The sequence below is a fragment of the Lygodium microphyllum genome, chromosome 2 (assembly GCF_053477565.2).
Source record: "Lygodium microphyllum isolate KBCC chromosome 2, Lygodium_microphyllum_v1.1.10, whole genome shotgun sequence".
NCBI lineage: Eukaryota > Viridiplantae > Streptophyta > Polypodiopsida > Schizaeales > Lygodiaceae > Lygodium > Lygodium microphyllum.
Window position 1 is genome coordinate 67830400 of NC_141136.1, and position 72089 is coordinate 67902488.

A 72089-nucleotide genomic window follows, 5' to 3' on the forward strand; every position below is an offset into this window, starting at 1 on the left:
AGAAGAAAGATGATAAGGATGTTGATAGAAAAGAAGGTAAATGAAAGGTGAAGATTGAAGAAATCAATGCAGTGACTATGCACATTGATGATGATGATGTTTTATTCCTACACATATGCTAGTTCTAGCAAATAGACAACTAGCTCAAGATTGGATTCATGATTCCAGTGTATCTTTTCAAGTGGCTCCTTATAAGGAGCGGTTCATTTAATATGACAACAATAGGCATGGATTAGTTCGTCTTCATAATGACTATGTATGTGCTATAGTCAATGCAAACAATATGTCTTTAGTCTTCGGAATGTATGCCATGTACCCAAGTTTACTAAGAGCTTAATATCTACTTGTCAGTTGGATAACTTGGGTTACTCTACTACATTTAGGAGTTAGTCGTGGAAAGTATACAAGGGATAATTTGTTATTGCTAAAGGAGCAAATGTGACACTTTGTATCCCCTTCATGTATATTCTATCAAAAATCATGTCATTAAGTAATCGAGTAGTCAAATGTACATTTGTGGCATAGCTTGTTGGGATATATGTCTAGAAAAGTAATGGAAATGCTATCTCATGTATATTCTATCAAAAAGCATGTCATTAAGTAATCGAGTAGTCAAATGTACATTTGTGGCATAGCTTGTTGGGGTATATGTCTAGAAAAGTAATGGAAATGCTATCTCATTTGGGTTACTTATCTTCTCTTGATTTTTATGATTCTTTCATTTGTGAGCATTGTATATATGGAAAACATGCATGTTCATCTTGTAAGAAAAACTTAAATAGAAAAACAAGTGAACCACTTAACTTAGTGTATAGTAGTATATATGGGCATATGCTTAGAAACTCTATAGGGGGGCATCTTATTTTATCACATTCATTGACAATGCAACTAGGAAAGTGTAGGCTTTCATTATGGGTAGGAAAGATAAGGCTTTGTCTCATTTTTGTAACTTTTTGGCACTTGCAAAAACTCAATTTGGCAAGAGACTTAAGTTTTTCATAATTGATAATGGTTGAGAATATGTCTTTCATGAGTTCAAAATTTTTTGTAACACATGTGAATAAAAAGGAAACTCACTGCACCTAGTATTCCTACCCAAATTGGTGTTGCAAAGCATATGAATAGGACAATAAATGAAAGGATATTGAGCATGCTATCTAATGCTAGTCTTACTCAAGGATTTTGAGTTGTGGCTATAATGACTATTGTACATTTGATAAACATGTCACCTAGTACTACTTTGGATGGTGGCATTCTAGAATAGGCATGGTCAAGCAAGAAACCCTCTTATGATCATTTAAGAGTATTTGGTTGTAAAGCTTATGTGCATATACCAAAGAAAAAGCATAACAAGTTAGAGCCAAAATCCACTATAAATGCATCTTTTTGGGCTACAGATAGAGTGGGAAGATGGGTTATCACCTTTGGAATCCAAAAGATAGAAACATTGTTCATAGTCATGATGTGATTTTCAATGAGAAGAAGATGTATAAGCAACCTCTTAAGGAAGTAGAAACAAAAAAGGTCACTTTCCAAGATGTAGTGTCATCTATTGTTTTGCAACATAGGCCAATTACTAGTGCACCAAGTGTGTAGAAAGAGGACACAAGTAATACTTTAACTAGTGAGCAGGAAGCAAGAAGATTTATTGAGCAACAAGTTGAGAATCCTATGGTGCCTCATGAAGAAAGAGTGGTGGCTGAAATTTCCAATCCAAGTCAACCCTTTGTGCTATGCAAATGTACTCATATCTCTTGTCCCCCTAAGAGATTTTAGCATGGGGTTGACCATGTGATGTTGACTTGTGGTAAGCCATCTTGTTATAAAGAGGCCATAACTCATGATGATAAGCTTAAGTGGAAGCTATCTATATAGTTCAAAGTGGATTCCATTACGATGAATTGGAATTAGGAATTGGTCCCTTTACGAAAGTGCAAAAATGCTTTGCCATCCAAGTGGATCTATAAGTTGAAGGTTACATATGATCCTAAGTCAAAGTACAAGGTAAAGTTAATGGCCAAAGGTTTCAAGCAAGAAAAAAGTGTGGACTTTGATGAGGTATTTTCACCTTTGGTGAAATTGACTAATCTTTGCATTATGCTTGCCTTAGTAGCTAGAAATGATATGGATATTGTATAATTGGATATCAAGACAACATTTCTACATGGTGACCTTAATGATGTGACATCTACATGCACCAACCAAAGGATTTTATGGAGCATTGGAAAGAAAAGCTTGTCTGCAAGCTAAAAAATAGTATTTATGGATTAAAGCAAGCCCCATAAGAATGGTACAATAAGTTTGATGCATTTATGCAATCTCATGGCTATAAGAGAAGTGTGACAAACCACTAATTATACACTACAAAGGCTAAAGATGGAAACTTGATAGTATTGATCCTTTATGTGGATGATATGTTGATAGCTGGGGAAAACAAGTGTGAGGTTGATGACTTGAAGAAAAGGTTAATGGGAACCTTTAAAATGAAGGAATTGGAACCTTCAAATCGTATTCTTGCCATGCACATAATTAGGGATAGGAGAAAGAGATTGCTCTGTCTATCCCAAAAGGAATATGTCAAGAAAGTGTTATAACATTTTAGTATGGAATGGGGAAGGCAATTAGTACTCCATTCCTCCATATGTGAAACTTAGTGTTGATGATTGTTCCAAATTTTATGAGAAGAGGGCTGAAATGGGCAAAGTTTCATATTCATTATGTGTGAATAGCTCATCTATGGTATAATTGCCACTCACTGGAACATTGCCTATGGAGTAGAAGTAGTAAGTAGGTACATGTCAAATCTTGGTAAGAAGCATTGGGAAGCAATGAAAGGTATCTTGAGGTACTTGAGTGGTACAAGAGATATGTACATATGGTTTGGGAAAAGTAGTAATTGTGTAATTGGATACATAGATGTAGACTATGCAAGGAATATTAACAACATAAAGTCAACCACATGATGTGTTCTTACCTTGCATGGTGGTGCAATCTCATAGATACCCCACTTGCAAAAAGGTGTGGCAGTATCTACCACTAAAGATGAGTATATTGTGAAACATCATAGAGACATCCAAAGAAGCCATATGACTTACTCATCTAGTGGGAGACTTGACCCTTGATGATGAAGACATATCATTGTTACATGGTGATAGTTAGACTGACATCCTACTAGCAAAGAATCATGTGTTTCATGTGAAAACCAAGCACATAGGAGTGAGACATCACTTCATACATTAGGTGCTTGAGGATAAGGAAGTTGGGCTTATCAAAGTTTATACTAATAAAAACCTTGCAAACTTTCCCATCAAGATTCTGCCCTTCAAAAAGTTTGCACATAACAAGGAGTTGATAGGCATTGGGTGAGAATAACTCACATGTATCATGCCTCACACACTCTCTCATTATTTTGTTCCCTTTTAAAAGCACACTAGCCTTTAAGTGGAAGGTTGTTGGAGTAAAGGCCAATGTGACCAGCCACCCATCTTACTCACTAACCCTAACTATATATGTACACACTCATTTTTAATTCTTTGAGTAATAAGTCAATATAAGGTACAACTCACGAGAAAACTATTGGAAACACCACAAGCATAGCATCTTCTCTTTCTCTCTCGCCATACTTGTGCAATGTCCATTCTCTTGGTAGCTCCAACACTTGATCTTATGTAGCTTTTACTAGTGCATACTTTATTAAGGTCATGAAGCATGAGTAATATGCTTCTAGGGAAAATATTTGTTGCCTTAAGTCAAAGAATTCGTTTATCTTGATAGATTTGTACATAGAAAATAGATATCTTCTATGTACGATCTTTTTAATCTCGTCCTACGCAACTATTGCTTTAGAGGTATCACTATTTTCGCATTATTGTTTCCACCAAATATTTGCTTCACCAATCAAATTAAGTTTGGTGATTGTTTCTTGGTTTGTAATGCTCATCTTTGCAATAATGAAGTACTTCTCCATGGACTCAATCCAAACCTCAACATCACACTCAATCCATGCAATACTCATCCTTGCAATAATGAAGTACTTCTCCATGGACTCAGTCCAAACCTCAACATCACACTCCACATCCTTGCCTTTTTCATTGAAATCAAGAGGCTTTGCTTGCTTTAAAAGGAGCTTTGTCACTTGTGTAACCCAACAAGATTGGCAGCTTGTGGAGTATCTTGATAAGAGTTAATTTATAACTAGGTTTTTTATAAAAACTAATTGATCAATTGCAATTTGATACAAGGGAATTGCAACATAAGAAGATAAAATATGAAGAATTACAAAGAGCCACTTTTATTATGATCCAAATCAGAATATAAGAAAGACTTAGAGAGTCATTTTGTTCATATGAAAATGGGATACAATGAGATCAACTATGGGCATCTATTGTATAAAGGTAGGTGGATACTGAGATAGTGCATCCGGGGATGCCTGGAAACATTTACTTGTGTGTGTAATGAGCATTGTATTCATTTGGGGTCATCCTCTCCCTTACAAGTCAAGCTTTAAGATAATTTATTTCATTAAGAAAGATGAGAGAGGTAATTCTCTCACTAATGAAGACAAGAGACGTGATCCTCTGGAAGTGAGGAGAGAAGTGATTTTCAATTTCTAAGGTCTAAAACGACACAAGATTTTCTGTGGAAGTCAATCTTAAGGTTGAGGCCCAAGGCAATTTAATGAACTGTTCTTAAGGGGGTTGCATGGATCACAAGTTAAGAGTACAGTTTGAGAAGTTGTTCTTTTTAAACAAGACATGGTGAATCCATCTTTAAAATATCTCGCGATAGAAAGATGATCTCTAGTATGTCAATTGATTGACAGCTTAAGAGCAAGGGAATAAGCTACTTATGAACGGCCGAATTCTCCAAAAGATGGTGATATTGGAAGAAATACCATTGCACCAATTGATGGTGAAGGTGCAAAGCATCCAATTGTTGATAAGCTTCCTAAAAGGAAGAAGGACTCTCGGGTCAAGAAGAGTAAAAAGACCTCACCTCGAGTGAGGTGGATAAGGATGGAGTCATCTCCCTCACCAACCAGCTACTCCCCTGATTACTCAAGTTCCTCCTTCTCCTCCTCATCAACTTCTAGTTCCTACTCTCTTGGTTCTAAGTCTCATGCAATCCGCAAACGGATAAAGAGGGACTATAAGAGGAGCAAGCTTAAGAAGACTAAGACTTTCAAGTCTGGGGATAAGGACATAAAGTTTGACTCTTACACTGGTAAGAGAGATCTTGCTAAGGTGTTAGCCTTTATCAGGAAATTTGAAGTTACTTTTTCTGATGGTAATTTCTCAGAAAAATCCAAGCTAAGGCATGTAGGCATGCACTTGAAAGACACCGCTAGCAATTGGTGGTTGACTCTCATTTTGGAGGGAAGGAAACCCATGACTTGGAAAAAGTTCAAGAAGAAGTTTTATGCTCAGTTCTTGTTTCCTAGTTTTGAGAATAATGTCAAGAAGGAGTGGGATTGGCTAGGCCAAAAAGAGCATGAGAAGGTCAGAGTTATGTGGACAAGTTTTGGTCTACTTTTCTCAAGGTTACTCCTTTCATGGAGATCAGAGATGAAGAGAAGAAAATGAAGTTTGAAGCTGGCCTACTTCCTCATTTACACAGAACCATGAAGGTGTATCCACATGAAACCTTATCTCGCATGATGGAGTCACCAATATTCCTAGTGCATCACTTAATGGGGTGAACAGAGCACTGCGATGGGGATATCTAGTACAGGAAGTACAAGTTATGAAGGGGGAAAGAAGTATCTACCAAGTGTAAGAGTGTACACAAGAACCAAGGAGTTACACATAAATGAAAATGGATTGAGTTCTAAGAAGAGGAAGTGCATTAGCATTGTGTATATATATTTATGTGAATGTAGTAGCTTTGGCAAACTTGCTAGCCATTAAAGTGTGAAAGCAAATTCACTTGTTTATGCTAAAATTACTTGACTGAATCTATTCTAACAAGTTAAGGAAATTGTTTTTAAATATCAAACATAATTGTGATAGGATTAATTAGAAACCTATAACTACTTCTTCAAGGGAAATGAGTGAGTGAATCCCCAATGGATTCATCTTATGGTAGGGTGATCTTAGTTAGCTAAGAGATTTTCCACCATAAACATTAGATTGTAAAATTTTAGGAAGAGTTAAAAGTTTGCTTATTCTAAAGCATCATCCTAGATCTTAACTTAGTATAGTTTTAGGGGACCAAAGTGACACTTTACCTTATGGATAGAGAGGTTGGCGTGCTCAACTCCCCCTCATTGCTCACTCTCTCCGAACCAACCAAGACACTAGTTTGTTTTGGTTCATGCCATCTTCATAAGTGGCTATATAGAATAGACACTAAAACGTTTGTTAAGAGACCTTAGAAGTATTTTAGGACCCCTTTTTAGGTCGATCCTTGTGGGGATTAGGTAGAGCTTCCCTTGCAGTTGTAGAGCCAAGAGATCTTATGCCATAAAGTTTGTATATTCCTCAGGAGTTTCAAATCGAGTTGCCCAGATGCGTCCCTTGATGGACTATTAAAATCAGCTCGACTTCCCCTTGTTTCTCACTCTCTCTAAATTAATTGAGACATTAGTTTGTTTTGGTTCAAGTAATCTTCATAAGTGGCTATTATAAGGTTTGAGATACATGCTCGACTTTCTTATATACTTAAAATATATATGGCAAATATTATGTTCGCACAGAGGGAGAATACATGAGAGAAAAGAAAGATGTAGAGAGAGAGAGAGAGAGAGAGAGAGAGAGAGAGAGAGAGAGAGAGAGAGAGAGAGAGAGAGGTAGAGAAATTGGCAACACACTAGGGACTAGAAGATGGGCTAGTCCCCCCCCTTGCAAAGTTATATTATTGACAAGGAGCAAGCTCCTCCGTTACACATAAGCCAGTTCTTACTCGTAGATCTTGGAAACAAGATCACGGTTCCTTGCACGGTATACAACTGGCTAACACACAACTTGGAAGTTGACACCTTTTTATCCTTCTTGAGTCTCCTTCTCTCCTACACAATATACTTTAAATATATATGGTATGCAAACTTTCGAGATGTACTAGGTGTATGCAAACTTTTAGCTATGATGGTAGACCATCATGCGAGATGTGGATACACCTTCATGGTTCTGTGTAACTAAGGAAGTAGGCCAGCTTCAAACTTCATTTTCTTCTCTTCATCGCTGATCTCCATGAAAGGAGTAACCTTGAGAAAAGTAGACCAAAACTTGTCCACATAACTAGTGACCTTCTCATGCTCTTTCTGGCCTAGCCAATCCACATAACTAGTCCTTCTCATGCTCTTTCTGGCCAAAACTTGTCCACATAACTAGTGACCTTCTCATGCTCTTTCTGGCCTAGCCAATCCCACTCCTTCTTGACATCATTCTCAAAACTAGGAAACAAGAACTGAGCATAAAACTTCTTCTTGAACTTTTTCCAAGTCATGGGTTTCCTTCCCTCCAAAATGAGAGTCAACCACCAATTGCTAGCGGTGTCTTTCAAGTGCATGCCTACATGCCTTAGCTTGGACTTTTCTGAGAAATTACCATTAAAAAAAGTAACTTCAAATTGCCTGACAAAGGCTAATGCCTTAGCAAGATCTCTCTTACCAGTGTAAGAGTCAAACTTTATGTCCTTATCCCCAGACTTGAAAGTCTTAGTCTTCTTAAGCTTGCTCCTCTTATAGTCCCTCTTTATCCATTTGCGGATTGCATGAGACTTAGAACCAAGAGAGTAGGAACTAGAAGTTGATGAGGAGGAGAAGGAGGAACTTGAGTAATCAGGGGAGTAGCTGGTTGGTGAGGGAGATGACTCCATCCTTATCCACCTCACTCGAGGTGAGGTCTTTTTACTCTTCTTGACCCGAGAGTCCTTCTTCCTTCTAGGAAGCTTCTCAACAATTGGATGCTTTGCACCTTCACCATCAATTGGTGCAATGGTATTTCTTCCAGTATCACCATCTTTTGGAGAATTCGGCCATTCATAAGTAGCTTCTTCCCTTGCCCTTAAGCTATCAATCAATTGACGTACTTCAGGAATTTCCAACAAGCTACGATACTCTGTCAATTGAGCTTGTAATTGCTCACTTGAAGGCACTTCATCGATTTCCATCTTTACCCTCTTCTTGCAAGGATCACCTTTACTTTGAGAAAAGCAAAGAGACCTGCTCTGATACCACTGTTATAAGGTCCGAGATACACGCTCGACTTTCTTATATACTTAAAATATATATGGTGGATATTATGCTGGCACAGAGGGAGAATAGATGAGAGAAAATAAAGATGTAGAGAGAGAGAGAGAGAGAGAGAGAGAGAGAGAGAGAGAGAGAGAGAGAGAGAGAGAGAGAGAGAGAGAGAGAGGTAGAGAAATTGGCAACACACTAAGGACTAGAAGATGGGCCAGTCCCCCCCTTGTGGAGTTATATTATTGACAAGGAGTAAGCTCCTCCATTGCACATAAGCCAGTTCTTACTCGTAGATCTCGGAAACAAGATCACGGTTCCTTGCACGGTATACAACCGGCTAACACTTGCACAACTTGGAAGTTGGGACCTTTTGATCCTTCTTGAGTCTCCTTCTCTCCTACACAATATGTGTAGGGCTCTCCTCTTGGTGCTTGATTTCAACAGAGCTTTCACAACACTTGATTTCAATAGAGCTTCCGCACCACTTGTACCTTCTCTTCTCCTCTTGGATGCATGCAAAGTGATGCTTCCTTTTTCCTCTCCCACACCCAAGGAGAGCCTCCTCTTTTAGAGGCTTTCAAGAGCTTCTCTTCTTGGAGAAAGACTTGAGTTGATCTTCATGCAAGATGTGGTTGTTCGAGGACCTACTCTGGAGCACTAATTTCGAGATATCTCTCTATGCATTGTTCGGATGAAAAAATGTCCAACATGAAAGTTGTAGATCTTGATGTTTTCGATAACCCTAGTGGCCTATTTTTAGAGATCGTCTTTCTATTGCGAGATATTTTAAAAATGGATTCACCATGTCTTTTTTAAAAAGAACAGCTTCTCAAACTATACTCTTAACTTGTGGTCCATGCAACCCCCTTAAGGAGAGTTCATTAAATTGCCTTGGGCCTCAACCTTAAGATTGACTTCCACACAAAATCTTGTGTCTTTTTAGACCTTAGAATTTGAAAATCACTTCTCTCCTCACTTCCAGAGGATCACATCTCTTGTCTTCATTAGTGAGAGAATTACCTCTCTCGTCTTTCTTAATGAAAGAAAAGACATTAAACCTTGACTTGTAAGGGAGAAGATGACCCCAAATGAATACAATGCTCATTAGACATGCAAGTAAACGTTCCCAGGCATCCCCAGATGCACACATAAATACATATACACAATGCTAATGCACTTCCTCTTCTTAGAACTTAATCCATCTTCATTTATGTGTAACTCCTTGGTTCTTGTGTACACTCTTACACTTGGCAAACACTTCTTTCCCCCTTCATAACTTGTACTGCCTGCAACAGACATCCCCGTCACAATGCTATGTTCACCCCATTAAGTGATGCACTAGGAATATTGGTCTCTAAATGGTCTCATGGCCATGCTAGATCATCATCAACACTTAAAGAAAAGTGAGTCATTAATTTATTGACATGAATTTATTAAATAGAGAATGCGTAAAAAGCAATCAATTTACTGACAATGGCTATCTAGAACAGACACTAAAATGTTTGTTAAGAGACCTTAGAGAAGTAATTTAGGACCCCTTTTCAAGTCAATCCTTGTGGGGATTAGGTAGAGCTTCCTTTGCAAGGGTAGAGCCAAAGATCTATACTATATGCACTTGTATGCATGCCATTCCACTAAGAGTTAAAGATACAATATCCATCAAGCCTTATATCTTAGCACACTAAGTAATGATATTGGTAATCTAATAAAATGATATTATATGGCCCTTGAGTTAGAGATGTTTGGTGGCCTTGGTCAACTAGCTCTATAACTCTCTAGTCCCCCTTCTCTACCCCCATACATGCTCATGGCACATCAAGGGTAGAGTATACCTAGAAAGCTCTTTATTGCCTAGTGTTGGATGCCTCCTTAAACCACTTGTACCTTTCTTTCCCTAACTTCATTCGCCACCCTAGTACTAAAGTGGGAGGTTGTTGATAATAAGGTAGTAAAGGCACCTCAATCAAAGAAGATTAATTCTACACTAAATGCTATTTTCATTGATGTTTTTTATTACATCAAAGACTATTTTATCAACTCTACCTTAGACTAAACTCATAAGTTTGCATATTTGACTTTTCATCTCCATACAATCTTCCTAATGATCCTTTTATTTGACAACAATAACAATATTTTTTATCCCTTCACCATGAAATAACACTATAATGACCTTCAACAAGAGGAAACCGGTTGCATATTAATTGCACTATGACCTATACAACATGGCTTGCATCCTCACTTGCTAGACATGCCTAAGAAGTTACAACTTGCACGGCATTATATCTATCTCTTGATTCAACAACATGTGTCATGTGCAAAAAAGGACTTGCAAACCCTTTAGGGAGTGATTGCACATGAGGTGAGGTTTTTAAGTGCAAATGTTGAAGCTCATGGAGAAGCGTTTCATCATCGATAATATTGTAGTCCTCTAAAAAACCTTGCCATGCACCATGGCCTTTGAAAAAACATTCAATTGAGGAGAACAAATACATTCCTCACCTTCACCAGCATGAGCTACACATCCATGAATGACAAGCATTGCTCCCCCATCAAAATACACCACTCAAGTCCCAACAGTCTTGTCTATAGTGTACATTGCAATACACAACCTTAGACTATGAGTGTCAAGGGACTAACACTCATGTAGAGGGGACTAGTAAAACAAAGGAGTTGCTAAAAATGGTATTCCAAAAATAGCAATTGCTAGAATAAAAAATGTTAAGAAAGCTAGCATGGGTGTTGAGAGTTATTGGAAGCATCATTTTCACAAGGTACCATAGATAGCAATTATTAAACACTATAAGTGATAGCCAACAATTAAAAATAGGAAGAAGAGACTAAGAGGGGCCTTGTAAAACTACAAAGTAATTTTCAAATATAATTAAGGCCTTCTCATCTCTTTAAGTTTCTTTTCTATCCAATTTCCACAATTGGGACTAGTCCACTCTATTTCAAAGTTAGTTGTAAATACTTGCAACATGTAATCAATAGTTGTGTAAAAGTGCTCTTGTGCAAATTATAATCTCTCATAGTGACAAACATTTATCTTTTCAAATTGCACAAAAGACCCATAAGTCACAAGTCAACACATCATGAAAGAAGTCTATGCCATCGATCTAAGGGCTATGGGCATAAAAAAGGTGAATGACTAAACTTGAGAGTGGGCAATGGTTGAGGTTACCCTTCTAGGGCACCCTATGTACATAATATGTGAAATGAATGGAATGTCTTATTCTTGTGTAAGTAAGATGTATAGGCATAAAAAAGGTGAAAGGTTACCCTCCCAAGAAACCCTATGTATATAATGTGTGAAATGAATGGAAAGTCTCGTTCTTGTGCAAGCAATTTTGAGCTCAAGCTTTCTCTTCTACCCTTTTACTTCCACCATAGCCATTGCTGTGTGTGCATGTGCGTGCGTGCATGCGCACGCTTGTGTGTGTGTGTGTGTGTGAGTGAAAGTGAGGGACCAAGAGAGTGAAGCTTCTCTCACTTCCATTCTTCTTCTTCTCTTTTTGTACATACCACATGGTGCATTTTGTGCCTCCATAGCTACTTGATTTTGAGAATGAGAAAGATACTGAGGGAGTGAGGGACTAAGGGGGTGAAACTATTTCTCCTCCGTTTCTCTTCTTCTTCTTGGCAATGTGGCGGGGTGGAACTATGGTGGATGGAGGGTTGGAGTGCAATAGGAACACATTAGAATGTAAATTCATTAGCTTGGAGGGCTTCAACTTATCTTGGCAACATCTTGGCCTTGTTAGCAAAATATATAGTGGAAATCTAGATATTTCTAATATTTGTGATTAGTGCAATTTTTTGTTTGAGTTGGGAAAGAGTGTCCTCATCCAATTAACTTTGAATTACAAACCTATGATCTCCCTACCTTACAACAACCTTTTTTGTTGGACTCATTTGTAGTTTTCTTTCTTCTTTGAAGCTTTTGCACTCCTCTTTACCTTTGTTCCTTCTTTTTGTTGAATCTTTTGTATATTTCTAAGGTTGTTGAATTTACCTGCAGTACTTAAGATGTGATGATCTAGTTTCAAAGATTTCTAATATGGGAAATAAATGTATGGCTCCATATTGTTCTCAACATACAATATGAGGGTTGACTTTGTAACACGATATAATTTTGAAAAATGTCCTATTAAGTGCTATGAAAGTTCATCTACCCTAAAATTTGTCTCTCATCACTTTGAACTCGTTGAAAAATGTGCAGCTTTGTATTTATTGCATAATCTATTTATCTATCTATTATATATTATTTTAGCGATAGGCTTGGAGAGTCCCAAACCTCCAAAAGACTCAAAAATAGGCTTGGAACCTACAATTTTATTCCAAACCTATATCTACCAAATTCAAATTTTAAATCACTCCATTTCTTTGTTCTTTGCAATCGGGCTACTTCTCTCTCTCACAGCATCTGGAGAAGCACATCACGTCACTTGATCCATACGCATCCCTTGATACACTGACCACTGATATCACACGCATTCTGCATGATTCCGCTATACTCAGTTTTCCACATCACACATACATGCACCCCCCTCGGACCGGTACCATGCCACAGAACAGGTGGTATGATGATGAGTGCAGAGTTCTACGTCGACAGCTACGCGATTCGGAGGCCAGAGGAGAGATCACACACAGACAGGCGCAGAGACGCATGCACCGCTTGACCCGCCGTAAAAAGCGGGAATGGGAGGAGGAGAGATATTGGGATATATACCACCTTCTTATGAGCAGAGATTGTGCAGAGGCATGGAGGCAGATCAGAGAACCACGCTCACCCACACCGATACATGACCCTGCAGTATGGCATGGATACGCACAGAGTTTATATCATGTACCCGCACAGCCGCCCCGCTAATACCCACACCATGTACACCGAGACCAGGTATTTCATCCTTTTTCACTACTAGTATGGTGAAACATGATATCTCACGGTTACAGCATGGCCGCGCTCGAGACCAGTTTGATCTTCAGGCAGAGCATATTATATATGGCAGAGACACATTGGCTCCACTCATTGCTCACCTCTTCAACCGTGCATTGTCTGAGGGGTTCCCTGACTCGTGACAGAGCACACTATTGTACCTATCCACAAGTCAGGGGATCCTATGGATCCTAACACATATAGGACCATCATGATTGGGCCAGTTTTGTCCAAACTTTATGGCACGGTGATGGAGGAGGAGCTCAGCATGCTAGCAGAGAGAGAGTGCATGTGCACACCCGGATAGGCAGGGTTCAGACGGGCATTTTCTACCATAGACCACATCTTCACTCTCCGTTGTCTGATCGACCAGACAGGAGTGAAGAATCAGAGATTGTACTGTTGCTTTGTGGATTTCCACAAAGCCTTTGACACGGTTCCGAGAGAGAGGCTTTTCAGACGCCTACTTGATCTGGGGGTGGATGATGACATGATGTGGGTTATTTATGCACTATATAAGCGGGTTACTGGCAGAGTCAGATGTCCGGGAGGTATATCAGATCCCCTTGTGAGCACCATTGGTGTGAAGCAAGGATGCCCACTCTCACCGACTCTATTTGGGCTATACATTGATAAGATAGTAGAGTTTATTCAACAGCGAGCCAGTGGAGGTATAGATCTCAGTGGAGCCACAGTTTATATCTTACTATATGCAAATGACATTGTGTTGGTCTCAGACTCAGCTCAGGGATTACAGCAGCATTTATTAGCATTGGACGATTTTTGCATACAGAGAGGCATGACAGTGAACCTTGGTAAAATCAAGGTTCTTATATTCCATACATCAGCTCAGATACGCAGACAGAGTATTTTCATGGCAGCAGGAGGGAGTATTGAGGTCACTGGATCATATGTATATATGGGAGTCACCTTTACAGCAGCTTCAGGGACTTTCTCGATGACACAGGCAGCTCGTGACCGCCTCACTAGAGGATACTCAGCATTGGCTCTTATGGAGCGACAGTGTCATCAGGCACATTTCTAGGAGCCCCGCACCAAGGGCTGGCTCTTTGATACTCTAGTCACTCCAGCACTGATGTATGGAGCAGCTATATGGGGGCCAGGCCTTGCTGATTATGTATGGACATTGATGGAGAGACCTCAGGTGATCATGATATCTAGATTGATTCGCAGCAAGGCCTCAATCCCACATGACATTGTGCGAGCAGAGCTTGCCACACCGCCCATGCTAATCGAGGCATTATTTCAGACAATCTGCTTCCTACACAGATTTCAGGATATGGACAGATATCGCATTGCATATAGAGCATATATGGCATCTCAAGAGATGGCTCGAGCGGGGGATACCACATCATGGTATGCACAGACTAGAGCTTGGTTTGACAGACATGGGCTGGACATTGATAGACTCCCACCTCTTCTATATGATACTCAGGCTCCCACTTACAGCCTCTCTCTCTCTGAGAGGAACAGAGTCATTAGACAGGAGATATGGCATATTTATATACAGAGGACATGGGTCAACAGACCTCAGGTGATCATGATATCTAGATTGATTCGCAGCAAGGCCTCAATCCCACATGACATTGTGCGAGCAGAGCTTGCCACACCGCCCATGCTAATCGAGGCATTATTTCAGACAATCTGCTTCCTACACAGATTTCAGGATATGGACAGAGATCGCATTGCATATAGAGCATATATGGCATCTCAAGAGATGGCTCGAGCGGGGGATACCACATCATGGTATGCACAGACTAGAGCTTGGTTTGACAGACATGGGCTGGACATTGATAGACTCCCACCTCTTCTATATGATACTCAGGCTCCCACTTACAGCCTCTCTCTCTCTGAGAGGAACAGAGTCATTAGACAGGAGATATGGCATATTTATATACAGAGGACATGGGTCAACCCTGCATAGCCACTACCATCGAAGATGGCACATTATTATACACAGTTCTTGAGGATATCAGAGCAGGGATTCATAGAGATTCCGAGATATATGCAGATCTATATGCCACATCGATTGAGAGTTCTTATTGGACAGCTCAGGGTATCATCACATCAGCTTATGATTGAGAGTGGCAGAGCCAGTGGCATCCCGCGAGAGGAGAGGATATGCCCCCTTTGCAGATCAGAGGTGGAGAGTGAGGAGCATTTTGTTCTCAGATGCCCGGTATACTCAGAGTTGAGATCTAGATACACATTGAGCAGCTCACTTTAGGGATGTATGACTGATATGGATCAGAGATCATTTGGTCGTTTTCTGGGAGAGGCATGGCACATCAGAGAGCAGAGCACACAGCGGGTCCCAGTCAGAGAGGGGCTGTTTATACTACTTTTACAAGGTCAATGAATTTGAAAGTTCACATAGGGCCAATGTATTAAAGACTACAAATGTGAGAAATGATATCACAAAAGTTGATCTTGAGCAATCATATGGCAATTGGATGGAGCATCAAAGTGTAGAGAGAGAGAGAGAGAGAGATGAAAGGTGAGAAGGATCGAAGCTTGCTTGGAAGTGAGCTATGGCGGCAGAGAGCAAGAGCAAGAAGAGAGAGAGACACAAATGGAAACTCCAACAGTTACAATGTGTGACCGGGCCTTCCTTTATTCAAACTATCACTAAAATAATAAAGAATAAAGTGACGAGGATGGGCGCCCGCCACCTACAGTGTGCAGTGGCGAGTACTGTCAGTGTAGTAATACACGGGTGGCTAGGCAGAGGTGCCTTTACCCACAATAACCTCCCACTTAAAGGTGAATCTGCCCCAGGAGTGAAAAGAAATAGAAAAGACAGTACCATGTACACATGTACAATAGGATGAGGAAAAATGTCATCTCATCCAACGCCCATCAATCTCCTGAGGAAGGCAAAGTGCTTAGTAGTGAGGCTTTTCGTGAGTAAATCTATAGGATTTTCGTCAGTGGAGATCTTGACAAGGTCAACAAACTTGTCCTCCACGACCCCACATATGAAGTGATACCTCACCTCAATGTGTTTCATCTTCGCATGGAAGACTGGATTCTTGGCTAGCTCAATAGCACTCATAGAATCCGAATGCACCATAGGTATAGTATCAATCCCAAGTTCATGAACCAAACGGCCCAAGCATATGGCCTCCTTGCAAGCCTCAGTGCCTACAACATACTCGGCCTCAGTGGTAGAGAGAGCCGTACACATTTAAACCCTGGACATCCAAGAAACAAAACCTCCAACATAGGTAAAGACATAGCCGGAAGTGGACTTCCTACTATCTACATGTCCTGCATAATCAGAGTCTATGTAGCCCACAACTCCTGTATCCTAGCTGCCATAGCAAATACACATATCTGTTGTGCCCTTCAGGTATCTCATGATACTCTTTATTACAACATCCCGATGCTTTTTGCTAGGTGTAGCCATATAGCGTGCCACAACACCAACTACAAAGGCAATATTTGGATGAGTGGCTCTATCATGACATACATCAAACTGCCCCACGGCTGATGCATAAGGGAACTTGACCATCTCGGCCCTCTGCTCATCCGTTTGTGGACAATCGGCCTGTGAAACCTTCACATAATAAGGTAATGGACAACCAATAGGCTTTACATCTTGCATGCGGAAATGCTTAAGGACTTTATGAATGTACTCCCTCTGTGAGAGGTAGAGTAGTCCTTAATGGCTGTCGCGCTTAATGCGCATACCAAGAATGTGAGAGGCTTGTCTCAAATCCTTCATCTCAAAGCTCTTCTTCAACTGAGATTTAAGAGCATCTAGATCATCATGAGCTTTCCCTACTATTAGCATATCATCCACATAAAGTACCAAAATAAGCAATGAGATATCACGGGTCGTGTAAAGACACGAATCCATAGCACTTCTGTTGTAGCCCTGTAACTGCATAAAGGCATTAAACTTATGATACCACTCCCTAGGTGCTTGCTTCAAGCCATAAAGACTTTTCTTCAATTTGCACACTAGGTGCTCCCTGCCAGGTTCTACAAAGCCCTTAGGCTGCTCCATGTATATCTCATCATGCAAATCCCCATGCAAGAATGCAATCTTGGCATCCATCTGATACGAGTCCAAGTCAAGCTGCGCGTCTAAGGACAGAACCAAGCGTAGGATGGCCATCTTGACCACAGGAGAAAAGACTACATCGAAGTCAAATCCATGCTCTTGTTTAAAACCCTTAGCGACAAGTCTTGCCTTATAAGCCGACTTGGGGTTTCTGGGGGTACTTTTCAGCTTGTACACCCATTCGCATGGCAAAGTTTTCTTGCCCTGAGGTAGTGCAACCAAATCCCAAGTCATATTCTTGTGCAGGGAGTCTAATTGCATAGCCCTCTCCCAGGAGTGACTGTCACCTTGCGCATAGCCTCCTCATAAGTTAGAGGCTCTCCTACATTTGTGACCAAGACATCAGGTGGATGTCTATCTCTAGTAGACCCTCTCAGGCTCTGCGGTCGGTCCAACACCCTGGCCATGTGTACCAACTGCTGCTGTTGTAGACTGTCCAACTGGCTATGCAGGAACACGTGGCTCCTCTTGCAATATAACCCTGCGTATCTCTACCACCTTCTCAAGCTACCTATGTATCTTGTCTTCATGGAAGACTACATCACGGCTGCAGATGACTTTTCGCACTTACGAATCCCAAAGGCGGTAACCCATCTCCCCCACATCCCCATAGCCAAGGAAAATGCATTTAACACTCTTAGGATCCCCTCCCTTCCTCGATTCTCACACTTCAGATCGCCACCACCACCTCCACAACACAGGAGTCAACGCCTGCCATGGACACCACTTAGCTCATGCCCATGATGCAGTTCCTGGTCACAAAATTACAAGAGTTAGTTCCAGGGGTAGAAGCCAAAAGGCTGACACTTTTTGGCTTCTACACCTGGGGTAGAAGCCAAAAGGCCAGTAGCAACCTCAGTTGTTGCAGGAAAGGGCAATGCCCCATTGCATCCCCTCCCTTTGACTCTCACACCACAGATCGCTACCATCACCTCCACAACATAGGAGCCAGCGCCTGCCATGGACACCGCTCAGCTCATGTCCATGATGCAATTCCTGGTCACGAAAGTACAAGAGATAGTACCAAGGGGAGAAGCTAAAAGACTAGCTGCAGTAAATGCCTTTTAGCTTCTACCCCTGGGGTAGAAGCCAAAAGGTCGATAGCAGCCTCAGTTGTTGCAAGAAAGGGCAAAGCCACGTTGCATCCCCTCCCTTCGACTCTCACACTCAGATTGCCACTACCACCTCCACAACACAGGAGCCAACGCCTGCCATGGACACCACTCAGCTCATGTCCATAATGCAGTTCCTGGTCACAAAAGTACAAGAGATAGTACCAGGGGTAGAAGCCAAAAGTCCGACTGCAGCAACAGCAAGCAAGACCCAAAGCAAAAAAGGTTGGAAGCATCCACCACCACAGCACTGCCAACAATGCCCCCGGCTGCGGACTATGATGCCTACGTAGCTGAACTCCTAGCCCAACTAGAGAAGGCTAAGAAAGAGAAGAAGGCCGCAATTGTAGAACTAGAGGCCGAAAGTGAAGTTGTTGTGGCTCTAAGGCTAAAGATAACATGGCAAGCCATGGAGCATCAAAAATGATTTCGAAACCTAAAAGAGCAACTCAGTGCCAAAGAAAAGGAGGCATAAGAGAATGAAGATCGCCTAAGACAAAGGCTAGAGGATGAAGCCCAAGACCTGGTGGCAGAGCAGCAGGGCCACAAGTTTCTCATCCAACAATACACTAAGCTCCAGCAATGAATGGCACAGGTAGAAGCAATGTATGCAGAACTACAGGAGAGCTAGCAAGAAGGAGACCAGGCATCAGAAGAATGACACCAAGAATAGGAGGATGCCCTAGTATTCAGGCTACGATCGGTAATGGAGGAGCAAGGAAGGATAGAGAGAGAGATAGGAGTCATGTTAAAGGAGAAGGAAGAGGCCATAGAAGAAGCCACCAGGAGCCTACAAAACAACCTACAAAATGCCCAGTAGGAAGTGGAGGGACTAATGACCATGGCCATGACTTAAACAAAACTGCACCTAGCGGAGCTATAAAGCCATGCACAAACTACTAAAGATCTATCAAAAAGACTTGCAGAGGCCCACCAATAGTTCTCCATGGTTGATCAAGGTAGAAGAATAGCCGAAGAGCAGTTGAACCATTGGGATAAATAGAAGACCCAAATGCTGGAAGTGTGGGATGAGCAACAGCGGGTGGTAATGATGCTATCTCAGGAGATGGAAAGGGGCAAGGAAGATTGGAAGAGAAGGCACAGCAGTGGGAGAGGCACAACTTTGAAAGAGTGAGAGGGTTGACAGAACCCCTGGCAGTGCGGAGTGTGAGAGGGTGCTCACAGAATCCAGAACTGAGGTCATTGAAGCATACTCCAACACGCAGAGGCAATCTTTTTTGAGCACTATGCTTCATGTCACACAAGTTGAAGGCAAGGATTTTGTAGAGAGAATGAAAAGTTGGAATTGGCAACCAGAGCTTTAAGTTATGGCTTGCAAGAGCGCACACTCCCAACCGGCACAGGCATAACCAAGGAGCAGCAACGTAGCTACTTGTGACAAGCCAGCCTCTCCACCGATCGATGAGCTTAGGGAACTTGGATTCATGGAACAAGAGCAACCCCATCCACCCCCAGTCCAACTCACAATGGAACAAGACACTAAGGAAGGGCCGGACTTTGAGCAGGCATTCAAAGAAGAATCGCAAATCAGAGAGCCCAGTTCTCCCTTGCATGATCTACCCCTAGAACAGCTAGAGGGTACCCAGGTTCCCAAGCGCATTACTACTGCAAGAAGAAGAAGATGGGAACTTGTGGAGTAAGCCCAGCAAAGAGTGCAAGCATGGCCACAACAGCTTCCTCCTGATGAGCCCATGCCACTATGCGAGGATCACCATCCCGTCAAGTGGCCGCAGGAGATGACTATCTGGCAACAGTGGAAGCTCCAACCCTGACCCTTCAAGTTCTCCTTCCTCTACCCATGAGTCTTGGACCAAGTCTTACCCTTGGAAGTAGTGGAAATGATCATTCATTTGGGCAATACTCTAGCAAACCAATGGGTCGTAGAGCGAAGAATTATAGTCACAGAATGGAGGTGGGAACCCACGGACTACTAGCAAGATAAGGTCTATCAGGTTCCCAAAACCTTCTGAGGTTACGGGGTGCAGCCAAAGTGGCGAAGGAGAATTTGGGACACCAATTTTGATGCATGAATGGCCTTTTACGGCATGCTACAGGAAGAACGGAATGATCCTATCTACATGCCCTACCCTCGCAGACACGAAGTGGATTACGATAGGGGAGTGCATGGTAGGTACGGCTTCCCGAAGATCTACAATGTCAACGCAGCAACTCCCAAGGAATGCATGATCTTTAGAGCAAGGGACTTGCGCCCATCCATCAACTGCTTCCTCGAGGATTTCTCTTCCTGCTCGGACCTAGCCTTCATAACTACTTGTAATTACCTTAGGACCATTAGGTTTTTCCTTAAACAAAAGCCAACAGCTGAGGAAGCCCACCTTCCCCCACTCTTTTTTGACATTAACCTAGGAATAGATAGTTGCGTTATGGCTAGGCTCATGATGAGGGCAACCTTGCTTCCCTCGTTTTGTATAAGGATCCTTGAATACATGAGCAATAGCCACTTTATGAGGTGTAATCATCCTTTCTTGTCAACCACACCTCTTAATGTAAAGCCCAGCATCAAGGAATACCTACAGGGCCACACCTTTTTTACTAAGTCCCTAAGACCACCTAGTGAATCGTTCGGGGAAGCTCAAGGTAGAGCCTAAGAGCACCCCTTGCATCCAAATGCTGACTATAATCATCTACTAAAAAAAAAACAAGTGGAAACTGAACCCCCAAAAGCACCTTGATGAGTGCCACAATCACCACACCTAGGGTTTCCATATCTAGCCCCATCCCCCACGACACATGCTTAGGGCCCATCAAGGGTAGGACATACCTAGCAAGGTAATTCTTGCCTACAGTTCAACTTGTCACCCTAAGCCCCCTACACTGCACCTCCCTTATGCACAAACTGGGTCCTCAAGTGTGGGACACTACCGAGGGCTTGCCCAAGGTTTTAGACCCATCTCCTAGTTCCACAAGCACAGGCACCACGCACTCCACGGTAAGGCAGAAACACCCCCAGGTAGTGCACCTTCTTTTCTTTCCAGGTACAAACAAAGGTCTCGACCACCAGCTCCAGAGGCCTCATCATCCATGCAATGCATTCCCCATCTTATGTGACATGTCACCATGCATGCACAACAAAACAAGGGGCAGACGCAACAGCCCCAGTCAAAAAGTGAATGAAGAAGCTCATTTGAAATAACACAAGAGAAGGCAATCGTGAAGGGCCAGCAAAGGGATCCATCCAACCCGATGTTCCACTCTAGTACCATAAATCCCTCCAATACCAAGGCTCATATCTAGCTCAAGGGCCTTTCAAAACCATAAATCCCTCCAACACCAGGGCTCATATTCAGCTCAAGGGCCTTTCAAAACCATAAATCCCTCCAGCACCAGGACTCATATCCAACTCAAGGGCCTTTCGGAACCATAAATCCCTCCAATACACCTTCCAATAGGACTCGTATACAAACTCAAAAAGCCACCTGGCTACCCCAACAACACTATCCAACTCACCACCCAACAGTGCCATGGGACTGGCACTCAATTAGGAGGGGGTAATGTTTATTACAAAGCGAAGGAAGTGAAAAATGAGGCATCTAGAGAAAAAGCGCAATGAAAAAAAAAGGAAAAGGTGCCCTACAAGAGAGTGGGCCCAAAAGAAATCTAAAAGCATGGGAACAACCATCAGGAGTACAAGACGCAACCATGGAATCCCAAGAAGCCAAAAGCAAGAAGACACACCTTTAAATATAAAGATGCAGTAAAAGAGCGCCAGGCTCCCTCCTGTGCAATTTGTAACCATGAATAGGTGGTAGGACTAAGCTAGGAAGAGAGGAGGACAATGGGAAAAAGGGCCTAGGCCACAGTCGGCCATGTAAGAAAAGGAGGATAAGGGGATGACCACACAAAAGGGATTTAGGGTTTTATATATAAAGTTCAAAAAGTGAATTAGAGTTCATTCTTTCGTGTGTGGAAAAGTGGACTCTTCTTCTTCTCTTCTTCTCTTCTCTTGCTTACTTGTGAGTGCTTGAGGGAGGGAGTGTGAGTGTGTGAGGGAGTGAGTGTGTGTGTGAGGGTGAGGGATCTTGGAGGTGAAGCCCTCCACCATCTTCTCTCTTCTTCTTCTTCTCTTCTCTCCTCTCGTCTCGCATGTGGCTATGGAGGATGGAGCTTCAAGAAAGAGGCTTGAGGATGCTTGACCGTGCATTAGGAATCGTGGAGCTATCGGAGTGCTTAAGAGAGGAAGCAACTCAATTGGGCCTTAAAGTAAGCTCACTACACTCATAGAGAGGGATAGCGCATCAGCTATGTGAGAGGTAGCCATGGCCGCTTGCCTTGAAATTCTTGACCAATAAGCAATCCGTAGGTCTCGAGGGTTGAGCAAGAGAGCTCCCTTCACAGGTTATGAGGATTTAGAGCATCCCATATATGTGTGCAGGTTAAAGAAGGCGCTCTATGGGATGAAGCAAGCATCTAGGGCATGGTCTGACAAGATCGAAGAATATCTTGTCAACATTGAATTTTATATTTTTGATGCCGATCACTCAATTAAGCTCACATAGTTATAATGCTAGTCTATTAGTATAGTCAGTTATACACTGTTTGACTTTGTGGGCCACTTTCCTTTATGTTGTATCTTACTTTGTGTACATTTTATTATGGGTGGAAGAAGAAGAAAAAACCAAAAAGAAAATGTTTTGACCTCCATCTCTCTTCTTGTGTTCTTGAGTGAGCTCCCTCTTGTGTGTATGGTGTGTATTTAGCGCAATAGCTCAAGGCAGTCCCCCCACCACGCGATCCTTGACAAAGCTCACAAGCTCTTTGGGTTGGCACAATTTCCCATTCCAAGAAATAGATTCTAGGACATATGAGCCTCTAATATGAGCAAGTGAGTGTGATCAAAGAGTCTGCATTTGAAGAGATCCCTACAGGTATCATTTGATGATCCTACTATACCTAGGTTCAACAATAAATTCTTAATCCCATCCAATTCAACTTTCATGGTTATTAATTCTTATTGTGTGTCCATAGTGTGGTCAAGAAGTTTACTAAGGGTTCTTATTCCCTAATCCTAGAGTTCCCAAAGCTTCTCTTCCATTCCCTTATTTTAGATTTTTGTAAGATCAAAGCATGTAGTCTTATTGTAGTTATCTATAGATTCCTAACCTTTCCATAGAAGACCAACTAGAAACATGGCATGATCCATCGTGCTAAGATTGAGTTTGGATGTCTATTTATCCCGGGGGTCCACTAGGGTTTACCGTATGGTACCACGTGAGTGTAAGGGAGGGGGTTATTTAAGGGAAGGAAGGTACATTTTATAAGGTAAGGTCCCATAAATAGGGGGTAGATAAGGGGTATTTTCATATATTTCTTGCACGCAGGTGATATCTCCTTATTACTACTAGTGAATCCCCCGTGCTCTTTATCAACTACAGCAATGGCATGGTTGATGAGGTGAGGGATTGGAGCGACTTCAATAATTAAGCCCGTGAGCAGTCTCTTGAGGCTTGGGCTCCTCTCTTTGTTGGGGATTGGAATCACTCAACCACTTCTCAAATGCATACAATTCAAAATCCCCTTGGCTCCTATCTAGCTAGATGATTTATGTTTTCAGGGTTTTGTATTCTTCTCCTTTGTTTGGTTGGTTTTGTTGTTGGATCATTCTCTAGAGTCTCTCTCAATCTCAACTAGTTGCTTTGGTTTCAAGCCCCTTGTGGATTCCTAGGTTTTAGTTTCAAAACTTTAGCTATTGTTAACACTTTGAATCTTTGATATGCAAAGGGTATTGTGTGCTATAAATAGGCTTTCTTTCCTTTTCCCAAACAAGGTGCTTTTATGCTCACACAATTCTATAGCTCACTTAATGCCATCACAATGTCAATCGGTTGGTCTCAACCTTGTGCGATGCAGGAGGTCCTTGTTTCCTAAATGCACCCAAAAAGGTTGTATGCCTAAGAGAGAAAACTCTACCCTAGATGTGTGGATGCTTATGGTTCCTAAGCAAGAGTGCTAGACACTCCTTGGAACTTAAAATCCCACTACTCCAAGGGCAAATCCTAAAGGGTGGAGGTGCAAAGGGTGCTAACATGCAATTACACCAAGTGCAATGGTTTGGAGCGACTACGATTGTCTTGGTTGGCAGATATCCTTAGATGGGAAGGCAAGGGTTGAACCCTTATTGCTCCTATCCATATATACAATTTTATGCTCATGTAACAAAGGTTTTTATACTCTCTAATGTAAGGTCAATGCAACTTAGGTGGGAGGCTTGAGATATGTCTCAAGATGAAGCATTAATGCACCTAGGGGAGGATGGTTTCCTACTTCATATGGTAGCATAATGTTGAACACTTAAAGTTCTTAGCTAAGGTATGGATGCCCCTAATTGTTCTATGTGGCTTTTGGCTTGTGGCGCTTATACAAGTGTGAAAGATCAAACAATACAATTACGATGCTTACATGGCCTAAGGCAAATGTACATATGTGCCAAGTACAAAAGGATTTGTGTCTCTCCCTTGCATATGTCCTACTAGGAGATGTGCTTGAGACCAAGGGTCATGCGAGGGTGCATACCTATGGGTCCTTGTAAACTAAATCTATTACACAAGTTGGTTATCTATGGCCTAATGTGCTTTTCCTATGTGCCTACATACACCTAGAGGGGCCTAGCACTATATGGCATGCATGAAGTGCCCTAGGAGGGTCCATAGGGTCGAGTGGCCTAGTATGACTTGTCTCTACATGCTTAAGTGACTTTATTCCTTGGGTGAGCAAATCTTCTATTAAAAATTATAGTTATAGTAACTAAGAATCCATATGTATATTTGTGGCACCACAAGTTGGGACATATGTCTAGAAAAGAAATAAAATTGCTTTCTCATTTGAATTACTTGCCTTCTCTTGCTTATTTTGATCTTTCTGTTTATGAGCATTGTATATGAAAAATGTGCATGTTCAACCCATAAGAAAAACTTAAGTGAAAATTTGAGTGAATCGCTTTACTTAATGCACTTGATATATGTGGGTCTATGCCTATAACTTCTATAGAGGGAATCCTATTTTATCACATTCATTGATGATGCAACTAGGAAAGTGTGGCCTTTTCCTATGGATAGGAAACATGAGGCTTTGTTTTGTTTTCAAAAAAATTCTAACACTTATTTTGGAGAAATTTTGTTTGGTAAGAGACTTAGAATTGTTAATGATGGATAATATGCCTCTCATGAATTCAAAATTTTTTGTGAAGTATATGGGATAAAAAGGAAACTCACTACACCTAGTAATCTTGCTCAAACAGGTGTTGTAAAGCATATGAATAGGGTGATAAATAAAATGATATTTAGTATGTTGTCTAATATTGGTTTTACTCAAGGATTTTGGGTCGAGGTTATGGTGATTATTTTATGTTTAATAAATAGGTGGCCTAATACTAATTTGGATGGTGGCACTCCTAAAGAGATATGGTTGGGCAAGGGGATCTCTTATGATGACTTAAGAGCATTTGGATGTGAAGCTTACGTGCATATACCAAAGGAAAGGTATATCGAGTTAGAGCCAAGATCAACTAAATGCGACTTTTTGGGCTATGGATAGAGTGGCAAGATGGATTATTGTCTTTGGGATCTAGAAGGTAGAAAGATTATTTGCAATAGTGATGACATGATCTTCAATGAGAAAAAGATGCATAAGCACTCTCTTAAGGAAGTGAAAATGAGAAATGTTACTTTCTAGGATGTAGTACCATTTATTATTTTTCACATGGGAAAAGTGCTAGTATACCGTGTGTGAAAAAAAAGGTTGCAAGTGAAGCTTTTGCTAGTAAGCAGGAAGTAGGGAGATCTATTGAGTTGCAAGTTGAGAGCTCTACGATGCCTTAGGAAGAAAGAATGGAGGCTTGATATTCCCATTCCAAGTCATCCAATTTTAGCACACAGATCTCCTTGTATCTCTCATTCCCCTGAGAGCTTGGTCTTGACTATATGATATTGACATATTATGGAGAGCCATCATGTTATAAAGAGACAATGATTCGTAATAACAAACTTACGTGGGAGCTAGCTATTTGGTCTAATATGGATTCAGTTATTATGAATGATCAGACTTGGGAGTTAGTTCTTTTGCCAAATGAAAAAGATGCTTTTCCATCCTAGTGGATCTATAAGTTGAAAGTTACAAGTGATGTTAAGCTAAACTACAAGGCAAGGTTAGTGGCCAGAGACTTTAAGCAAAAGAAAGGTATAGACTTTGATGAGATTCATTCACCTGTGGTGAAATTGACCACTCTTCACACTATGCTTGCCTTGATGGCTAAGGATGACATAGACCTTGTATAGTTGGATGTCAAGACAATATTTTTGCACAATGACCTTTATAATGAGGTTTACATGTAGTTTGTGGAACATAGCAAAGAAAACCTTATTTGTTGCAAGGTAAAAAAGAGTCTTTATGGATTAAAGTAGGTCCCATGAGAATGGTATAATAAGTTTGATGCCTTTATAGGGTCTCATGGCTAAAAGATAAGTGAGACAAAGCACTACATACACACTAGAAAGGTTAAATATGGAAACTTGATGGTTTTGATCCTTTATGTGGATGATATGTCGATAATTGGGAAAAACAAGTATAACATTGATGCCTGAAAAAAAGGTTACTGGAAACCTTTGAAATGAAGAATTTGGGACACGCCAATCACATGCTTGATATGCATATAATCAAGAATAGAATACAAAGATTGCTCTATCTGTCCCAAAAAGATTATGTCGACAAAGTGTTGCAACATTTTAAGATGGAGGGGGGAAGGAAATTAATACTCGATTGCCTCCATATGTCGAAATTAGTGTTGATGAATATCTCAAAATTGTTGAGAAGAGGCTAAGGTTCCATATTCATCATGTGTGGGTAGTCTCAATTATACTACGATTGCCACTCGCTTGGACACTTCTTTTGTAGTGGGAGTAGTCTCATGTACACTACAATTGCCACTCGCTTGGACATTGCTTTTGTAGTGGGATTAGTGAGTAGGTATATGTCAAATCTTGAAGAAGCATTGAAAAGTAGTGAAAGGAATCTTGAGATAACTGACTAGTACAAGAGATATGTGCATATGCTTTGGGAGTAGTAGTAGTGAGATAGTTAGGAATATAGATGCAAACTATGCAATGAATAGTGACAATAGAACGTCAACCAAAGGATATGATTTTGCATTTTATGGTGGTGCAATCTCATGGATTCTCGTTTGAAACAATGTGTGGCATTATCTACCACTATATCTAAGTATATCATAGCCACAAAGGCATGCAAGGAAGCCATATGGATTACTCATCTAGTGGGAGACTTGGGCCTTAGCAAAGACATGCCATTATCACATAATGATAGTTAGAGTGCCATCACATTGGCTAAGAATCCTGTATTTTTGCATAAAACACAATATTCTTTGCCAACATGATGGCACTCTGACTTGGGCCTTATCAAAGGCATGACAATATCACATAGTGATAGTCAGAGTGCCATCATGCTGCATGCAAAAATCGATGTTGTTGGGTAAATGCCAATGTGGTTGGCCATTCATCTTACTCACTAACCCTAACTATACATGTACACACTCATTCTTTATTCTTTGATTGACAAGGCAATAAGGTGTTGCTCAAATAGAGCTATTGGAGCACAACAAACATGGCATCTTCTCTCTCTCTCTCTCTCTCTCTCTCTCTCTCTCTCTCTCTCTCTCTCTCTCTCTCTCTCTCTCTCTCTCTCTCTCTCTCTCTCTCTCTCTCTCTCTCTCTCTCTCTCTCTCTCTCTCTCTCTCTCTCTCTCTCTTCCCATGTCAGTGCAATCTTCATTCTCCTTGAAGCTCCATCAGCCTCAACCTTTATTCACCCTAAAGTATGGCCATCGCTTATTTTCATGCTTGTAGCTCTTAGATCTCTAGCACAAACATCTCTCATTGATAGAGAGACTTACCCATGGATCTTCATGACTTGTGGGTCTTTGTGCAATTTTCAAAATACACGTGTCCATGACTTTAGGAGAGATTACAATTTTCATGAGAGCAAGATCAATGAGCCTCGCTCTCACCATCAACACTAACCATTCTCCACATACTGCAGGTGTTTACAACAAACATTGAAATACAATGGACTAGTCTCAAGAGTGGAAAATGACTACAAAGACAATTTAAATGGGCACTGAGGCCTCAATAAATGTTTGAAACCTAAACTATTATTTTTCTAGGTTTCACCTTAGTCTCTTCTTGCTATTTCCAACTATCCTTTGTCACTTATGATTCTTAGTAATTAGTACTTGTGCTCGCTTGTGAAAATGATGCTTCTAAAGTCTCCTAATGCCATCAACATATTTGTTTGTATTTTTGCTCTATAATTTCTATTTTTGATCATGACTATTTTTAGAAGCTTTTTTTGAAAGCTATTCTTGACTCTAATTGACATCTCCCTTACTGTTACACTATCTAAATTCCTTCTAGATGATTTAATTGAGTTCACTCTCAATGAAGAGTGCAATATATTATAGCATCCTCCACTCCTTATGCTACAAGTCATGGCGTGTACATTTCACAAGATTTATGCCCCCTGAATGAGTTACAAACTAGAAGAACACAACCTAACTCAAAAAACGGGTTAGTATTGAGGAATTGGGAGGCAAGTAAATACCCAAAGATGAAAGAGCATCAAGAATATTCACACCTCATTTTCCAACCTTCTTGTCAATGTGCAAGCTATCACCAAAAAATCCCACATGAAACTCTTCCTAGAAAGGATAAAAGAAACAGAACCTCTGAAATTAACATTTTGGAGAGAAATCATATTAGCAATAGCGCAGAGAGATACATAAAGCCACTAGTTGAGAGACACACACGAACTTCTACATATGAAATAGCAACAATCAAGTTATGATTCTTCATATGCCATAAGAGTCCATTGATCAAAGTCTTCCCCATGACTTTTTTATATACATTTTCCATTGAAGGTGAATCTAATACAAGGCATACTAGATGAATAGGCCAACAAAGAAATTGTTGGCCAACATGAAAGTGTGATACCTTTGCCATCCTCTTTGCTACCTCCTTCATCACCTCTTTTTTGCAACAATTCCTTGATCCTATGCTCCACACTAGTTCTTGAATGAAAATGGAAAACCATCATTTGTATCCACCCATTTTACCATGGAGAGCACACCTAATAAAGCTATATGTCTACTCTAATTGATAGTTCCCAATTGCATATCAAAATTAATATGATAAACATTCAAGACTATTGCTAATTGGTTCCTTGGTCAATGGTTATCTTGTTCAAATATTCAAAATAGGAACAAAAGCATGAACTACCTTTGTTGATTTTTTAATGAAAATTTTCTCATTCCCTAGGTCCCCCGCTCTTAATAATCCACAATTCTCACCTTATTAAGTCCCACTATCTTTGAATAGCCATGGGAAAAAAATCTTGCAACTTTTAGAATGAAACAAAATTAAAAAACAAGTGAATGAAAAGGGCATAAGAAACAAGTGGGCACATGTGTGAAGTACTCTAGGCACCTACATTAGGTTTTATAATTTGAGACCAGATCCTACCTAGATACCATAATCCTAGTTGCCTTCTATAAATAGTTCTTCAAAATCTTTCCTTAAACTTATCCACTTCTAACCCATTCCAACTACCTAGGCCTCTTCCCTTTTGATTATGTATCTCTACCCTAGAAAAAAGATCTCCCAACTAATGCACAAGAAGTTAAGACCTCACTTTATGCTCTAAGCATCATCAACATCAATAATCACCCCATGATTAACTCCAATGGTTTAATCAAAGGAACTACAGGAAGGGGGGCATGCTAAAAACCCCTCTATGTTAACATGTCCCTCTCTAAGTTAGTTGTTATCTATAGACACATAATTAGCTGTGATTTTTGGGTTTATAAGATATATATAGTAGAGTAACTATAGTTAGTTTAGCTATGATGGACCCAATTTGGAAGGCTTAAAGAATTAAAGCAATAGATCATACATGGACAATGTTGTAAGCACAATACAAAGAGAGAGAGAGAGAGAGAGAGAGAGAGAGAGAGAGAGAATGTATATTCTGAACCCATTCTATGCTTGGAAGCCTTATATATGTGTCCCTCTAAAATGAAGAGAAAGGGAATGTGTGTGTATTGTGAACCCATTCTATGCTTGGAAGCCTTATATATGTGTCCCTCTAAAATGGAGATATATAGCTCCTTGCCTCCATGCCTCCCTCCTTCCTCCCTAAGCGTATGGATGTGCTGTGAACTATTTCTATGCTTGGAAGCCTTATATATGTATGCATCCAAAAGGGAGGTCTATACCTTCCTACCTCAATCCCTCTACCCCCCCTTCTCTCACTCACTCTCACTCTCTCTCTCTCTCTCTCTCTCTCTCTCTCTCTCTCTCTCTCTCTCTCTCTCTCTCTCACTCACTCTCACTCTCTCTCTCTCTCTCTCTCTCTCTCTCTCTCTCTCTCTCTCTCTCTCTCTCTCTCTCTCTCTCTCTCTCTCTCTCTCTCTCTCTCTCTCTCTCTCTCTCTCTCTCTCTCTCTCTCTCTCTCTCTCTCTCGTGATGGATTTAGGATGGATTTGTTGAGCCTCCATTGTGTTGAATGCTCTCTACTTTCTTCTCCTCTTTCTTCTCTCTTATGTGAGCACCTTGTCACTCAACATTTTTACAAATCCATGTAACACAATTGAGGTCATTACTATTGATTCAATCCCACTTTTGATTACTGTTGTTCATATTGTATAACAATACATGCATGTAGACATAGGCACAAACTCACATGCATGCACACACGCACACACACAACACACATGTCATCTTACCAAAGAACTTTGACTCATGCAATCCTTACTCCCGCATGACTTGCTTGTTCGATTTCTTATTTTCTACATGTGCTTCAACATATGTGAAGTGATGTGCTCAAATAAAAGTGGTAACTACAAGAGTGAATCAAAATCCTTTTAGGCACTCATGCAAATTTTTAGGTTAACATTAGTGAGTTGCTCGAATAAAGATACCAAATTGGAAGGGCAAGGATCCATTTTTAACCTCATTCCATGTCTGTTGAATTTGAAAACTTGGAATGATTGTTCAAAGATGTTTCCATCACATCATTCCTAGTGGCATTGTCAAGTGTTTGTATTACAACTAGTTTTTTTGGGCTATCCTTTGAGGCTCTGAGGAAACCTTTAACACCTTGCATGCCTTCAAAAACAAGGGCAAGTTCTTCAAGTGTTTTTCCCTTTGTCTCAGGCATAAATATGACAAAGAAAATGATGGATATAAGCACAATGCTACCATAGAGGAAAAATGTACCTGCTGGAGTGATAGCCTTAGAAATGCTTAGGAAACTAAGGGCAATTGTTCCACTTATTGATCTATTCATCACCACAGCCAGACCCACTGCTTGTGCTCTCAACCTTAAAGGAAATATTTCAGAAACAAAAACCCATGCCACTGGCCCAAAACCTATAGAAAAAAATGCTACATAGGCACAAATTGCAAAGATGGTGATCCCAGCACCTAAAGAAGACGTAGGAGCTCTAGACTTATTAAGATTTACTGACACAAGAGTATCACCTTGAGTTGTATTAATGCCAAGGAGAATAAAAGAAGTTCCCACCATGAAAAGGCAAAGGGTAACACCAATGGCACTAGTGATGAGTAAAGGTTTTCTACCCACATGGTCAAGTAAGAATGTAGCCACAAAAATGAAGATGAATTTTGTGAAGCCAACTCCTACAGTAGCCCCCAGTTGACCAAGCTTACTTTTCACACCAGCCTCATGAAAGACAATAGGGCTATAATAAACAGTAGCATCTATGCCACAACCTTGTTGAAAAAAGTGTAATCCAAGGGTACAAATGAGCATTCTACGAACTGCAAGAGTTGGCCTTATGAGTTCTCGCCATACACCTTCTCCTTGTTTCTTTGACTTTCCAAATGCTTGTTCATATTCTTCTAGAGTGGGGTCCTTAGTCAAGTCCACATTAGATGGGAAGCCCACCGTTTCCATGATTTCACCAAGCCTCATATTAGCCTCTTCTTTATCTCCATTAGATGTTTTGAGCAAAATATCTCGTGCTTCTAGCATACGTTTTTGTGTCACCAACCACCTTGGTGATTCTGGCATCACAAACACACCAATTGCTAAGAAAATGGCAAGTACTCCACCTGCACTAAACATTAGCCTCCAATTCAAGTGTGTGGGTAGGCCTTCTAGTGCGAAGCTCACCAAATATCCTAACAATATGCCAAATTGTATAAAAATTTCTGTGAGTGAGACTAAGGATCCTCTTATGTTAGCAGGGGCTAGCTCTGCTGAATACACAGGTGCTATCATGAGGCCGAATCCTACACCTATACCTACAATAAACAAAAGAATCACATTGTTTAATTTGCATGGACAATTCTAGCGCGATATTGAGAAAGTAACAATATATAACTAACAAGAAAGTCTAAAGGTCAACCTTTTGAAATTAGCATATTATTTATATATAAGGTTTTAGAAATGTGGATATGTCTGAAAGGGTTAGAGCATACATACCATTTTCTTGAAATATTAAAACATGTACACATACACATAAACATGCACATACACTCGCAAATATAAACATACATCTATCTATGTAGGCATGTGCACACATGTATATTCTACACACATGCATTTTTGTACACATATCTATACCCATGCATATAAGTACACATACACATACTCAATCATATTCATATACATAACAAATACGACACAGATATACACGTGCACATTGCATGTACATCTACATGTAAATAACACATAAATATCTATATACACATGCATATACATAGACAAACATATGGGTACACATAAAAACAAACATATGCTTACACATGCACACATGCACACATACACATTATGTTCTTATCATTTACGATCATTGGTGTGCACAATGTTTTTATGCAAGGACATGAATGTGTCTACACCTGTTTGTTTCGACGACACACGTGAATGTGCATGTGCATGCATGTGTACATGGATGCATTGGGGATGAGTGGCAAAGGCCTATGTACAATGCTAGTTTTTACCAACTAGATTTGCTTTTCTTGCAACATTTTAAGAACACATGAATCCTTAATGTTACAATCATATGAATTTATTGAATCATGAGGTGGTTCCATTTTCTTGCCACACAAATTTATTTGTTATATTTTTTATATATAGAGTTCCATTAATGAAGAAAATACATGCCATGTTGCTACAATTATGTTAAATGTGTAGCAAAGTAGAAAGCCACGCAATATGTGTGTGTGTGCACGTGCAGGTATGTGTGTGTGTGAAGATGTTATGTTTCAAGCAAATGGGAAAAGCCAACACACCTGCAACAAGTCGTCCCATGAGGAGGATGCCAAATGAAGGAGAAAGGGACATGATTAGGGCACCTAAGAAAAAGATTGTTGATGCAATTGCCATGGTCATGCGGCGCCCAATAGCATCAGATAAACGACCTGCCATGATTCCACCCACAATAGACACCAAGTTTAATGACCCAACCACCACCTCTTGCTCAACAATACTCAAGTCCAAGTCTTGACTCACAAAGATCAATGCTCCGCTCATCACACCAATGTCTATCCTTGTGACAAAAACAAACAAATTGTTGGACATTAGGCTCATTCAATATTATATTAGAAAATAATTATTACATAAACAAAGTTTTGTTATTTTTATATCACATTTTTTTGTGTATAAATGACTTAAATATTGAAATTGGAAATCATTGTTGGGAGTATTTGCCCATACTCCACTTGGCAGCCTTTCACATTTTGTTTTGGATGCCACATAGAAGCAACGAGCTCTTAAACAACAAAGTATAAATTCCAAACTTGTAAGCTAAGGGATTTATGTGAAGATATGTAAGTACACTACTTCAAATGAAGTAGCTGAATTTGTAGGTATAGTGCCAATATTACTTTTACAAAAGAAATTCAAAGGTATTTGCTTTAAATACTTCTAATGAACTATACAAGTGGCAATCCTTGCTCTTCAATATTTTAGAACATACATTTATGGCCGAAAAGATCCTTAAGCAAAAAACTTAATGATGTTGCAATATGTTTTTGAATTTTAACAAATGAATAATGTACTTCTAGAACCTTAATTAACGTTGCAATATGTTTTTGGATTTTAATAAGTTACTAACGTGAACCTTTGTATTAATATGTAAGACTCAGCATGGGTAGGCCTTAAAACATAAACTAGAGAGATTGTATTTCAACTAATGCTCTTAAGTAACTAATTATGGAATTATATCTATTTTGATGTTAGGCAAAGGGTGGTGAGATGGTTCATCAGATGAGAGTTGTTACAATGTTGATATTAAACAATTGATTAAGATATTAAAATTATGAAAAAAGCATGATCAAAACATGAGAGCATTATAATTCCTTAATTATAAGGTTTTGCATGCATCTAGGCAATGTTGGGCAACTTATAGTTCCATTGGAGTTGAGTTTTTTTTTTTTTTTTTTTTTTGTATCATGCTTTCAATGAAGATAAAACAAATGTGAATGGTTGCTCTAGTTAGAATTGATTGGCTAATTGGTAACACTTGATAGGCTTTCAAGACCTTTGAAGTAAGCTGATCACATTTTTCATACAATGGGGCATAAGAGCATATGCGAGCTACATACCAATTGAATTTTTTGAAAACTTGAGATGCCCTTGATCCTTATTTGGTTGAGAGTCATCCTGCTAATTTTGAATAGTGAGAAATGCTCTATTAAGGAGATACACATGCCCCAGAGGTCTTATTTGGTAGAAATTTGTGCTTTTAAACTCAAGCCTTAAACTGAAGGTTCTAAAACCATCCAAGGGGGTTTTCACACTTCCTAAAAAGGGCAAAGCATATGCTAACCCAACCTAATTAGAAGAGTTCTTGTAGTACTCTTCCAAAAACTATAGGTCATTCTTAGTTATAAGAGCATCAATCTAAAATAATCATAGGAAGCCATAGCTAAATGTAAAAGCACCAGTAGCGATGAGTGGTAGCTCAATTAGTAGGATGACATCATAAGAAATGGGTGGTAGAGAGTCTAAATCTTGGAGGCAGGCTAGTTAGTAGTGGCTCGGCTCAGCCTTGCCTTACCCTTAGGGTGCAAAGATTGGGATGAAGCCGAGACAAAATCATTTAAAAATTTGATGCATTAAAAAACTGAAAAGCAAGATTGTAAAGTAACCTTTCAAAGTTAAACTTTGGAGCACCCTTGGAATATAAAGGCCTTGGGATATAAAGGCCATTGTGATAGTAGAGAGAGAGAGAGAGAGAGAGAGAGAGAGAGAGAGAGAGAGATTACCATAGCCGAGGAGAGTAGAGGAGATGGTGGCAATGGCGGTACACATCATTACATACTTGCCAATCTTGGGTCGTTTAGCAGTCGAAGGGGAAGAAGATGAGCCTTCCACATCAAACGCATGTAATTGTTGCTGTGCAGGCGTCTCGTTCCTATCATCAGCTTCATGATGTTGATGACGATCCATGCTATTATAAGCTCCTGCGCCTACCAACCAGACGAATCGACTGGACTGTGTATTTTGGCTTCGTGGGGAGATTACAGTAAGCTGATAAAAACACACGAAGAATGATGGGGGGGCCTAGTCCTGCAATGAATGGCGAGAGAGAGAGAGAGAGAGAGAGAGAGAGAGAGAGAGAGAGATGGTAGCCTTATGAAGAAGGCATTATTGCGCGCGCGCTCTCTCTCTCTCTCTGTCTGTCTCAAATGGTGGGCTTATAAAGATAGATTCCAAATATTCTCGGTGATCAGCTATGCGCCAGCAGAGCCGGCAAATGAGGTGGTTAGCAGATCCTGTCATTAAGCAAACGATCATAAACAGATTAAGAAATGGAAAGTGCTACGTTACATTTGAAGTAGTATGAGAGAGAGAGAGAGAGAGAGAGAGAGAGAGAGTGTGTGTGTGTGTGTGTGTGTGTCTCTCTCTCTCTCTCTCTCTCTCTCTCTTTTTCCATGCCCACCTGCTGTCCCCGCAACAACTAATACTTTGATCGCTTCTTCGATGAAAATGGCGGATTGCCCAATGCAGCTCGAACCGCCCTAACCAAGCTAACGGCATTCGTCCAAGGCCATTAAGGACACTCCACTTTGCTCGTGCTTCCTCTTTTAAAAAAGTGCAATATGGGAATGAGAATGCTTTGCTTCGGATCCCTCCATGAGAATGAGAACGTTGTAGTAGCTCTAAAACACAAACTAAGCTATAGACACGGCTATGTGAACCCCTTGTAACTTGTAAGAGCTTTGCCCCTAATGAGGGCATTGTTAGTGATAGTTGGCAGCACACTTTACAGTCACAAGCACGTTGAGCAAATTGTACCTAGCTTCATCCCATCAATAGAATTCAAGGTCTATTGAATAACATGCATGGAAGACATACATGTGGATGAAGATACTGACATACTGGAGGATGTTTTGCCCCATGGCCTTGATACCACACAAGCTTGTGGACCACAATGACTCAATCATCAGCATTGCCCCGAGTGAGGGTTTCACCCAATTGACCCTATTTAAGGACGAGTACTATGAGGAGCTTTGCTTCCCTACTTTGGTAAGCCAAGTGCATGCTATGGGATTGCCAAAAGACACAGCCTACCAAATATGCATAAAGTGGGAACCAAAGATGACGAACAACACAGAACATACTTCTCCAAAACAATGGAAGTTTTCATGCAAAATACAGCTCGATCAATTTTTGTTCAATTATGCAAGATTCAACTACATGATACTACCCTCTATGCAAAAGATGTTTCAAACAACACAAACATAGAGTGTTTTCTCCAAAGAAAAACTAGATTTTGAGACCTTGAGGCACTACTACACAGTTCCTCTAGCCATAAACAAAGGCTCAATAAGATTTATTTTGCCATGCTCCACCACTTAGGGCCATCTACATCCATCTTCATCACCTTCTAGTAGCAAAAACACAATGGGAACCATTATTTCCATGTCTTAAACATCTAAACCCAATCGTTGTACCTTTCAAATCACATACAAAAAACTCATTGAAGAGATGAGAGTTTACCATGATCACATCTAAAGCCAACATGATCATAGTTTGCTATGGATAAAGGATGCCCTAGCTATATGGTACTACCCTTTATGCAAAATATGTTTTGAATAGTTGTACTTTTCTTCAAGCGAGCCCAAAAAATCAAGCAAGACCACAAAAGACACCATAAGGTAACGACTTTTTAAAAGACTTCATAATGCAGGTAGGTTGCATTTATAACTACCTTAGAATGCCTTAGTCATACATGTAGATGTTTGATTGTGCTACAAAAATGGTTCTAGATATGCTCAAGGGCTAAATATATTGTCTATCCCTATTTACAAGAGCTTTTTTGTAACCTTATTTTGTATTGAGGTTGTAGAGTTTATCCTTTGCATAGGTGTATTTGAAAAGCCAAATTAGCATGTTGATCCTATTCTTACAATGTGCTCTATGGTGGTGACTTTCCATGTCTCTAAAAGTTGTAATAAATCGTAGTTAATCACAAACACACGCACACACACACGCACATGCACATGCACACGCACACACACACACATCTTATCTATAATAAAATAGTTGAGAGCCATGCGTTAGGGTGAAATTCAACAAAAATATTTTGATCTATTAAAGATCCACACATCCATTTTGCAACTATGTGATTTTACTCGATTGTTATTTTTAGTTGTAACTCATGCAAAGCAGGTCTAGCCTTGGTGTTGTATTAATGCGAGATACACATTCCGTTGCCTTTCCAAGTTATAAACTTAAGCCTAGTGAACTTACGGATAGTACTTAAGATAAGAAAAATTTCACTATAGCTTATGCATCGTGATCATGGGAGCATTATTTATTGGGATCTCAATTCATGTGAAACTTACCCACCCTACACTATTGCCTAAGGGATATCATGTAGTAGTTGCTCAGGGTCCTACCCCAATTGATGCCATCCAAACTCCAATGGATTCTCAGATTTTTGTAACTAGGTAGCCTTGGGTCTCTATCTTGCAACAAAGAGCCTTGGCTTCAGTCCATAAGGCTCAACCTATGGGAGTTTATGACCTAACAATGTCTAACACAATCTAATGCCCAACTAGGGAAAGTTACTTTGTGAGACTGAACCCAATTATGAGTAGACTGATCATAGTTCAAAGAGAGGGAGAGATGAGGGGGAGTTGAGCTCAACCCCTCTACCTCCTATAAGGCGTAATCTTGACTCTGGGCCCCTAAGACCCTAGTCATTGTTCAACTTTGTTCCTATTTCCTTCATTATGAAAGCACTCGACTTATTGGGTTCATCTAGCTATCAAGTGCTCCCATAAGAGGAGGCACTCACCCACTTTCCATGCATTCACGTGGCATATCTTAATTATCTAAGCAAAGGTATATTGTACATGTTGTGTAATATTTACAACTATCTTTAGTAATTAAATATTAGCATAATATTTGTTATAGTTTTGTTAGGCATATGTACACAAAAGCAAGTAAAGTGTTCATTTTCATGAATAGTTTTTCTAATATTAATTCGAGATATTTACAACCCTAGATTTTCTCACAAAGAGCCATAGTTACAAAAAGATTTGTCCAAAAGGGTAACCTTCTTACCTGTATAATTGGTACAAGGCCCCTTGTTGATGCCCACTACATCATACTCATGTGCATTTCTACCCTGTATTAGGATTGGCAATGAGTTTACCAAATCGACCACAACCCAACACTTTGGTTCTCACTTCATGATCATAAAGGGAAAACCTTAAATCATAGTTTGACTCTCTACCTAGACATTTGGCAAGATGCTCAAAGGTAGGCAAAAATGCCTTGAGGTGATAGAGCCTTGGCGAAGCGCTTGGGGAGGCATGAACAATCCAGTTTGACATATGGAGTGCATATTTTAAATAGAATATTTCTTAATGGAAGACACAAGAAATTTCCTATACTATGTCGACAAGCATACATTCAAAGAAGATAGGTTGATAGAGTGGTAGTTACCACTTTTCCAAATAAAAACATTTCATTTCAAATCTAGAATAACAATCCACTTGATGAATCACTATATTTTTTGTACCTAAATTGGTCTTGGTTTCAATTTTTGTTGATTTTTTCTATGTTTGTTTTTCTATCTCATATCTCTTTGTATTTTTTTTCTCTATATCTCCCAAGTCTCAATTAAAGGTTTTGTTTATCGAGGTCTTAAGAATCATAACATATATTATTTTATTTTCCCAAGGATGCTCGTATTTCTATCATCACTCTTTATCTAAGTTTTTTCCATCTTTCTTCTTGCATTTTTCCACGTAAATTATCACTATTCAACTCATTACCAATTTTGCCTATTTTATATTAAAGACCATGCACTTGTCTTCACTAGAAGTTTTAATTTTTTCTTATAACTTTTTGCCTTATTAATAATTAAAAATTTTCCTATAATTTCTAGTGTTTTACTTAATAATATAATTTTTTTAGCTATTGAATCAATGATAAATTTAATAATAATTTCGCCAACATTTCATCTAAAAATTACTCACAATTTCACTAGTATTTTGGTACAAATATTGTTGTTTTAATGATAACCCTACTAATATTTATCACCATATTTTGTATCTATGTAATCATTTAATTATTTTATGCAAATAAACTAATACTTTAGTTATTCTTTTTAATTATAAGTATAAATATTCTCCTTTGAATGATTAATATATTTCTTAAGTTTCATAAATGAGACAATTTACTTGTTATTTCAATTGAGAATTCTTATCTAAACTAATTCATGTACCTATGCTATAATTTAATTAGATAATGTGAAAGACAAAGAGTAAAACCTAGAGAACACTTGTATTCGCACACTAGGTTATATTTTTAGTAATGAGCAAAAGGATTTGTAACAAATAATAGTCTCATTGGCTACCAATTGCTTGAAAGAGACAAGTCCAAAACTTCGAAGTGAAAATTGAATCCCTATCATTGACAATCCTCTTGGTTAACCCATAGAATCAAAAGATATCCTTGACAAACTACATAGTGATATTAGATGCCTTGAAGGTAGTCTTCAAGGGTATGATGTGGGATACCTCGGTCAAAATATCCATGATCACTATGATAGAGTCATATCCTCCTTACACAGTCCAAAGAACAACTACAAAATTGATACTGATGTATTCCTACTTCATTAGAAGAAGTATTAAAAGGATCTAACTCTCTTGGTAGCTTGATCCTTGTTTCTTTGATTTATTGGAAAAAGAAGCATTGAGTGATATATCTAAATGATTAGCTTTCATGGTAGACTAAAAGTAGCTCTTCATTGGCACATTCACCACCTTTATAGTTGGGATGTCCGATTAGAGGAGAGCTAGAGGACGGTCATGTGCTTCCCATAAGATTATATTTTTGAGGTTCAAGATGTTGGGAACATACTACCTATACTAATAATATAAGAGCTCAACTTCTAGATGATAATATTTAAATTTAGTTTTTTCCCTTGGGTTCTTTCCTTCTGCTTGGGTAGTCCTTTTTATCTCGAGGCATTCTAGATAATTGGCAATTTTGATAGCTATTTATTCTAGAATGTGATTACTAGGCATAGAAATTAGACTTACAAGAAATCCTTAGCTTAAGGGTTCCTTTAGAAGTAAAATATTTTGGAAGTCTTTTTGACTGAGAGCATTAGACCACATTGTCCTTGGGTAGCCCAAAATCTAATTCTTGGAGTATTTTAATTCATCTTCTCTAGCTCATTGATATCTTGCTAGTTAAAGATCCACTTAAGGCTTTTGTAATCTATCACAAGTGCAAATTGCCTACCAAGTAGGTAGTGATATCAAAGCTTTAGAGCATGAATAATATCTAAGATCTCTAGTTCTTCTCATAAGGTTTGAGCTTGTGAGAAGAATAAGGCTATTGGGTGAACTTCTTGGATAAGAATGCATCCTAGCACCTACTATACTAGCATTGATGATCACTTCAAAATCCAGGGAGAAGTTGGGCAGCTTTAGGATAGAGACAATAGTGAGGCATTTTTTTAGATGCTCAAAGCTTTCTTGTTGTCGAATTGTGCATGTTATCTTTACCTAGTTCTTGAGTAACTCAATAAAGGTGCAGCTACTAAGGAGTAATCCTTGGTAAATATCCTATATCATCCTGTGAGGCCTAGAAATCCTTAGACACTTTGAGATGGGAGTCCATATTGGACATCTTGGATATTCACAAATCAATTGTTATCCCCTCTTTTGAGATGATAAAGCCCAACTCTCAATCATTTTTTGAAGAATACACATTTATTTTTCTTAGCGTAGAGTTTATTTATCCAAAGAGTCTCTAGAATAATCATTCAAAAATGTGTGGATGAGTTCATTAAGATACAAATTTTTAAAAATGTATTAGATCAACTTGTTTAAGGTAGTAGATTAGCCCAAAGGACATTACAAAGAATTCATAATAGCTATACCTAGTGTTGAAGGTTGTTTTTAGAATATCCTCTTCCTTGATCTAGCTTTGTTAATAGCTAGATTTTAAGTCAATCTTTGAAAATATCATGGTGCCTTGCCAACCTACCCAATAACTCATCAAAATAGGGAATCAGATATTTATTTTTGATAATCACTTGTAAAATATGCGAAAGGCTAAGGATTCTATCCTTCTTCTTTTGAAAGAGGATAAGAGCACTATAAGGCAAACTACTAGGACTTATGAACCCCTAGTCTAACAATTGTTTCAATTGCTTTTTGATTCGATTACTTTAAAGATAGACATCTTGTATGATCTTTTTTTAATGATTGGTTTTTCTCTAGATGTTAGCTTAATCTCATAATCTACTTCCTGATGAAAAGGAAGGTTGATTGATTCCCTAGGAAAGATATTTGCATATTCAATTACTATGAATGTGTGCTCCCACTAGATAGATGGAAATTTCCTATCCTAGGTCTATCCAACTTTTCTTGTGATTATACTACCTTATCAAAGAGGTTATTGAATGCTACTCAACCTTCCCCACAACATTTCTCAACTTGATTATAGGCATTACCTTGTCCATCCCTAAAAGATAGTCATATATTTCTAATGGCATGACTTTAAATTTAGTTTTTGTGGTTTTTGCACTTGTTGAAATTCCACATCTTTTAGTACATGAGTTGAGAGAGTTGCTTTCATATTTGCTAGCTCAACTAGAAGTTTCATAATAGGTTCCAAATTTAACTTCAATCTTTTTGCATATTTAGGAGAAATAAATGAGTGGGTAGGCTTGAAATCAATGGGAATATGAAAAGAAGTACCTTGGTGAGCTATGGGGATTCGGATGATAGAGAATTGATGTCCAATACCTTAATTGTGTATGGCAACATGGATGGTCCTCTTTCCATTTCTTTCTCAAGTGAAGGATCTACTTTGTCACCAACAATAGCACATGCATGAGCCCTAGCTCCACGTCTTGCTCCATGCTTTGCTCCACATCTTTCTCCATGCTTTGCTCCACACTTGCACCCTCGATTGTTGAAGTTTTCTTCTCTTGGAGGGTTGCAAGGGATGCAAGTTTCAACATTCATTCCTTTAATGGTACATTGGGCTCAAAAGTGGGCAGATGGATTACAATTGAAGCATCATGGTGATTGATTTCCCTTGTCACCATTGTTGTTGTTATAATAATAATTATTGTTGTAATTACACTTTTGGGGAGTATGACCAATATTGGCATAGCCCCAATTGTGGTACCTTGCTAGTGGTTCATGCAAGCTCTCATGGAATAGAAAAAATCTATTGTCATTTTGTAGGAGTTGAAGGCTACATCCTCATCAAGGCATCATCTAGATTAGTAGGTCTCATAGCCTCAAACTAGCCATTAAGGGGGATGATTCAACCCCTTAACAAAAATGTGCTACTTGTTATGTTATAGACATGTGGGGAGCATATTTTTTAGCATCATGAAGCAGTAATAGTGCCTCTAAGGTCAACCCTTGCTGCTTTAGAATGAATAACTCATCTTCGTGGTTTGGTAGTATGAATGAAATTAATATCTACCTTGGATTGTAGCCTTGATCTATTTGCAAGTTTGGGTCATCTCAAGGACTGCCTTATCATGACACCATTGCTTTCACAAAAATTGGGCTCCCCTTGTGAGTCTAAGACATGCAAGCATTGCTTCTTGATTGGTTGCACTACTTTGTGTAGTAGAGAAACAAGCAGCCATTTATTGCTTGATTGGTTGTACTAGTTCTGATCAGAGAAATAGTCCTCTATCCCCATTGAATCTAGGAGGTTTAATCTGCTTGAGAAGAAACTTACTCTCCTACTTATTTGTCAAATTTGGTGGACGTGGGGGTACCTCGAAGATTAAATCCTCTTAGTTACGTAACATGGCAAAGTTTACTTATTATAATTCATAATTCATCTAGGTAGATTGACTTGATCTTGGGATTTTTAACCCAAGACAATTCATCAAGATAATCCACTCGTCCTCATATTGAATAGGCTATCCATAGAGTTTCCACATTTTCCTAGTTTTGTATGAGTATATGATAGAATTCCTCTTAAGATCCCTTACACTCCTTTAAACAGAGTTTAACTCGCTTGCCAAATCTCTTGGAGATTTATCAATTTGAATATAGTAATGGCCAATGGAATTTTGGTCAATCTGCCCAATTTTTGGGAGCACATTACTTTATACCTATGAGACCAAACAACCATTCTAAGGTGCTTTGGAGTCTTTCGGACTCCACATTTCCAATTGCCATCAATAATGCCTCTTCTTCTTAGCTTTTCACCTAAGAACGTTGTGATGATCACAACCTTCCATCCAAACAATACATCCTTCAATGGAATTTTTAATGACAAAATCTTATTTAATGCTTCTTCTAGCTCCATGTCATATAAATGAATTTCCCATATCTTTCAAAATGAGTCAAAATCCACCCTTTCCCTGTGCAAAGTCTTTCTAATGTTTGGAGAACCTAGACTTTCCTTCATCCTTTTGATCCTAGGAAAAGAGAGAGGGTGGGGCCACTCCTCAATAGAAACTTGCATTGGCTCCAATGTTTGATTGCATCACTTATTGTCTACTAGGTTAGCTTGTTGCCATTAGAGAATGACTTTGACTTGACTACATCTGTATGGAATTCGTTACTAGCTTGAATGAGCGAGTGATTCATTTTAAAGAACCCCTTTTTCTCTAAATTTTGGGCCCTTCTATTGAGTATCTCTTTCGATGGCATGTTCAAGTCCCATGACTAAAACACATTAGTACCAGGGTTGATTTCCAATTGGCATTGGTCCCCTACTGCATGTGAATGATTCTTTTCTAGAATTCAAGTAGTTCAATGACAACTAAGCCTTTTGCCTTTTATGCATAAGATTATCCTTGAGGAAAAAATATCACGGGGAATGATCCTCAAAATTCTACAAAGTGTGTTATTTTTAAGAAATAGCATCTTCTCTAGTGTCTCTACCCTTGGTATACTTCTATTCTCGCAATTTTTGAGCATTTTAGCTTTGAGAGAACCCACATCTACATCACCTTCTTGAGATTGAGGCCTCCAAACTTGTAGTCCTTCTTTAGATTACTTAGATTGATAGGGGCTATATAATTGGATCTCCCTAGCTTGCTCCAAAGTAAGTCCCCTACTAATAGGAATTGAATTTCTTGATGCTACCCTTTCTCTAGCAAGGATGCTAGGATGAATAGAATTTGAGGACTCGGTATACAAATAGACATAGGATCTTTAGTTTAACATGAATGGGACAAGTAGTTGATTTCTAAGAATTGATTATTTCCCTTAGTTTGTTGAGCACCCAATTAGATCTTGCTTGCTTGCTAGTATCTATGCCAAACGTGAAGGTAAGATACATGGACATGTTACTTTTTTAAATTGCTTGACTAGCCCAACTTAAGTTGCATAGGTTATCCTCCATAACATTGATAAGCCTTGCTTTTTTCAAGTTGATGTTCATGCCAATTGCTTCTTCATATGCCTTAAGTACTTGTTGTAAAGATCTCAATGTGCTCTCTACTTACCTTTAGTGAGAGCATTAGGTCATTCAGATATCCCAGACCTAGGATTTGCTTCATCATATACTTGATTCCTTCCATTCACCATCAAGTGCTATATTGCCAATAAGTAAGCAAAGGGTAACTAGAAAGTGCAAAATGCATCAAACTAAGGGGGCAACCTTTATGAACACCTCTACTAATAGTGATAAGCTCAAAAACACCATTAGCTAAGATGTATGCTTGTAAGCGTTGGGCTAAGAGCATGGGAAGCCTTGCTATTTTTTCATGAAATCCTAGCTTAATCATAGTTTCCATAGTAAATTTTCAATCCACCTTATCAAAAGCCTTTTTTATATCTATCTGTAGTAGAAAAACTTTTTGTTGCAGCCCACTCTATATCAATCCTTATGCTTATCACATTGTCCATGATTGAATAGCCCTTGATGAATCCATATTAATGGGGGTTTATACACCTCATTTTAGTATTACGAAAATCCTAGAGATAATGCTTTTGTTAGCACTTTATCTGCAACTCCAAGTAGGGAGATAGATCTCCAATGCTAGAGACTAGTGCATCGCTTTTACTTTGGCATTAGAGAAATGATAGTTTTGTTCCAAGAGATGGGAATGAGTCCTTCATTTCATATTCTACTGATGAGGGTTGTCAAGGTTTGCCTATTTGTGGCCAGATATGAGCATGTGCTCTATTGTAGGTCCATCAAACCCAAGTGACTTCTTGTATCCTAGGCCTTCGAAAGATCCATGGAGTTCACCTTCTCATAATTCATTGAAAAACTAGGAATTTTTCCCATCAATAATTGTAGGGTGGACATTATCCAATAACTTTTCACAAGCACTAGAATTGCTTTCCTCGTCTTGGCTATAGATGGAGCTAAAGAAGCTTTTGCATTCTTCTGGTTTTTCCTTTGCATCAATCATCTAGGACTTGTCTTCCTTTTGTATGGTAATTATGCTTTCCCATATTCTTTTTTTGGTAGGTCCTCTAAGGAAGTCCCTTGAAATGCAATGCAAATCTCCCATAAGCCTTTTATTAAACAACATACCTAGTTTCTTTGTTTCTCTTTCTATTGCCTTTTTTTTTTTTTTTAATGGCTCAAGTTTGCCAATTTGAGATCTACCCCAATAAGTCGGCCGCTTAGTTGGTGAGTACAAGATGATCCACCTTGTGCTGATGTTTTAGCAATTTTCTACCCTTTGTTAAACACTTTGCCATCTCTCGAAACTTCAAATATCATTTGGAACTCCTACAAAAGAATTCACTAGAGATACTAACCAAGTGCTTTATCTTTGCAACACTACCAAACTCATCAACTACTTTACATATCAAGTTCATTCAATGTGCCATGCAATGAATCCCTAACATGAAAGTCTTTTCCATCAACATTTTCTTTTTCATAAGCTTTGAATGCATGCTTCTCTATAGTATCAAGTTTAAGCTGAAGTTTACAATCAGTACATTTCTTCCACGTGCAAATGATACATAATTGGCTTTTAAAATGGAAACTTCTCACCCAATCTAGTTGAAATGTACAATTTGCAAGGCTCCAAATCCCTTTTTTTTCACTAGATTATACAAATTTTAAAGAATGTGTCATCTCTTCTTCATTAGTTGCTACAAGCTGACATCAATCATTTTGTAGAGATAATGCATGATTCAATTGCTATAAGACTATAGCAATAGGGATTTGTTGGTATCCTATTATTTTGCACTATGCAACAACCTCATTACTTGCTTCATTTTCTAGAATTGATATATCTGGTTGATTTAAGATGTCTATGAGTGCATAATAGCATTTTTAGTTAGTGAGACATTTGTTGCATTATTGAAGAATGTTTTGATCTCTCTCCTTGAAACTTGACAAATTTTTTGTTTCTTCAATCTACCCATTTCTATAGAGAAAACACTAAATAATACTCAAGATTGTGTTTTAAACTAGTTTAGGATATCTTTGGACTTGCAAGTTACAGAGACACCAAAAATAAATCTTCCTAAAAAACACTGTAACACAAGGAGATATTGCAAGAGATGGGATGTTCAAAAAGGTTGAGCTAGGATAGGACCAAGCTACACGAGTGGTCTATGTCAAAAAAGAGTGAGCCAATCTAATACCATGTTCTTGGCATGCAAGTTTGAACGGATGATGTTGGCATTATGCAGAGCCTTTATCCCATCCACCAATGCATGAATAATGTTTGGCATATTATTGATGACACCCATAATCCTAGCCCTCTTCTTTGCACTAGGAACTATGTTAGAATTATGTATGAATCCTGTTGATGGCTTGACTAGGTGCTCGATTGTCCTTCTATACTTACATTCCCAAAAAAGGGCCCCCCATCGATATATCACTCAATGTATCACCATTGAAGAAGGGGAAGATTGTAAGCTAGGGTGGTTCAAAGGTAAAGGCAATGAATAACACAATCAATGCAGTGTCCTTTTTATTCCCCACTCCACTTGAAATTGCTATAACTTAGAATTGTTAGATCCCTTGTACATTTTGGCACAATATTTTAAATCTGAAGGAACATAAATTTTGTTATTTATGGTAGCCTCAACACATTGCCCAAAGGAACCTTCATCGATGACTCTACTTGGCTTGATGGCATCGAAGGGAATGCCAATTGTTGGCACACATTGGTGATTCCTCAATGTGTGCTACATAGTTCGTACTCTCTTCACAAATCATCTTGTTACCTTGTGCAACTTGAACTAAGACCTGTACTTATGATAGTCTTCAAACTCTTTGACAAAAAGGTTGCATCAGGCAAGTCCTTTGCCCAATTTGAGTATGCCATCTCCTCTCTCCACTTTATATCTTGTAGTGCTAACTTCTCTTTTGATGCAAATGCTAGTACTAACTCCCTAATATCGTTAAGCATGTTGGGAGCATTCCCAAGTAGTGTGCAACCAAGATACATGTTTTTTCGAGATCATAGAGCATAAAAGCCACAACTAAGTGTGATAGCCCTTACTGTTGTAGCATTGTATGCATGGTTGCACATTCTCGATTACAAAAGTTTACAAATGCAGTATCATTATTATTGATGACTCATATATATATTTTTTGTATTGGATAATATGGCCTCTCTCAAACAGATGCAAAGTAATTTGAAAATATTAAATGTCATCTCTACAAATTTCAAGCTCTCTACAACAAAGAAAATCAATCATATAAGCATGATGGTGGCTGAGCTCTAGAGGAGGAGGTGGGTGGCAGAATAGAGATTCTAGAAACTCTGGTATTGTTTGTCATTATTGTGTCAAAACAAGTCATATTGCAGCCCTTTGTTATGCCAAGAAGGATGATATTTGTAGTGGTAAATTGTAGCAAGGAAACTATGCATCGTCTTCATGATAGAGTGAAGACAAAAATGAGTGTATGTTTGTTATGCAACATATGATGAATGTTGTTACAAGAAAGGAGACACATGATGATGCATGATATGTTGTTTCAAGTGCATCTAATCATATTACTAGTCATGTTGAATGGTTTGGAGATATACAAGATTTACAAAATTTAGGTTATGTACAAATGAGTGATGATTCATGCCACCCAATTTTACACATTGGAAAGGTTTCATTGTCCTTGCATGATGGCTAGACAAAGAGTCTATCAAATGTATTACATATGCCATCAATCATAAAGAATTTAGTATATGTTGACCAAATGGTAGAGCAAGGATTAGAGGTTTAATTTAATACAAAAGGTTGTTTTGTAGAATACTTTAATGATAAGTGCATGTTGGTCACACAAAAGGAAGTAGAGTTGGCCGCATGTTCTCTTCAGATACTGGAATTCCTACTATGAATGCTACTATGTATGCTAAAGGAAAAGAAATGGTTGCAGACATTGAAATATGGCAAAAATATATTGGATATGAAGATGTACAAAGGCTAAAATGAATGTAGTCCAAAGGATTGGTTAAATAGGTTTTGTACTTTTAGAGTTGCAAAATTTCATAAAGCATGTGAACCATGTCAAATTGGTAAGCATACAAGACAACCTTTTTCGCATGACAGAGACATGAGTATAAATATACTTGAGGTTGTGCAAATAGATATTTGGGGGGCTACACAAAATATATATCTTGGTGATAGCAAATATTTTGTCATGTTTGTTAATGATTGTAAGAAAGTTGTGGGTATATTTCATTAAGGAAAAGAGTGATGTATTTGTGCACTTTAAAAAATAGAAACAAGCTTGAAAAATAAGTGCTTGAGATTGAGGGGGAGAGTACATCTCTAATGAGTTCAATGTCTTCTTGAGGTCTCATGAGATAAAGAGACAATTTACTTGCAAGTATACCCCTCAACAAAATGGGGTTATAGAAAGAAAAAATAGATATATTGAAAAAGTTGTACGAGCATTTATGACTAAGAAAAATATGCCAAAATATTTTTGGCCTAAAGATGTTTGATGTTTATGCTACTATCTATATTATGAACAGAACTCCCACATTTGTAGTTCATGGAATGACCTCCCAAAGAATGCTTTACAAGCAAGAAGCCTAATGTGTCACACTTGAAAGTGTTTGGTTGTATTATATATGTTAATGTGCCAAATGAGCTACAAAAGAAGCTTGATTGAAAGGCTAGAAATTTTATTTTTATTGGATACTCTTTAGAGTAGAAAGGGTATTCTTATTAAATATAACCCTATCACAGGTGAGTTCAGAGTAAGCAATGATGCTATTTTTTATTAGATGAGGAGTTTGTATGCATCTACTGGTGATGCATTGGATGATGATCGTGATCATGATAGTTATGTGCAGAAAGAAAAGTAAAAATCACAGAGCCTTAGTGGACCAAAAACATCATCTAGTACTACATCTACAATTAGCCCTTTGTCTAGAAAACTAAGGAGAAATCCCACATCTTTAAGTGTATCTACTATTGTTGCAAGACAAAGGAAAGAAGAAAGTGTTGGATGGTAATGATGCATTTGCCAATCATTTGGGATTTGATGGAGATTCCAGTGGTTCAAAGAGTTTAGATGATAAGCTTGGTATTCCTTCAATCACGACACCAAATGTACAAAGAGCACATGGTAATGTAAAGGCTCCACTAAGTGATCCAATGGTACATAGGTCTAGCAGGGTCAAATACCCTATTAAAAGATTTGGTTTTGAAGGCTATGAAACTTACCATTATGCTCATATAGTAAAGGTGATTGAGGATGTTAAGCCCACTTTTATTGAGGCTATTGTTGATCATGCTCATTAGTATGCAACAATGGATGAGAAGATGGCTTTATTATTAGAAGCCAATAAGACTTGGGATCTAGTACCGTTGCCTAAGGGCAAGAAAGCTATTGGTTGAAATGGGGTTACAAAATCAAGCATAATGTAGATGGTTATGTTAGTAGGTATAATGCTATGCTGATTGCGAAAGCCTATGCTCAAACATATGGTATAGATTATGAAGAGACATTCAATTGAGTTGGCAAGATGGCAATTGTTAGATATGCGATTGCTTTAGCAACATCAAAAGTTTGAAGTTTGCAACAAATGGATTTCAAGAATGCCTTCTTGCATGGTGAATTGTAAAAAGAAGTGTATATGGAGCAGCCAATAGGCTATGAAGATTTAGAGCATTCCACATATATGTGCAGGGTAAAGAAGGCACTCTATAGACTGAAGCAAGCACCTAGAGAATGGCTTGACAAGATCAAAGAATATTTTGTCAACATTGGCTTTTATGTTCCTAATATTGATCACTCACTTTATGCGAGAAAGGGAGATGCAAGCTTGGTCATCATAGTCATCTATGTGGATGACTTGATTATTACAAATAATAGTGGCAATGGGATTGCTAAAGTTAAGGATTTTTTAAAGAAGAAATTTGAGATAAAGGATTTGGGTGAGCTGAGGTACTTTCTTAGTATTGAGGTGATCAGATGTAATGATGATATATGGTTGTTCCAATGGCAGTGTAGCTTGGATATGTTGTCCAAATATGGAATGACAATATGTAAGCCTCTTTCAATACCATTGGAGAAAAATGTGAAGTTAAGTATTGATGTTGTGGATAAGATAAAATGCCCTACTATGTTAAGGAGGATAGTAGGGAGTGTGATTTACATGACTATCACAAGGCCAAGACTTGAGTTATGATATTAGCCTTGTTAGTCAATTTATACAAATGCCTAGAAAGCCTCATTTGGATGTTGTTAGATGCATATTGAGGTATGTGAAGTCCACTTTTTTTAATGAGGCAAGTAAGGATATACATGTGTTTGGATACATAGATGCAAATTAGGTTGGTAATATTTATTATAGAAGATATACTAGCGGATTCATGTTTTTCCTTAGTAGTGCAACAATTATGTGGAGTAGCAAAAAGAAATATATGATTGCTTTATCAAGCAGTATAGAGGCGTTGCTATGGAAAAATGTGAGGTGATATGGCTACAAGAGTTATTGGGTGATTTGGATGTGCAAGGAGTTGGTTCAGTTATCATTCACTGTGACAACATGAGTAGCATACAACTAGCAAGGAGTTGGTTCCTCCATGCTAGGACAAAACACATTGAGGTACATTACCACTTTGTGAGAGAGAAGATACTTGCAAGAGAGGTTGACTTGGAACACATAGGATCAAATAACTAACATTTTCACACAAGGCATTGGGTGCAAAGAGGCTTCAAAAATTTTGAAGCTTACTTGGAGTTGCATATATACAATTGAGCTAAAGGGAGAGTGTTGAGATGGCAAGTTCAATATGTGTTGAGCTTGAGGGAGAGTGTTGAGATGGCAAGCTCAATATGTATGGACATTAATAATGGACCACCGAGCTAGATCGGTCTGCACATCTACACTTAGCACATTGATGGTCATTATGATTCTCACATGGTCACTAACTTATCACTTATTATATTTAGTGTATTGCATCTGCCTATAGCTAGCATAGCTATAGTGCAAGTTGATTAGTATAGTTAGTTATGCTTTGTTCAACTTAGCAGACCACTTTCCTTTATGTTGTATCTTATCTATAATTTATGTACATTTGTATTGCATGTGAAAGAAGAAGAAGAAACCAACAAGAAAACATTTTGGTCTCCATCTCTCTTCATGTGTTATTGAGTGAGCTTTCTCTTGTGTGTATGGTATAGCAACTTAAGCAAGTCCCCCCACCACACAATTTGTGACATGGCATACATCAAATTATCCACTATAGATGCATAAGGAATCTTGGCCATCTCGGTCTTCTACTCATTGGATTGGAAACAATCTACCCAACTGACCTTTACATGGGAAGGTAAAGGATAGTCAATAATATTAGCATCCTGCATATGGAAGTGCTTAAGGACCTTTTATATGTATTCCTTTTGTGATAAGTAGAGGAGCCCCTTAGAGAAATTGTTGTGATGTGTATCCCAAGAATATGTGAGGCTTGCTCCATGTCCTTCATCTCAAAGCTCTTCTTAAACTATGTTTTTAATGTATCTAGCTCATCATTAGCTCTTCCAGCAAACAACATATTATCCACATAAAGTACCAAGATAATAAGGTTGCCATCATGAGCCTTATTCTCATGGAGACACAAATCCATATCACTGCGAGAGTAAGATTGCAACTGCATAAATGCTTTAAACTTATGATACCATTCCATAGATACCTATTTAAGTACATAAAGGCTCTTTCTCAACTTGCATACTAGGTGTTTCCTCCTTGCCCTTTTCCTAAAAGCCCTTTGGTTACTGTATATAGATCTCATCATGTAAGTCTCCATGTAAGAAAGCCATCTCAACATCCATTTGATAGAGATTCAAATCTAACTGAGCAACCAAGGCCAATACTAGGGACTACTACAAGAGAAAAGAACTCATCAAATTCAACACCATGCTTGTGCTTAAAACCCTTAGCAAAAAATCTAGCCTTATATACTGGCCCAAGGCATCCAAGGATACTCTTCAACTTATGTTTTCCATTGGGCAAAGGAACCAAATCTCATATATGATTATTCTGCAATGAGTCATAGTTTGACTACATGGCCCTCTCCCACAAGTCACTATCACCTTTGTGCATGGCCTCCTTATAAGTAAGGGGCTCATCAAAATTTGTCACCATAACATAGTCCATTGAGGGCTCGCACTGATTAGGATGATGTCTATCTCTATTAGACCATCTCGAAATAGGCTGTGGGGCTTATACATCTTATCCAACATCATGATCATAGGCCATTGTAACATTAGCTCTGTAGGCTGTCTAATTGGCTATACGGTAATAGGAGGCTCCTCCTAAAATATCACCCTATATACCTTGACTATCTACTCAGGCTACTTATGCATCTTCTCCTCATGGAAAAAATAGCATGGCTATAGATGATCTTCCTAGCCTACATATTCCATGGGTGATAGCCCATCTCACTTACGTCCCTATAACCAAGAAAGATGCATTACACTAATTTAGGATCCAACTTAATGTGTTTGTCCTTGGAAACATGGCAAAAAGCCTCACCATGTAAATAAACATACTACTCAAATTCTTTAGAGACATATTCGCCCTAACTATTTGACCTTATTCATTTTAGCTTATACCTAGACTAGTTCTCAATAAGAGCAAGCCATTGTTGAAAGGTAACCACTACATCTTATTTTTGCGTTATGGGATATTTCCAAACTGTATCCAAATAATCATTAATGAAAGTCACAAAGTACCTCATGCCACCTAGTGATTGATAGAGGATGGGACCACATACATCAAAATGAACACGAGTCAAAGGCATACCCATATGTGTAATATCAAATATTTTATAAAACTGTGTGTATGCTTGTAATAAAGACAATGATCACATGAATCAAAATATTTATAGTCAAGGGGGATGGAAAATACTACAAACGAGAAAGCATTCTCATTCCTTTTAAGAACATGTGATCCAAGAAAATGATGCCGTAAAGATACATGTGGTATATCATCCAGAGCCAAAACATGGTCAATAGACCCATATACAAGCAAGACATAGAGGCTACCAGCATTGGCACCTTGAGCAAAGATAAGATTTTCACAAGTAATCTTCCATGTGGAATCCCCAAAAGATACATCATATCCTACATCATCCAACTATCTAAGCAAAGAGTAGGCTTTTGGACAAAGTCGAAACATGGTGTACATCATGCAAAATAAAAGTGTTGCTTGAAGCAAAGTGTAGTATAATATCACCAATGCTAATAATATCAAATGGCAAGTCATTTTCTAGTCTCACAAAACCTGTCATATTACAATAGGAATGAAACAAATCCCTTTGCAGGGTAACACAAAAAGAAGTCCCCAAATCAAGCAACCAACACTAAGAAAAATGGACGAGACATCAACCAATTAGCTAACATCAAGAGAAGGAGCTACCAAGATGTAATCATCATCAGAGTCTGGCCCCAAGGTATTTATTTTCTATATTTTCACACTGGCCTATCTAGGAATAATATTGCGATCATCAGACTTATCCTACACTCTACCCTTGCCTTTCTTCTTGCTCTTATCATCACACATCTTATGGCATTGTGGCCTAAAATGACCTTGATTCCCACAATAATGATATATAAGAGAGGCCTTAGGACCATGGGACTTACTTTGTGAGGCTACACACTAAACCGAGACCTTTGTGAGTCTCTACCACAGTGGTCATTACCTCTTTTACCATCATCTCTACCCCTAATAGTCAATGCATGAGAAGTATAGACTGTATCCACATTCTTTATGTTTATCTCATCTATGAGTAAGGCACCCTCAACATCCCAACATTTCAAACTATTATTAGGCATATGAGCATATATGGTAGTACGAAAAGTGTCCCATGACTCAGGAGGTGTCACAAGCAAGAAGAAGAGAGGAAGATTATCCTTAAACTCAATATCCTACAAAGTCAATTAGCTAAAAATTGAGTGAAACTCATTCAAATGCATGGGCATATTAGTCCCTTTCTTCATGTGAAGGTTCATGAGCTATTTCAACCAATACATATATAAAGCAGAACTTTGCTTGTCATAAAGATTGCATATATTTTTCCATAACTATCAAGAATTATCCTCAGGTGCCACAGCATTGAAATGAACATGTTTAGATAATGACAATATAACTTTGGGCTTTACACTTTTGGTTTTCAAAGGCCTAACCTATTGCCAAAGAGATTCGAGTAGTAATTAAGATACAAAGAATGCAACTGGCAAAATGACTAAGCATAGTAGACCATCAGTACCAAAGATTGTCATGGATTCAAAGTATTAGTAGACCATACATCCCATAAGCATATACATCACTAAAAAAAATTTAACAGAGATAAGTGTTGTGGCCAAAGCATATGGAATCAAATTAGCCCATAAATAGAGGTAACTACATCCAATAGCATACAAGAGAGCATATCCATAAACCAAGAGTTTCATTATCTCAAAGAATTGTACTCTATCAAGTAACTATAAACATCTCTCACTAGAAGCAAATCCAAAATGTAAAATGAGCAAGCAAAGCTCAAGACATATACATCAAAGCATTCAGGAAACCCAAGTGTATCACAAATACATCCAAGAGCATAAGTGTCCAAAGCTTCAATACCATAAGTCAGTAAGAATAAGAGCTCAAAGAAACTAACAAAAGCCCAATTACATCAAATGTAGCTCAAATCCAAGGGTCAAAGCATGTCATTATTATATTTGGACTCATACATCAATGTTAGACATCACCATAGACATGTAGCATACTCAAAAAACCATGTAGGCACAATTGACATTCAAAGCATAAAGTTCATTGTTGTATGCTTGCTATTCAAACTATTATGACAATAATAAACCTTGATAAAATTGATATAATCAAGCTCTAAACATTGCAAGTAGCATCCCAAAGCATAACCATACCATGCAAGCACCAAAATAGCATCTCCGAAGCATCAAACGTCCTTTTCGTAATTTATTATTTGCTGTCCAAACCATGAATGTTCTATTTTGTGTAAAATAAAGAATTGAAAATTGTACAAAATCAACTCTATGAGTGCTAAAATCTATAGCTCTTGTCACACTCTTCGTTTCTAGCTATAAAACGCCCAAATCCGATATCGTATTATGCAAAAGTTATTACCAAAATATAAAAGTCAATCAAGTTTCTATAGCTATCACGACTTCTGAAGTATGCTTTGTGTCTACTCAAAATGAATAAGATAGCTACTCCTTAGCTCAATAAGCACTCAAAAAGGCTCAGCTAAGCCCTAGGAAGCTCTTGACAAGCCGGGAGCAAGTTGAAATAAGTCGAGAGAAGGAAAGACTCAATGCATACCTTAGGAGGAAGAAACAATGGCTGCCATGAAACCTTGAGTTGAAGCTTTGAATCCATACGGAAGTAAAGGATCAAGAAGCTCCTCAAATACCCACATTGATATCTGTTGAAAGGTAGAGCCCAAGTGGAAGCAAGAGCAAAGTAAGAGCTATGGTGGATGGAGCAAGAGAGCAAGAAAGAGAGACATTGTATGTGAAAACTCTAACAATCACAATGTGTAACCAGCCTTTCATTATTTAATAGTCACTAAAAGAATAAAGAATAAAGTGATAGTGATGGGTGCTCAACACCTGTGGTGTACATGTGTGAAGTCATAGTGTGTAAAGTAATTATAGGGCAATATAGGCACAAGTGCCTTTACCCCCAATAATGATACCCTTCATAGTATCCCAATGCTGCTTGCCAAATGTAGTTGTATAGCATGCCCCAACTCCCACTACAAATACTATATTAGGATGAGTGGCCATCATGGCATATATCAAACTTTCCACTCATCAGATTGCAGATAATCAGTCTAACTAACCTTCACATGAGAAGGTAAGGGACAAATAATAAGCTTAACATCTTGCATATGAAATCACTCAAGGACCTTTTGGATGTACTCTTTCTATGATAGTGATGTGTATCCCAAGAATATGTGAGGCATGTCCCATGTCCTTCATCTCAAAGCTCTTCTTAAGCTGACTTTTCAAAGCATCCAGCTCATCATGAGCTCTCATAGCAATCAACATAGCATTCACATAAAGTATCAAAATCATAAGGCGTCATCACGGGCCTTCTTTGTGTATAAACAAATATCTATATCAAACTTGTCGTATCATTCCCTAGGTGCTTGCTTAAGGCAATAAAGTCTCTTTCTCAACTTACATACTAGGTGTTACCTTCATTTTTCCTCAAAGCCCCTAGATTGCTACATATAAATATCATCATGCAAGTCCCTACATAAGTAAGCTATTTAACATCCATTCGATAAATATCTTTGATCTAGATGAGCAACCAAAGCTAGTGCTAAGCATAGGATAGTCATTTTGACTACAAGAGAAAATACTTTATTGAAGTTAACACCATGCTCCTTCTTAGAACCCTTAGCAACCAATGCGACCTTATATGCTAGCCTAGGGCATCCAAGGGTACTTTTCAAACTATACACCCACTTGCATGGCAAAGCATACTTTCCACTAAGTAAAGAAACCAAATCCCTTGTATGATTTTTTTTGCAATGAGTTATACTCTAATTGTATGTCCCTCTCCCAAGAGTAACTATCACCTTTGTGTAGGGCCTCATTAAAAGTAACTATCACCCTTGTATGATTTTTTTGCAATGAGTTATACTCTAATTGTATGTCCCTCTCCCAAAAGTAACTATCACCTTTGTGTAGGGCCTCATTAAAAGTAAGAGACTCACCAATATGTATTACCATAACATAGTCCATGAAGAGCTCAAATTGCTCAAGAGAATGTCTCAAAGCAGACTATGGGACTCGTACATCCTATTTACTAATATCATGGCCATGGGCCACTAGAGCATCAACTATCTAACTTATTGTATGGGAGCAAGCGGCTCCTCCTTAAATAACACCATGCATACCTCAACTACTTTCTTGGGCTATTTATACATTTTCTCTTCGTGGAAAACAATATCATGGTTGTGGATGACCTTCCAAGCATGTGGATCCCATAGGCGATATCCCATCTCACATGAATCCCCATAACCAAGAAAGATACATTTCATTGAGTTAGGATCCAACTTATTATGCTTGTTCTTTGGGAACATAGCAGAAAGTCTCACAACCAAATATATGCAAATAAGCATATGATAGAGGTTTTCCAAACCATATCTACTCTACAACCTAATAGTCAATAGCAATGCATAGGGATCCGTTAATCAAATATATAACAATAGTAATTGCCTCAACCTAAAAATGTTGTAGTAAGCCTAGCTGGCTAAGTATACTATGGACTCTCTTTAGAATCATCTTGTTCATGCACTCAGTACCATTCTAGGGTGGGGTATACAGGTCAGTCAAGTGACGCTTAATACCCTTCTCATCGCAAAACTCCTCAAAGACTTTAGATATGTACTCGCTCCCATTTTCAAATCATAGGCATTTCAACCTATACCTAGTTTGGTTCTCAACAAGGGCAAGCCAATGCTAAAACATAGTCAGTACTTCCAATTTTTTCTTTATGGAATATGCCCAAATCTTATGTGAGTAATCATCAATGAAAGTAACCAACTACTTCACACCACCTAATGAGGCATAGGTCCATAAACATCAGAGTAAACAAGAGCCAAAGGCTCACCCATGCACATAATGCCAAAATTCTTATGCAAACTACACATCGGCTTGCCATAAAGATAATAATCAAATAAATCAAAACATTTGTAGTCAAGGGACAAAAGATACTACAAATGGGTAAGCATGTTCATTCCCTTTAATGACATGTGCCCAAGGTGATGATGCCATAATGATATATATGATACCACACCCACAGCAAAAATATATAAACCCAAATACAAGTAAGGGATCAAGAGTGCCCGACTTGGTGCCTCATGCAAGGACAAGATTCCCATGAGTAAGCTTCCATGAGGAATCACCAGAAGATACAAAGTAACCTACATCATCCAACTGTCCCTAGTAGAGAGGAGTAGGCTTTTGGTCAAAGTCAAAACATGGTATACATCGTGCAAAGCAAAGATGCTTCCTAAAGAGAACTACAATCATAAATCTCCAATACCAACATTTTCAATGCCAAGTCATTACCTAATATGACAGATCCTATCAGGCTACAATAGAAGTGTACGACTCTTGATGAGGGGTAACTTGAAATGAAGCTCTTAAATCAATCAAACAATATTGAGCATAAGCAGACGAGACATCAATCAACTATGAAACATCAAGAGAAGAAGCAGCAAGTATATAATCATCATTCAAATCAATCTACTCTACATTAATCTCTTCAATCTTGGCATTAGATATATAGGGAACAATGCTACAATCATAATTCTTTTTGTGCACTTTTCCATTTTATGGCATTGTGGCTAAATATGACATGGATTCCCACAATAATGACAAGTCTATGTGGACTTATGGCAATGGGACTTACTACGAGACTATCCACATGACTAAGATTGAAACTTCTAAGAGTCTCTCCCATGGCAATCATTACTACTCTTAGCATTATTGTCTCTAAATGTAAGCATGAGAGCTATAGGAAGCATCAATATTCTTTTTGTTGACTTCTACATTCAATAATGCACCCTCTATATCTTGCAATTTTAACCCATCAACATGTATATTTTCACACATAGCAATATGAAATATATCCCACGATTCAAGAAATATAACCATAAGAACAATGGTGGAACATTCTCCTTAAAGTCAATCCCCTACAATTATAAGTGGCTAAAAATAGAATGAAACTCATTTAAGTGGGAGGAAATGGAAGTCCCCTCCTTCATATGACAGTCCATGAGTTGCTTCAACCAATGTATCTAAGAGGCAGGGCTTTGCTTATCATTATAGACATCATGGATCTTCTCTCATAATTGCCATGTAGTCTATCCTTCTCAGACAACATTGTAGAATACTTACTTAGAGAGTGACAAAATGATTGGAAACTTACATAAGTCATCCAATTTAGCCCAATCCTTCTCATCAAAGTTTTTGGGATTTACACCCTCATGTCTCAATAGCTTAATCTTCGATTACTATCATTTGATCTACCAACCATTGTGTCAATAAATAGAAGCATAGTACAAGAAAACATGCTGCTATAAGTGATTGCAAATCAACCCCAAATCAAAGGCAAGACGAGGTCTGAATTGAAGAAAATAGTAAAGTATAGGGTTGTCCTCTAACTTCCAGTGAAATGAACTATCAAATCAAAGCATTTGCTCTCATAGAAAATGCATATACTTGCAATTACAACACTGCTATGATAAATGCATTAGTGAATCCAAGATCAATTATGGACAATCAATTAGGAAAATCTAAGCTCAGAGTGCCTAGGTATATCCTACAACAAATGAGATACATAAGAGCAACTAGCGATAACGATGCATACAATTGGTACCAAGATCTATCACAACCTCAATGTGTCATTAAACCATACATCTAGTGGGCATAGATATCATGCATGTTGTAAGTCTCAAGAGTAACAACAAAGAGTTGCCAAGTGCACAACTCATTGAGTAGAGAGTAATGAAGCTTAATACATATCCAAGCAGTGTGTACATATCACTAATATCACTCTAACAAAGATAAGTGTTGGCATCCAAGACATGTAATTAAATCATCCCACTGAAGAGTAAATGCATCCAATAAGTATCAAGAGATTACATACATAACTCAATGAGTCATGTTGTCTCAACAAAAGAAGCTCAAGCTCAACTATATGAATCCAAATCTCAATGCAAATATTCAAGTGCCAAGTGACTCCCACTAGAACAAAACCAAATTCCAATTGAGCAAGATAAGCTCGATAGATCATTTACATGACATCAGATCATCCAAGATACATGAAGTATAAGCTGGGAACATGAAACACAATAAAATCTTCAAGCATGTAACTGAATAGCCCACTAAAGAAACTAAAGCATGTAGCCAAAGCTCCAATACATCAAATGTAGCTCAAAGTCAAACCTCAAAGCATGCCATAATTATATTTGGGCCCAAGTATCAATAGTAAACATCAATATATCCATGTGGTATACTCAAATAGCATTAAATCCCAATAGATATAACCTTCACAATGAAAAATGCTTGTTGCCCATTGTAGCACAACAATAAAAAACTATGCTAAATTGGAGCTAATGCAAGCTCCAAAACATCCCAAAATACATCTCAATACATACTCAAATGATGTAAGAACCAATAGGCATCACATAAGCATGTCATATGACCATCAAGGGCTCAAAAAATGAGGGATATGGTAGTCTCAAATAGGGTAACACTGGCCTTTCTGAGTATTCAACTAATGGCTGAGCATAGACTACTCAAAATAGTACTCAAATGATAGCAAATGATGCCAAGATCAAGTGTTCATGATGGTTCTTCAAGCACTGCAGTGAATGAGAGAGAGCTCAATTCATGTTGGTTAAAGTGACATCTTACTATAACAAATTTGTGTAGTTGTGTGAGTAGCCCAAGAGGATGCCAATGTACTTGATAACCTTGATGGAGCCTTAGATAAAGCCCAAGCAACCCAGGGAATTTCCTAGAGTAGACACAAAAAATCATTGAAGCAATGAAGGCCAATGCTCACCTCAAATGGAAGAAGCCATGGCTACCTTGAACAGTGAGCTGTAGGTATTTGAATCCAAGTAGAAGCAATGATGGGGAAGCTCCTCGATCAAGCTTTGATACCAATTGAAGGGATAAGAGCGAGTGGGAGCATGAGCAACCAAAAGCAAGGCGAGTGCAAGCTATGGAGAGAGAGAGAGAGAGAGAGAGAGAGAGAGAGGTGGGAACTCCAATAGTCACAATGTGTAACCGGCCTTTGCTTATTCATTGGTTACCAAAAGAATAAAGAATGAAGTGATAGTGAAAGAGTGATGGGTGTCTACCACCTATAGTGTACATGTGTGTAAGTACTGTAAGTGTAGTTGATACACAAGTAGCGTAGGCATAAGCACCTTCACCCCCAACAAGACTCAATGATGGATCATAGGGAAGTAGACTCATAATATGTGGGATTGTTAAAAGCTGAAAATATGTGTGGTTGCATTTTAGCAAACTTATTGTATTATGTTGCTTAGCTGAGGTGAGGAGGCAAAAGCCTTTAATAGTCCTATCGTATTATAGTCGACACTAACCCGTGCAAAGAGGCTAAAGAATATACATTGTTGCTTGAGTCGTTCATTGGTCCACAAGTTTTGTAGAGGATGTGTAATTAGGAAGTATTCAACACTTTTGCAATGGCTTCTTGAAGAGTTCATATGAGAGTTGGTCATGGATGGGAATGCTTTTGTGATATGAATACTTTTGCTCTTTCCATGTGGGGTGCCAGTAGGAGGTGAGCAATAGGAGGTGAGCATAATCATGTGGGGTGCCAGTAGGAGGTGAGCATAATCATGTCATCATTAGCTAGACCTGAATTAATCAAGGCAAAGAGTTTCATGAAAGTACCAAAGGTTGAGTCTAGTCATAGAGAGCACTTTGTTGAAGAGTGTTTGGCTAATAGGCAATGGCATGCTATCTTACTAATCATGAAGGGATACACATTAAGTTCTTGCTCTCGATAGGTAGACCAATTGAGGCGTGAGATGTATTGCAGGTGTTTTTTTAATGTGTTGGGAAACTAGGGGTGGTTCTAATGTGAGCCTTAGCTATCAATGCTATTCGGTCTTCTAGGCATTGAGATTTTGGTGGGATAGACTCCTCAAGAGGAACCAAAGTGTTCTCTATGGGATGCTTTGGTCTATAAATCATCATAGGCCTATAGCTCTCATTAGGTACAATATTATGGAAGTCTTGTGCATAGTTTGGTGGATGTTTCCAAGACTTAGGTAGCAAGGTTGGCTTGGCTTTGACTTCTTATAAATTTTCTTTAGATAAATCAGTGGCACAAGGCTACTACTGTTGTATTTCTTGTTTTTGAGTACTCATGTTGGCCTATGTTAGATGAGACAATGGCTCATCGTGGTGTGAGTGCAAGGGTATAGTTTTCTTAGGCAACCAAAGATGTCTACAACCTTAATAGTACCCTTATGCAACAAGGTATAATTGTTCAATGATAGAATCACTAAGGTTTGGGGGTTGTGCAAGGGGAAATGCATGTGATGCATGAGAGAGACTAGGAAGACTAATGGTCTCCATAGCTATTAGTGGTAGCTTCTCCTACCCTACTTTAACCCATTCCTTGACTTTATCTATGGTGGCTAGTTGTTACTCAGGATCAAAAGGCTCTCCTACTTTTGCTACAGCAACTTTGTTGGTATGGGATGTTATTGTTGCATTGTCTATACTTGAAACAGGAGCTATGCCATGTAGGGTATTTAATCATTTGCTTTTCAAGCTAAGGTTAGTGATTTCTCTTTTTCTTGGCTTCTTCTTGCCTATTGTCAAAGTGTTTATCATGTCCCTCAATGGTAATCTTGCCTTTTTTACTTTGGCCTTAGGTGATAGCATTGACTAAAATAGGAATGACATCTTCATCCTTAATCATCTCAATAATAAAGAGATTCAAGGGCATCAAGGGTACGATTGCCTTGCTACTAGTGGCCTTGTGTCTAGGGTAATGTTGATACAAGTATTGTGATTCTACACCCATGGCACTATTGGTCTACTTCATTTTCCTTAGGTTATTCTTTCCTTTGAGGACCATGTGAGGACACATGTTCCAATAGCACACAATTCTAACAATCTATTGTTCCTTGAGGAGGTTGGATCATTCTATGCTCTTTTCTTCATCCTGATATCATGATTGGCACATGCATATAATGGATGATGTATCGCCTGGTTAGATGGTCCGCACATCTACACTTAGCACATTGGTAATCATTACAATCCTCACATGGCCATAAACTTATTACTTATTATATTTAGTTTGTTGAACCTACCTACAGTTGGCATAATTATAGTATCAATTGATTAACATAGTCAATCATGCACTATTTAACTTAGTAGATCACTTTCCTTTATATTGTATCTTCTCTTTACTTTGTGCACATTGTATTGTGTGAAAAAGAAGAAGAAGAAACCAAACATTTTGGTCTCTATCTGTCCTCTTATATTCTTGAGTGGCCTTTCTCTTCTGTGTATGGTGTGTGTTTGGTACAACAGCTCAAGCAAGTCCCCCCACCATGCGATTTGTCACATGGTATCAAAGTGGCACCACTAAGAGAGGATTATTTTCAAGGTTGAAGTAAAGAAGAAGAAATGGTTTAAGGAAGTAAGCAACGGGTAAGAAGCTCTTCTATTCTTCCACTCTTTCTCTTAGATAGTAATTATGGAGGCATCAAAGGCAGGGCAGAGTTTGTAAAGGTTGAATATTAGGTAAAATAAAACACAATTCATTTTCAAAAAATAGTTTAATGAGAGCTATTCGCAAATCATAACTCATAAAAAATTGCATTGTAGTCCATACAAGTAATATCTTTTGGCAACTTCCTACATGACTTCCATTGATTTGATTATCCTAGGCTTGAATAGTGTATGGTTTGAAAGCTAAGGTGAAGTATTTTTAAGCTTCAAGTAGTTTATTAGCATGGCTAAAAATTTTGTCAGGGCGTAAAGTGGGTATACTCCATTTGGATCGAGGGATGAAGTATATATCTAAGGAACTAAATGCATATCTAGTTGAATGTGGGATAAAATACTCATGTATAGTGTCATATATACTAGAACAAAATTCTATATATAAGAGAAATAACACATTTCTCATGGAGATGGCACCATGCATGGTTAAGAGTTAAGCTTTGCCACATCATTTCTAGCTTGAGGTTGGTTTATGTGCAGCTTATGCACTTAATAGGTGTGCCACTATGGCATTATAATCTACAACTTTGTATGCGGCTTGGCATAGCAAGAAGATGTATGCTCATAAAATATTTATGATACTTTGTTACCTCTTTTCAATGGTTTATAGTCACTTGCAATGCTAAATGAAGCACTTTTTTAGCCTACATAGTTTTCTCATGATGCCACAAAGTAGCCTATTTTTTATGTGGATGTGAATGATGCACTTCTTGATGAGAGAGTAGAGATTGAGCAATCTATTTTTTTGAAGGTATTGCTTTATGTTAAATGAAGTATAGTGAGACATTATTGTAAAGCTTTGGTCTTAAGGACTACAACAAACCTATTGCTACTCCTATGGAGACAAATTTAAAGTTGACGAGCCTTCATGATGTTAGAGACTACTTTAATGTCTTCTCTATTAGTAGGTTGTTGGTTGCTCAATTTATATATGCATTTCAAGGCCTCACATTTTGTTTCCAATCTTGTAGTTGAGAAGGGCACTAAGTATCAATAGCTAGCAAAGGGTATCTTTTACTATTTGAGTGGTAGTCAGTACCTTGGCTATCTTATCCCAAGGGGGGATCCTTACCTTACCAAATTTATATGCTTTTTTGGATTTTGACCTGGTTGGTTGTTACGATACTCATATATCCACAAGTGTTTTTTGCTTTATGCTTGGTAGTTCATGCATACCATGGTTGAGAAAGAAGTAGGTCATTGTGATCACTTCTAGTTGTGAAGAGTACATCATGGCTTTCATGAATCACAACTAGTGTTGAGCATGTTTATTCTGAGATACCTTTTGGTTGATTTGGGTGTTGGACAAGAATTTTCCACTACCATCGTCATTGACAATTAGAGTGCATTAGTAGTTGCATGGAATCTAGTGTCCCATGTACATACTAAGCATATTGAGGTGTATTATCATTATGTCAAGGCGAGACTCTTAACAAGAGAGATGAGTTTGACCTACGTGCCAACATAGAACAACCTTGTAGATCTTTTCACAAAGCCTTCACCTTGTGAAGTTCAAATCTTTGGTATTACTTCCCTTTGAGGATTGATCTAGTCCACCAGACTCGACACTTCCCCATACATGAGTGCTTAGCTCTTATTCACTACATCACTTCCATGGGGGATTTGTTACCATATTTTTGTAGTGATTTGTGTGAATACACTTAGGACTATTGGGACATTATTTTTCCTCTTTAGGAGTTTTTCCCCCCTCAACCTTGTATATATATCTATTCACTTTAGAGCATAATGAGTCTTTAAATCTTCACTATTGGTAACTCTTAATAGAATTTGAGTTGTGCTCTCTCAAGCTTGTTCTTCTCCAAGAAGTGTATGTGAATTCTTACGACCCTAAATCCATTAATCTTCCTTACATTTCATGAAGTTGTCATCATATTTATCATTTTTATGTTCCTTTAGGCCAGACCCTATAATGCTTGGGATTGCCTCCTAGTGCATTGTAGGATCCAATCCTCAAAAGACCTTATTTTGTGCATATGCATCCATTATTGATGTATTTACACAAGTGTTGAGTCCTCTCTTAGTGCATACAATGCATACTTAATGAATTTTTATGAGTGTTGATTCTTAAGTCCTCTCTGAGTAAATCTTGAATTGTGTTTTTAGAAGGTGTGTAGTGCTACTAGTCAAAAATAGACCACAGTGTTTGTTGTGGACCCCCTTATCTTTGCAAAAGCCAATCTAAACAACATGGGTTTCTTCTTGTATGAGTTGCACGGGTTAAATTTAGATGGGGTGACATAATAATTCCATATCGTGAGGTTTTCAATTAATTCATGCTAAGAGATGATAGTTGAAAAATGATTAAGATTCTTATGGTTGACTAATCTTGTTTCTTTTCCCAAAGCAGTCCACATTGGAGTGATACTATGCTAGACTTGAAATTTAGGAAGATTTTCCTTATAAATTCATGAAGTGATTTCCATGGAAATATGAAGTTGTAAGTGCAACTTCTTTTTTGGTAGAGAAAGTGTCTACATTATTGCATGAGTCCTAATAAATTTTGAAACACATTTTTACAAGAAAGTGTATATTGCAATGTAGAACAAATATCCCCCCAACAAAGGGATAATGATAAATTTTTGTACACCCTTCAAGTTCCCCATTTTCCATACAATTCCCCTTCTGGATGGAGACTAATGGCCAATACATGAAGAATTCTAGAGAAAACATTTATACTTACTATAAGAGGATCATTGTAAATTATCTACTTTATTCCTTTTACATTAAAAAAATGATCTACCTTATACTTACTATAAGAGGATCATTGTAAATGATCTATCTTATTCCTCTTACATTTAAAAAATGCTTTTCTAACAATATCCCCTCAATACCCATGCTCTCATTTTTGTAGTTCACATTAGATTTCTACAAGTAGGGTTATGTTTGTCTTGTAAGATTTGAAGCCACAAAAATCATATTTGATAAGTGCATGGACATTCTTGTAGATCTAGATTATCTCCCATCTTGCCTTGAGAAGAAAAAGGAAACTCTCAAGATAGGAAGGGCCCTCAATAATACCAAGGGGAAGAGGCCCAAGGCAATGAAGGAGAGTACAAAGGTTAATCTAAACCATATAAACACAAAAGTAAAATGAAGATAAGTGACTCAGGGATGACACAACTAAAGGAGAGAATGATTAGGCGAGATGTGAAGCAAAAAGCCAAAAAACTCTAGAAAGAGATCCTAAAAAATGAAGAGTCTAAGGAGGATCTCTTAAAATGAGGAAATAAGAATAGGCATCCCCTAGAAAGACCCAAGCAAGGAGGCAAAGGCTAGGATATCCCCTAGAAGGACCCTAGCAAGGGATGGTTGAGGAAACAATAGTAGATCATGTCATACTACATGACTTCTTGCACACAACCAAAATCAATACCTTCTTAATGATTTTTGCTATTCTATCTCTCAAACAATATATTCTCAATGAAGTTTGGTATTCTTTCTCTTTATTATTCTATATCTCGAGTGTTTTGATTATCCTTGTGAATGTTTTGAGTTGTATTATGTAAAACTACAAGTGTCTCAATTCGAGACCCCAAAGATTAATTAAAATGAAGCATAAAAAAGACACATTTTCACTAATTAACATTTCTAAAGGCACATCTAAATTGAAATAGATGTTGTTTTCTAATTGAAAATTTTTACAATGCCTTGTTGGGGTAGCTCATCACATTTATAAGTTTTTCATAACCTTCTTCCAATTGATTCAAGGTTAACAAAAATATTGAGATTCCATATTTTAGATATGGATAACATCTAAATAGCTCCTCTAACATATGCCACTGTCCATTACTCGTTTGTTGACAAATATGTTGGGGGTAAAGGCACCTGTGCCTAGCTACCCGTGTATTACTACACTGACAGTACCCACATACCTGTACACTGCAGGTGGTGGGTGCCCATCATTGTCACTTCATTTTTTATTCTTTTAGTAACATTTGAATAAAGGGAATGCCAGCCACACATTGTGACTGTTGGAGTTCCCACATCTCTCTCTCTCTCTCTCTCTCTCTCTCTCCTCCCTTTAACTAGTATCAGAGCCAACCATTTGAGGAGCTTCTTCATTCTTTGCTTTAGATTGCATTCAAAGCTTCAATTCAAGGTTTCATGATAGCCATTGTTTCTTTTTCTCAAGGTATGCATTGAATCTTTCCTTCTTTTGGCTTGTTCAACTTGCTTCGCACTTGTTGAGAGAACCCTAAGGCTTAGTTGAGTCTTGTTGATTGTTTATTGTGCTAAGAGGAGTAGCCATTTTATGCATTTGACTGGATATAAAGCATGTTGTAGAATTCATGGACAACTATGACAGCTTGACAGCACTCATATTTTGGCCTTAACTTTTACGTACCATATCAAATTTAGATATTCTATAGCTAAAAACAAGGAGTGTGGTGAGAGCTACAAATCTAGGCACTCGAAAAGTTGATTTTATGTAATTTTCTATTCTCTGTTTCATATGGAATAGAACTGTTTTGGTTTGGATAACAAATAGTAAATTCCATAATGCATGTTTGATGCTTCAAGGATGCTATTTTGTTGCCTAGATGTTATGGTTATGCTTTTGGGACTGATTCGATCTCGAAATAGCTCAAATTTCATTGTCATTTTAGTGCTATAACAACAGAGAAACAAGTGTATACTTTCCAATATGCTATGGCATGCTTTTGAGTTGATATATGAGCTTTGTTACATTGACATTAGATGTGGTTACATGCCTTGGTTACTCTAGTGGCTTATGCAGTTTACGGGCTGGAAGAATCTATTGGGTTTTATGCGCTCAGCTTATGCTTCATGTATCTTGGATACTTGGATGTCATTCACATATGATGTTTTGATATTTGCTTCCTCTTTTGGCATTCAACTTTTTCTTTAGTGGGAGCTTCTCGGCTTTGTGTATTGAGCCACATTAGCACTTGGATATACTATAAAGCATTTGGTTTACTCAGTTGGGCTTGAACTTATCATAGTGAGATAGTGGGAATCAGTGTGACATATACATGCTCTCTTGATATTTATTGGATGTAGTTACCCTATTGTGGCTTGATTTGATCTCTTGGCTTGGACCTAGTACTTATGTCTATCAGGGTGGTGTTGTCAGTGGTATTTACATGCTTCTAGGTTATGTATTAAGCTTTACTTAGTGGGTTATGCATCTAATAGTTCTCTTCATTTACACACTTAAAATTATATATATGATGTCTATGCCTATTGCATGTATGGTTTCTAACACATTGCAATTGTGATAGTGCTCAATGCTGATTATTCCTAGCTTCTTCATTCTTGGTTGCTCATAGTTGGTTGTTGGCATACTGCTACAATTTATTACAACAACCTATCATTTTAATTTTATGCGTTGTATTTGAGGGCAGACACCTAAGCTTGATAGTCTTTTGCTTATAGTTTTTGGATAGCTTATTACTTTGGTAGTGTCTTCTATCTCATGCTTGATTTAGCAGTGGTTTTGGGCCTGATTTGTAGGGCATTACAACAGCCTAGTCTTACCCTTCTTTCTACTTGCTTGGTCACATTATGGCTAGTGGTTCTCATGATAATGCTATCTTCAATATTGAGAAATTGGATGGGACCAATTATAGCTATTGGAAGACCTAGATATCGTAGGTTTTAGTGCAAAAAATGCAGGTTAGTCCACTCAAAAATGGGAATGCTAAACCTAAAACTGCTGTGGGTGAGGATTGGGATGAACTAGATGAGGTATGCAAGTCCACAATGATTTTATCACTCTCTAAGTAGGTTCGCTACAATGTTGTAACTAAAAATCAAACTGCATATGAGCTTTGGACACATATTAAGAATCTTTACAACAAGCAGAGTCCTATATCTCAAATGTATTAGCTGAAACAATTGATGGACCTTCACATGAAGGAAGGGACTTTTATGTCTGCACATTTGAATGAGTTTCACTCCATCATTATCCATTTAGCTTTGCAAGAGATTGAGTTCAAGGATACTCTTAATCCTTTATTTTTGCTTGGTACTTTACCTGAGTTGTGGGACACTTTCCATATGACTCTTTGTGCTAAGAATGGGCTGAAATTGTAGGATGTTGAGAGTGCCCTCTTGATAGAAGAGGTGAATAGAAAGAATGTGGATGCTTCTCTATGTCCACGCATTGATTGTGAGAGACTAGTAGGATGGAAATGGTCGTGGTAGAGACTCTAATATATCTCAATCTAGGACACATGGATAGCCTCATAGTAACTCCCATGGTCATAAGTCTGATCTTACTCCTCATTATTGTGGAAAAGCATGTCATATTTGGCCACATTGCCATAAAATGCGTGAAGACAATCGCAAGGAAAAGGGAAAGGATAAAGTGCAAGACAAGAATTACAATCGTAGCATTGTGCCTAGCAAGTCTAATGTCAAGATTGAGGAGATTAATGTGGTATAGCATGATGTATTTGATGATCTTATCTTGGCAATTTCTTATTTGGATGCTTCACTGACTAATACTTTGTCGGGATGTACTCAATGTTGAGTGATAGATTTAGGGTCTCCCTTTCATATGACCCCTCAAGAGAGTGGTTTCACTCCTATTGTGGTAGTTGACTGGATCTATCCATTTGGGTAATGACCTGACATTGGAGATAGTTGGTATTGGTGATGTCCAGTTGCATTTTGGTTCAAACAACATGTTCGCTCTTTATGATATACATCATGTACCGGCTCTTACGAAGAGCCTTACATCTATTGGCACCTTGGATGATGTAGGTTATGTTGTCTCTTTTGGTGATTCCTCATGGAAGATTTTCAGTGGAAATCTTGTTATTGCACATGGTGCTAAGTCTAGTACCTTCTATCCTTTGCTTGTATCTAGGCCAGTTGACCATGTTTTGGATGTGGCTACAGTTCCACATGTATCTCTTTGTATCGTTGACTTGGGCATGGTCTTTGAAAGGAATGAAAATGCTTATCAGTCTATAGTATCTTCTGCCCCTAGACTATAAGTGTTTTGGGTCTTGTGATCATTGTTTATATGGTAGGCAGACACATAGTGCATATGAGAAGTCGGGCATGAAAGAATATGGATAAGCCTTTGACTCTTATTCATTTGGATATATGTGGTCCCATGCCTAGGTGGAGCAAAGTACCTCAGCACATTCATTGATGATTGCTCGTGTTAGGTTTGGGATTTCCCTATTAAGCAAAAATCGAATGTCTTGTCTACTTTCCAATATTGGCTTGCTCTTGTTGAGAGCCAGTTTGGGTATAGGCTAAAATGCCTAAGGTCAGATAACGAGGGTGAGCATTCGCCAAAAGCTTTTGAGTAATTTTGTGTGAAAAGCGAGTATTGAGTGTAAATTGACCGCCTCCTACATCCCCCTAGAGGGGTATTGCCGAGCGCATGAACAGGATGATTTAGGAGAGAGTGTACGGTATGCTTAACCAAGCAAGCTTACCCCAATAATTTTTTGCTAAGGCAGTTACTACTATCATACACTTGATTAAT

At 38.4% G+C, this 72089-nt stretch overlaps 1 pseudogene; it reads right to left on the minus strand.

Annotated features, from left to right (window-relative positions):
- Positions 1–31372: 31372 nt before the first annotated feature.
- On the minus strand, positions 31373–35758 carry LOC148039848 (putative polyol transporter 1 pseudogene; annotated as a pseudogene).
- Between the last annotated feature and the right edge of the window lie 36331 nt (positions 35759–72089).